This window comes from Melanerpes formicivorus, unplaced genomic scaffold (genome assembly GCF_026170545.1).
Source record: "Melanerpes formicivorus ecotype bairdi unplaced genomic scaffold, bMelFor1.0.p_v2 SCAF_2, whole genome shotgun sequence".
In the NCBI taxonomy this organism is placed as follows: domain Eukaryota; kingdom Metazoa; phylum Chordata; class Aves; order Piciformes; family Picidae; genus Melanerpes; species Melanerpes formicivorus.
The window spans coordinates 10263775-10335863 of NW_027142354.1; the positions used below are offsets into that span (position 1 = coordinate 10263775).

General features: G+C 44.2%; 1 protein-coding gene across 2 annotated transcripts; it reads left to right on the forward strand.

The window, feature by feature from the left end:
- Nucleotides 1–8592: 8592 nt before the first annotated feature.
- TNFAIP3 (TNF alpha induced protein 3) lies at nucleotides 8593–26281 on the forward strand. 2 transcript variants are annotated; one of them, XM_068150418.1, is made up of 9 exons: nucleotides 8593–8677; nucleotides 11907–12219; nucleotides 17846–18036; nucleotides 18265–18412; nucleotides 18584–18754; nucleotides 19719–19899; nucleotides 21345–22255; nucleotides 23546–23775; nucleotides 24503–26281. In XM_068150418.1, the coding sequence occupies exons 2-9, from the start codon at nucleotides 11907–11909 to the stop codon at nucleotides 24773–24775; spliced, it is 2418 nt and encodes an 805-aa protein (XP_068006519.1). In that variant the 5' UTR covers nucleotides 8593–8677; the 3' UTR covers nucleotides 24776–26281. The 2 variants fall into 2 exon arrangements, with proteins under 2 accessions (XP_068006519.1, XP_068006526.1); XM_068150425.1 differs by having other exon boundaries at nucleotides 24510–24622.
- The last annotated feature ends 45808 nt before the right edge of the window (nucleotides 26282–72089 follow it).

Consider the following 72089-nt stretch of genomic DNA (forward strand, 5'->3'; position numbering starts at 1 on the left):
TCCTCATAAGGTTTGTGCTCGAGACCCCTCACTGGCTTTGTTTTTAATGCTTTAGGACCAAGAGGATGGAAACACATTCACTTAGGGTGCTCCAGGCAGACCAGAGAGGAACACATTTCCATAGCATCTCCTAGACATGATACACTTTATTTTTTATCTCTACTATTCCCAAATCTCCCTTGAAGTCTTACTTCTTTTTGCCTGAATTAGAAATGGTATTTTGTAGTAAGCAGTTTGTGGGCTGTCTTCTGCAGCTGCACAAATTAAAGAAGTGGGGACATGTCAATGAAAATGTATTCCCCACATGTATGTGGCAGGAATCTTACCAAACTCTCTCTGTGAAGATAGGGATAAATTACTGTTAGTATTGCCAGTAAGTGCTGCTATTGCAAAAATGAGGAGTCTCTTCTGCCTGAAATCAGCATGAATCAGAAGAAAATAATATTGCTTGAGCTCAAACACATGATCACAGTGACTACACACACATTGGCTAAACCCATGTTTACAAACCAAAATCACCATTTCCCTGATGGGAGCTGATTGATAGTTTTTAGGAAACAATCAATGACTCAATTATTTAGTTCAGTAAATGCTAGTAAATTCCCACACATAAACAAACAGCTTTCTTTGCAGGAATTTTTCTTGGGGAGATTCTGGCATTGCTAATAGAGGGCAAACAGAGTTGGTTATTTTTCTCCACTTCACTTGGAAAGCTGGCTTGAATTTCTGGCCACTCATGTAAGCCTCTGCTGTTATTCCCCATGCACAGAATTTGCTATGCTGTTGAAAGCCTAGGAATTAATTCACTTCCCCATTGTCATTGCAAACAGCTGTAAGCTTCGAACAGATCCAAAATGCAGCTAACCTCTTAACATACAAGACACTGAAACCTATTCAGGCTAGATGTGAGGAGGAGGTTCTTCACCATGAGAGTGGTGAAACCCTGGAATGTGTTGTCCAGGGAGGTGGCCGAGGCCCCGTCCCTGGGGGTGTTTAAGAGCAGGCTGGATGAGGCTCTGGGCAGCCTGATCTAGTGTGGGGTGTCCCTGCCCATGGCAGGGGGGTTGGAATAGATGATCCTTGTGGTCCCTTCCAACCCTGAATGAAACTATGAAACTATGAGTACTTCATGCTTTTGAGGTAAAGCCCCAGCAAAACTGCTTGGCTGAGGGTATGCCAAATGAGACGAAATCCCACACCTACATCTGTTACTCTAGAACAGCATTTACAGTAAGCCCTGGGAGTACCAGGTCCCTTATACAATTCTGTTTGCTTTGACAAAATCAAAAGAGTCTCTTCCTGCTGTGCATCTAGCAGCAGTTCTGGGGCTGGCACAGAAACTACAGATGAAACTCAATGGCTCGTGTTATTGAGAAGGTCAAACTAGACAATTATAGACATAAAAAACGAGTCAGATGCATTCATCATGACCTGCAGAAAGCAATATTTCTTGGATACTTCTCTACATTTTGATGAATTGGTGGAAATTACAAAATGTACACAGGGAAAAGATTTACAAGCTTCACGTGCTATGATTTGTGACTAAAGATTACCTTCCTGTGGTCACTGTTTGATCACTTTCCAGTTCCCACCCAGTTCCATTGATAAAAGCTGTCAAGAAGAGATATTTCCATCCTGAAAGAGGGTATAGCTCTGTACTAAATGCTGATATCCTACATAAAGTTAGAACAGTTGCTTGTGTAATCTCATTGGACTGTAGTATAGAAAAGAAAACAATAGCAGTTCCCTATGGACTTCAGATGAGGCATTGTCTTTAGCTATTTATTTGTGAACTGGTTGCTGACTCATGGATGCTGAAGTGCTGGCTAACAGCTTCAGAATCTGGAGGGCTTTAGGGTGTGCACTGTATATTTAGGTAGCCACAGCAGTTGTCTCACCCTAAAGATCAAGGGAAAGACTATAATGAGTGGGCTTGCACTACCTAAAGCAAATCATTTGCTCTATGCATTAAAGCAGGCAGTTTGGAAAAGAGAAGACTGTCTCTGTGCAGAACACATCCCCTCCCAGCACTATCTACACAGTGCTTTTTATGTCATAATTCAGATAAGTGGTCTGCTATGCATGGACAGTAACTTTCTTGAAGCAGAGACCACACTGTAAATATGCACAGTGAATAACTGTGTGTCTAGGTGTTAAGGTACAGGTCACACAAAGCATGAGAAGACCCTATCCTAAGGAGTTTATAGCTAAAATTAAACAAGAAAGATCTGGAAAAGTGGCAGATAAGAAATATCCTTACACTTAACATACAAGTGAGAAACTGAGGTACCAGGATGTTAAGCCACAGCCCCAAATCCCACAGGAAACATGGGCAAAGTGTGGGCTGGAAAACAACTCAGCCCATTTCTGTGCTCTTTCCCAGGTATCTTTTCAACTACTGTGAGAAATGGAGCACTGAGCTCTGTGGGCCTTTGGGTTGGCTTACTGCTGTTCTTAATTTTTCAATTTAGCCACAAGCCCTGTCTGAGCCTGCTTTAAACTCCACTGAAAGCACTTTACTTTCCTAGGCAAAAATAATGTTGGTTTCCTTATTTCTTGCTAGAGGCTTAATGGAATTCTCTGTATTGTGCATTACAGTTAATCAGTAATGCTGGGCTGTGCTGCCACCTCAAATGTAGCAATATATAGCAATATGTCTCTGCACTTCTTGGGGACCTTGAGGCTCCATCCAGTAGGCACATATATTAGAAGAATGCAAAACAGATAAAAATCAAGTTTAAAAGATATTATCATTGTCACTGCAGTCTTTTCACACATTTCACAGGCCCTCATAAAACTGCTAGAAAGGCACTCAGAGATTTCAGCTTGCCTGGTACCTTCACGGCAGGAGGTAAGCATGGTGCCATGCTTAATAACCCTATTCTAGATAATATAACTTGTGCTTAAAAATGTCCAATGTTTGCCTCTATAGGTCATTTATTGTAACTCTTCCAACCTGGTTTGGTTTATTCTTCACCAGTCTTAATGGAAGAATATTGTTGTTAATGTTTAATCTTCAATTCAACCAAAGAAGATAAGGCATGATTTGAACTTTCAGCTTCTTTGGAATCCACTGCAGTTCCAGCCTTTCACTTCTGACATTTCTATCACAGATATTAAAAAGAAGAAAATTAGAAGAAGGGTAAAAAAATTAAAAATTATATAAAAAGCAGAGGAAAAGCAGGGAATGACTTGGCCTAGTGGCAGAAATAAAAACCCTTTCCAGCACAGTCCCTTGACTCAATAGCCTGGTAAAAGTCTCCTTGGGAATCTGGAGTTTCTCTTACTGTATTCAGATGAGTACAAAGGAAAATTCACAAAACCAGTTGCAGTGGGTTGAAAATTCCACACCCCCCCCAACATTAAATTTGCCAGACCAGCTCAGCTGGAAGCAAATGAAAGCTGTATTTACAAGCAAAACTACAATCTACAATGGAATGCAATAAATATGTACAAATACAATATTTACAGGTATTTACAATTAATAAACAGCACAAGAACCCCCTGAGCCAAAGACTAAGGGAGCTGCTAATTGGTTCTCCCTCCCTGCCTTCCCCTTACCCCCTTGTACACAAAAAGAAAAACAGAAAGGAGCAGAGAGATATTTTGTTAGACTTAGCCAAAACAATGCAGCCAAGGTCAAGCAGAAGCAAGTTAGCCTCTCCCAGAACAAAGAGGAAGACAGAAGAGAGATTGTTTTGCTACAACTAGTTTAAGTCCCATCTCTCTCTCTTCCTTTTTACACCCAATAGTAATTTATTTACATTCTACTACTTTATGTTCAAGATCTGTGAAAAATATTTGAAGGCGTAGCTTAAAACTACCACACCAATCTAGGTCTTGCTAGCTAAGTGGCAGAGATGAGTGTGGGTATTTCAATTTTTTTTAACCATCACTAATTGTTTCAGTAGTGTGCATCAGTTTTTGGAAGTGATCATCTGTTTCCTGTTTGATGAAGGTTCAAGGGATTTCCCTCCCTCTTTCTCCTCTGCATTGACAAGCTCTTATCATCACTTCTCCACCAGGAAAAGCGACAACAAAAGGGCTCCCAGAAGTCAGAACTACTGAACTCAAGCATGACCTCAAGAACTGCTATTGCAATAGAAGGGATTTCCCTTTCATGATCCTTTTCCTCCCTTCTAGATGAATCACCTCTCTTACAGAATTATCTGATATCAAAAGACGTGGCAAATGCTTGAGCTATTAAAGCCTGAATGTTACTATCCATAAATATTACCACAGTCATCATCTTTTAGCAGAATATTATGAGTCTTTCCTAATACAATATCTGAAATCCTTGGTGACTGTGTTCTGAACACTCTGAGCTCTTTGTTTATCACAGTATCACAGTATAACTTAGGTTGGAAAGGACCTCGAGGATCATCGAGTCCAACCTATCAACACAGACCCCATGACTAGACCATGGCACCAAGTGCCACGTCCAATCTCCTTTTGAATGCCTCCAGGGACGATGACTGTTTAAGTTACTGAATATAAGCTCCTCTTTCCTGAACACGAAAAAGAAGTGGAATAATTAAAATAATTTAGAACTAGAACTGAATAGGGCCTTGAGAATTTTATTCTTCTTCTGAAATGCAATAAAGAATTGTTATCAACTGATGTGCACAAAACCGCTTACTTAAATACCCTCCAAAGATGGACGTTCTGCAGCTTCCCTAGACAGCCTGCTTCAGGGTTATACAAACTTTACCACTTGAAAGGCTGGGGTTCTTACCCTTATGCCTAATCAGAATCTAAGTAGTTGCAATTTAAAGTATTTTTAGCCTGTCCTCAATAGCAAGGAGAAATTCCCCCTTCCCTCGAGAGAGATAGATATGTATACGTGCATTAAAAATGTGTGCGTGCATGTGTGTGGCTACACATACACATCAAACAAGACAATTTTTCTTGCCCTTATATGTGTATGTATATGTGTTTATATTTCAAAGATAAACATTACATCATAAATGGTGGGATAAACTATGGGGTGTAATTGCAAGAAACAGGAGCGAATCAGAAAAGAGGGATGTATATTCATGAAGTCTGTAATTATTGATGCTGTTGAGGTTTTTAATGTATTCCTGCAGTGTCTAGGAGATCCGGTTGACAAGCCAGAACTTCATTTTGTGCTGTGCAAACTCAGATCAAATGAATTCCTGCCATCCTGCTCAGACCTGTATGATTAACATCAGCCTTAGCCACGTGCAATCAACTTTCAGTTTATCAAGGTGTAAATAGTAGTTATGAATATTCAGATATGCTAACCACTCAGAAAAACACAAAGAAGTTGTTGCCTTCTTGGGTTTTCCTAGAACTCAGAATCTCCCTCATAGGCTCACAGCTAATAGCTGTGGAACTATTAATCTCCTTACTCAGATTTATTTTCCTTTCCTTCCTCTTGTAAGTGAAAACCTGAAGGAGATAGGAACACTTGCTGCAGTTTCATGTACAAAGCAGAGTATAAATCAACATGTTTTTCCCTACTTCCTACCTCAGTTCCTCATTCCCACTACACGGTGAAACTCTCCATCACTTCAGCTGCTCTCTGTAAAATTCTGAGTGTCTGAGCTTCACATTACATAAGATAAATACTTTGGGAAAAACAAATATACACAAACATATATATATATCTTTTTTTTTCTAATCACATCACATAAATGGCATCCTGGCCCCAATGGCATCCTGGCCCCAGTGGCATCCTGGCCTGCATCAGGCACAGTGTGGCCAGCAGGAGCAGGGAAGTCATTGTGCCCCTGTACTCTGCTTTGGTTAGGCCACACCTTGAGTACTGTGTCCAGTTCTGGGCCCCTCAGTTCAAGAAAGACATCGAGACACTTGAACGTGTCCAGAGAAGGGCAACGAGGATGGGGAGAGGCCTTAAGCACAAGCCCTATGAGGAGAGGCTGAGGGAGCTGGGGTTGCTTAGCCTGGAGAAGAGGGGGCTCAGTGACCTTATTGTTGTCTACAACCACTTGAAGGGTGGTTGTAGCCAGGAGGGGCTTGGTCTCTTCTCCCAGGCAACCAGCACCAGAACAAAAGGACACAGTCTCAAACTGTGCCAGGGGGACTTTAGGCTCGAGGTGAGAAGAAAGTTCTTCTCAGAAAGAGTAATTGGCCATTGGAATGTGCTGTCCAGGGAGGTGGTGGAGTCACCGTCCCTGGAGGTGTTCAAGAGGGAGATTGGACGTAGCACTCGGTGCCATGGTCTAGTCATGAGGTCTGTGGTGACAGGTTGGACTTGGTGATCTTTGAGGTCTCTTAAAACCTTTGTGATACTGTGATACTGTGAAATTAACCATTACCTCTGCCCACATGAAAGGACAGAGAAAAAAGGTCCAGAAGAAAGGAATGGCAAGATGCTGAAGGAAATGAATAAACCACACCACAGACACTGCCCTAGTTATGCAAATAATCACTCAAGCCCAGTTCTTTCAGATATCCAGACCCAGGGACCTTAATCCTCCCTCAGGCCATCAGTCCTTAAGTGGAGGACCTTTCATACCCAACTACTACTTTCCAAGGCAACAGAGAGACAAGGGGAAAAAATTGCAAGAAAGAAAAACAGGGGGAAAAAGCAAACTAAACAAACCACCCCTGCCAAAAAAACCCAAACCAAAACAAAGAAACCCACAAACAAACAAAATACTGACCCCCAAGAGAGCAGCACTAAAAAACCCACCAAAACAATAACAATAAAAAAACCCACAACACCAAAAACCAAACAAAAACTAAGCCATTAAAGTCTTCAAAAGATATCTCTGCAAGTCTGCAGGAAGAAAAAAAAAAAAGAGAGAGAGTGTTCTATTTTTCTTTTTCCAGTCACATCCCTGACTTCTTTTTGAACAAAGGCAGTGAAAGAAGGATGGTTGACTGTGCAGAGCCAGACACAGGCCTGCATACCCGGGGAAAAAGCACGCTGACACATAACCACAGCATGTGACACTCGCACATGAGCTGAGCCAGCTGAGCTGCTGCTGACACTGGAGGTGAGTTTAAAGGTGAACTCTTCCCAGCTCCACCTGTTCTCTGCAGGAGTCAAGATTTAAGACATGATTTCAGGATACAATCAACAGTAGCTTCTGACAGAGGCAGTGGGAGCTCTGGAACCTGCAGCAGCTCAGTGTACATGAGGATAAAGTCTTTTAAGACTGCAAGACACTTTGTTGCACCGGTTTTCATTTCTGGGTGCCTTCATCTTGCGAAGCTGGTGGGCAAGGAGCTGCCCTTTTCCCACCATGAATCCCATCTATAAGTTATAATTACAAGCCTTAAGTATTGTATTCATTCAGTGAGGTTTTCCACTTCAGACATTTTAGGATGCAGTTTAAAGACGGGAAATAATTCAACGCAATTATTAAATGATTTGTACAAACTGCTAGGCATTGCCAAGAGTTTATAAATGCATTCAGGCACTAGGATCTCCCTGGCTTGGTAACTTTAGACCAAAGTTCTGCCCTTTGTCTAAGACATCCTTACCTTGAGCAGGGCTGGAGTAAAGTACATGAATATCTGCTTACAATACCCTCATATGGAGTTATGGGATTACATATTAGTCTAATCTCTAATTAAATAAAGTCACTTGAAAGCAAAAAATGTGAGGCAGATGCAAGCTAAATGAAAACAAACAAACAAACAAACAAACAAACAAAACCCAAGCCCCCAAAACCACAAACAAACAAATTAAAACACAAACAGAAAAAAGCCACAACTTGCTTGGGTTTTAAAACAGTCTGGAAGAGCAATAAATTCAAAGACAAGTTTCCTCTCCATCCTGTCGAGATGTTAGCTGCAGGGGTGTGGGCACCCACACCTTGAGACATGTGCACGGGCAAGGAGTCCAGGAGGCTCCTTATCGTACTGCCCATGTGGATAAGGACAAGGTGATGGCTCCGGGGGGACGGAGCACCTCTTGCTGCTGCTGGCGCTCAGAGGGTACAACGAGGGTATAGCCAGGGTGCTGCCCGAGCTCTGGATACGGCAGCTCCTCGGTTCCCAGCACATCTCCCACAGCTGGAGGGTGGCGCCAGGCCGATGACCTACTCCGGAACAGAGAGGTGTTCCGGCCCCGGCGCATCTGGCCTCTTCTACCCCGAGCACCGGCCCGGCCCGGCAGCGGAACGAGGCCAGCGAGACGGGGTGGGCAACTCCCCAGGGGCTGAAGAAGCAGAATAAGGAAGGAAAAAGTGACAGGCTGGCTCCCGAGAAGCCTGGGCGTGAGTCACGGCGGGTGGGAAGACTGCAGCGGGGCTGCCCGGCCCGGCCGGGAATGCGGCGGCGCCCCCTGGCGGCGACGAGCGGAGCGGGAGGCGGCGGTGGCGGTTGTCACACATCGGAAAGTCCCCGGCGCTGCCGGTGGAAATCCCCGGTGGGGTTTTTTTGTTGTGTGTGTGGTTTTTTTTCTTTTTCCTTTTTTTTTTTTTTTTTTTTTTTTTTGAGCCCAAGCGTTGAAACAGAAAGGGGAAAGAAAAAAAAACAACACACAAGAGGCTCAGCTCACTCCATTCCGCAGCGGCGGCGGCGGCGGCAGCAGCTCCGGCGGGGAGGGGGCGGCGGACAGAAGGGAGCCCCGGCTTGGTGGGGGTTGATGGCTCCCGAGTTCGACTGTGTCTCACCGCCCCAGCCCCGCTGCTGAGCGGGACTCACCGGCAGAATCGACCGGAGGAGGAGCTCGCCGGAGGTGAGCGCCGCTGCGGGCACAGGGAGGGGAGGCGGGCAGGACAGGGCAGGGCACGGAGGGGCGGCCGACCCCCAAATCGGCTTCGTCTCCTCCATCCTGCTTGCAGGAGGGCTTCTCGCCACCAGGAGGCTTTGGCCACGGAGACCGGTGGCGTTCCGCTCGGCAGCGATCAGTGACTGGTCCAAGGGTCGCTGAGTTGCTCCTGGCGGGTGCCTTTGGCCGGGCACTGGAACTGTGCCCTCCGCTGAGCCGCGCCGGCCCGGGCTCGGCCGGACCCTGGCACCGCGGGAGCTCGGCGGGCCCCGTGCAGCACGGATCTCTGCCAAGCCGAGCTGCCGACACACTGCTGTGCTCGTTGTTGGCGCTTGGCGCTGCTGGGGAAGTTGTTTTCTTCGAGTCCTGGCAGGTGGTGGCAGCGGCTGTCACACCTCGCATACTCTTGCTGCCAGCCGACCAGTAAGCTGGGGAACTAAGCCGTGTAAACCGCTCTTATGGGATATAAATCACCTTCAGTCCTCATCGTCTTCCTTGGGGATGAGTGATAATATGCCTAGTTCTGTACCAAGCACTCAGACAAAGACCTAGGCACAGCGATCCACGGACTCTGAAGGTGTACTAAGCATCTTTATTATGGCATAGCCCTAGCGCTTTTATGGAAGAAAGTTTATAATCGCTGGTTTTCGGATCGACGACAGAAAATTGTAATAAGTTTATAGAGCCACTGGCAGATTTCAGAATGGTATTCAGCTTTCCCAAGTCCAGCATCCTAGATATTATGTGTTCAGAGCAGTGACTGTGAATTATCAGAACAGTAACACTGATTAAACAGCGGTCTGTGCATGTTAAAATGTTAGTGCAGCACACAGTAAAGCACAATACGGTATAAACGAAGTCAGTTAACTGTAGCTGAGCTTTCTGTTTTTTCAATCTCTAGCTTAGGTGGCTATTGAGTTCTGTTTGTTTCATCACATTGTTTTTAAAAGAAGGGTTGCTCAGCTGTTGCCTTGATTAACGTTTAATGATCATAAATAGGTAATTTCCATGTCTAGAGGGGAAAATACAATCCTGAATAACCTATTTGCAGTGAGTGCTTCTCTAAACTCAGTACTTTTTGTTACTTTAAACTGGAAATAACCGTATCAAGGGTCGATGCTGGTAGTGCATAATCATGTGTTTAGTCTTCATTCATGTAAAAAAATCCCATTGACTCAATTCAACTCATTCCTTACTCAAGTAAGGAATTCATTATTTTGGTCATCTCAGAGCAAAGTATAGCTCTGGTTATTAAACAGATTAGTAAAAGGTTCTTTAGTCATCTATACATTAAATAGAGTTACACAAATAGCATGTGTAAAACTATTGGTAGGGGAATGGATGGGAAAATGTCATGTTTCCAATTTCAAGGTTGTATGTTGGTGGGGGACCGGTAAGAATATGCCATATTTATTAGCTAAAGGAAATTTTTTCTGCATGTTGCAAGATGTGACAGCCCTGATTCCCTGCTCTTACAGGAGCAGAGGAAACACTGTGGTAATGGCATTACCCTTGCTGAGCACAGAGGTCTTTGCAGCATCTCCTGTTTCACCTGCCTTTAGGGCTTGACAGGATGTCCACTGAATCTTTCCATCAGATAATTCTCAGAGAGATTATAGAGGGCAGCTTTTGGCAGATGGAGTTTGAGATCCTTTCTTACCTATGGCAGGGTCATTTCCAGAGGTCTGACTGAGTGGTTGGAGGTGGATGCCAATAGCAGTACCCCAGTGAAGAGAAGAGTGCAGTCAGTTCCTGACAGGGAAAGGTTTGTTGAAGTCCTTCTGTGCAAGAGGGGTCTTCTAGGATGCAAGACCTGGGAGTGCCTTCCTGGTCAGTCTGTAGGAGTGTAGTCCTCCTTCCTCTCTCTGGCCCTCCAGACTCCCATCTCCATGAGAAAACTTTCAAAGACTTGCCTAAACCAGTTTGCAGTTGCTTCTTGTCTCCTTGCACTTGGCAAGGCATATATCCAGACCTTGATATATACTTGTGGCTTGATATTTGTCTCTAGATTAACGATCACAATGTTTGGCTCTCCTAATGTGACCAACTGTATTTTAAACCTTAGGCATGCAGTTCTGTATTTGTCTTTTAATTACTTTGTTTTTAAATAGAGCATTAACGTACACAGACAGCATGGAGAGCCTCTTTACATAAAAACAGGTTGTCAGTGATGTTACTGTAGAGCATGGGAATTTTGAGGCATGTGGCTAGTTTGACTCTAGCTAGCCACAAAATTAGCATGCTATGAATAATTATTTCAGGGAGCATAGACAGTCGGAGATTATGGGTGGGGTTTTTTTTTTTGGTTCTTCCTGCTGTAGCCTATGAGGCCAGAGGTACTGCAGAGAAGGATGAGGGGCAGCAAAAAATTACATGTCCCACTGTGGAAAAATATTGGGGGTTTTGAGCCAAGTGGAAACACTTTTTCATCTGTGTTGACTTACTGCTGAGTAATAGCAGCACTGCAGCCTGCACCCCCACACACAGTGCAAGCACCTCTATGTAGTAGCTCTGCTGCTCACAAAATATAAGGAGCTTCAAGAAAAATAACCTAAGTCTGTCCTTGAGTGCTTGCTCTGCAACAAATTCCTCATTTGCCATCTTTGGCCACCGTAAGTATGGGACAGATGCTAGCACAGCACATAATTCTTGGGGATCTTTTTGTATTCTAACAGGCATCACTTCTCAGAATATACAGGCTGAGGAAATCTGAAATGGTCATTACCTGCTTTTTTTTTTTGGCATACCATCAAAACAAGAGCTTGAAACGTGCTGAAAGTTCAGCAAGTTCATATGGGATTACACTGTGCAATTATCACTTAGTCAGTTTCCCAGGATAATTTTCCCTTCCCTTGATCTTGCCTTCTTTTATCCTTACTTTGATTTAAATTCAGTTTTTTGAATGATGATGCAATTTCCTTAGTTATGAATGAATTTTCTTTAATATCACAGTAAATGATTGCAGTATATAATTGGAACAAGATGATCAACATCTGGATCTGGGTAGTGCAAAGAGGCTGATGGATATGAGCTTTACAAACCATCTTCTGCATATGGCTCAGTGGACTGCATCCACTCTGTGCTCATTTTAGGCAGAATCCCAGCCCTGAAAGTGCCTTCACAATCTCTGCAAAAGTGATAGCACTGTGATGCAGGGATGCTAACATGCTAATAAAAGGGACCTTTTTCATTTCAGATGTCTTCTCGAAACATGGCTGGCCAACACATCCTTCCTCAAGCTTTGTATCAGAGCAATATGCTGAAAGCCATGAAGATTAGAGAGAGGACACCTGAAGATCTGGTCAGACCGCCCAGTGGAATAATTCACCACTTCAGGACTATGCACAGATACACTATAGAAATGTTCAGAATGTGCCAGTTTTGTCCTCAGTTTCGGGAAACACTTCAGAAGGCCCTGACTGACCAAGCCACCCAGATGTCGCTGGAGCGCCAGAGGAAGCTCAACTGGTGCATGGAAGTACGGAGACTTGTCCCTTTGAAGACTAATGGTAAGTGATGAGCAGATTTTTGCACTCATAGTAAATTGGGTAATACAAATGTGGCACCTCTATTAATAGCATCTGAGTTCACATTACTGAAACAGAAGCACATGGCTTAAAAAAAAAGTGGTGCCTTTCGATCTTAGTTTTGTAAACTAACATTCCTTCCACATGATGTAGTGTCCTGAGGCTGTAGCAGCCCCCTGCCCATGTCACAGTGTTATGAATAACCTGAAAATTTCACAGATATTTTCATAATATCAGTAACCTGTGGCATGTCAGGGTGAAATACCAGGCAGGAAACTTGACTTGCATCCCATCACTCTTCTGTGAATCCAGCCCTGCTACATGTTGGCTTCCTTGTCGGAAGTGCTGAGTGGGCATTAATGCCAGGCAAGAGGAGACTTAAGATGCTCTAAGTGTTGGGGATACATTCCCGTGTATAAATAGTAGAAGTAAATACCTTGTCATAAGCCCTGCCACTGTAGCTAGCATGCAAGGATCATTTGCTGATCCAGCTGTAACAGCAGTGCCAGCAGGAGCATTCTGAATGTGGAGCCTCTGGGAACCTGACCTTGCTGGCCCTGGAGTAAGTGCCCTATACTTGTCAGGCTCTCTCATTCTCACCTACCTGCTGAGGTTTGCCAGCTCTTGCCTTTCCTCAGGGCTCACCAGTAGCTCCAGTGTAAGTGAGTGACAGCTGCCTTTGTGCAGCACTAAGTTTGCAGTGGCCTTTTCTTTCAAGGGTCAGTGCTGGGTTTAGGACTCAGGTTTTGGGTTGCTTTATGTGTATTGCATCAAGTGCTGTAAATTAAAAAGTACAGCAGTAGTGCAAAGATTTCCTGAACAGGTTATGTGTCCACAGCATTGAGCAGGAAATTTTTCCACATGACTGTAAGAGTGGCTTGCTGCTTCATGATCACTGGAGGAAAGATTTGGTAATGGCTATGACTTATGGTCATGCAGCAGCAAATTTGGACTCAGGATTCCCTACAGCACAGATTGCTCCCAGCCAGGATGGTAGACTGGGACAGTGAGGACTTCAAGAGCATGGAAAATACATATTCTTTGCTCAAGTTGCTGTGCCAGTGCTTATAGAAACACTGAGTGTCGTGGACCTGCAGCCTCACTGAAGTTCTTGTTTTGTGCTCTGTGGATGCTTCTTTTCATATCTGCTTATATACACTGCTTTTATCTTCCTAGTCCATGTTCTTCCCATCCTAAGTTCTACCATGTTTCTCAGCCTGATTGTACAAAGCCATGTTGTGCAAAAGCCATAAACACAGAACTGCTGTGTAGATGTCACTGCACCAACCTAGAAGAGCCTGAGCCTAATGTGCATCTCTGTAATTGTTATAGAGTTAGTGACCTTCTGGTGGGCTTTTGTGGACTGCTTCTGAAGTGGTATAAAATTCTGAAGACTGTAATTAGGCTGTGCATGTTGGTTGCATAATCTTGAATCCAGAAAGACTGGACTTGAAGCTAGGGCAGGCAGTGCTTTGCTCTTACTAAGAAGGTAACCTGGAGGTGTTTAAGCCCAGGCTGGATGAGGCTCTGGCCAGCCTGATCTTGTGTGGGGTGTCCCTGCCCATGGCAGGGGGGTTGGAACTAGATGATCCTTGTGGTCCCTTCCAACCCTGAATGATACTATGATTACTCCAAGTGCTGCATCTTCAAAACTTCACCCCAGGAGATACACTCCAACAGATTTACTAGGAAAATGGACAATGTGTGTAATTTCTGCCCAGGGCAAAGAGCAACAGTTTTGGAATCCATATCCTGTGTGTACCAGTTCTGCAGGGGTTGACACTGCCTGGACAGGCTTTTGTGGCTGATAATTCTACGTTCAATAACTGTAACCTCTTCATTGTTGCATAACTGTCAGCCAGAGTTACAAAGGGGAACAGTTTGTGGACTGGCAACTTGGATTTCATCCATGAGCAGGTATATCAGCATACAAGATGCTGAAATATTAGAGCAGATTGAGGGAAAGCCAAGCACGGGATCCATTTGTGGTCCTCTTGTAGCCTGCACAGCCAGTGAACTGAGCTTCAGAGCATTGCTTTAGGGTCAATAAGTGCATGAGTAGAAAATAGCCCATAGTTTTTTTCTCTCCTGTGTGGCATGAAGAATATTTTTAAAAGCATTTAGCTGCATAACCCATGGATGTGGGAGGAATATATTTGTTCTTTCAGTCAACAGTGGGCATTCTTCCTTATGAAGGTTGTAACTGTTGAAAACAGAGGAAGTATCTCCTATGGGAGCTTTCAATGTGTATTTCCCCTAATATGTATAGGAGTTTGTGGAGTGGTGGGGCTTTTTTTTTTTTAATTAAAACAAGCCATTTTGAATCAGCATACATCTTTTCAGACATGCAAATGGAGAACAGAAGGAAAGCAGTAGGAGGTATCAAAATCAAGAGCGTTTTGTTTTGTTTTAATTAAAATTCCAGCACCTATTGGCTGTGGAGATTTCAGTTGTATAATGAATAGGCATTCATTCCAGCTCAACCCAGCCACACCCCCTGGGAAAGTCCAAGGGAGGCTTCAGTGCTCAGCCCCGCATGCCGCAGAACAAAAAGTACAACTGTTGCTCAATTGCTAGTCAAACGTGTAGGGGAATTCCAAGTGCTGTGTAAGGAATTTTGGGCAGCGCTTCTCAAAGAACTGAAAGTGAGCCCTCGGAGAGAGGGGGGAGGGGGGGAATTGAAGAAATCTTATCTTTGTTCTAGCTTTTGCAAAGCGAAAATTTTCATGGCATTAGTATGTCGTCTTTCAGGGTCAGAAGGAAATGCAGTCAGTTTTTCTGTCATATTTTTCTGTCTTACATTCTGTCTTATGTTGCTCCCTGAGTTTTGAGCTCATGCAAACAGCCTGTGGACCTTGGAAGTGTGTGCTTTGCAAGACAGCATTCAGAAACCTGATGGCAGTCACAGGAACTTAGTATGCATGGAGCCTGTAACAATTTATAGAGTGTTAAACAGACTTCAAATAATATCTTTTTCAGGGTCTGTTGTAGGTTTTCCATGGAAAAAGTTACCAAAGTGTTCACAGATGGTGTAATTGAGCTGATAATGCATGTGGCAAACTGGGTTCAAGCTTTTCATCTAGGTTCTTTGGGTGGGGTTTTCTTCCACACGAGAAAAATCTAGTAGATTTACCATGGTTGATGCCCTCTATTCCAAGGAAATTGCTGTGGTTTCTTAGCACTGGGCACATGTGTTACCACTGTACTAAACACTGGACCAAGTTTTCATAGAATCATAGAATCAATAAGGTTGGAAACGACCTCAGAGATCAGGTCCAACACCTCATGACTAACTAAACCATGGCTTCAAGTGCCACATCCAATCCTTTTTTGAACACCTCCAGGTACTCCACCACCTCCCTGGGCAGCCCATTCCAACGGCCAATTACTCTTTCTGTGAAGAACTTTCTTCTCACCTCAATCCTAAACTCCCCCTGGTACAGCTTGAGACTGTGTCCTCTTGTTCTGGTGCTGGTTGCCTGGGAGAAGAGATCAACCCCCACCTGGCTACAACCTCCTTTCAGGTAGTTGTAGAGAGCAATAAGGTTTCCCCTGAGCCTCCTCTTCTCCAGGCTAAACAATCCCTGCTCCCTCAGCCTCTCCTCATAGGGCTTGTGTTCAAGGCCTCTCCCCAGCCTTGTTGCCCTTCTCTGGACACGTTCAATTGTCTCAATCTCCTTCTTAAACTGAGGGGCCCAGAACTGGACACAGTACTCAAGGTGTGGCCTAACCAGTGCTGAGTACAGGGGCACGATGAATTCCCTACTCCTGCTGGCCACACTATTCCTGATGCAGGCCAGGATGCCACTGGCCTTCTTGCCCCCGTGGGCACACTGCTGGCTCATGTTCAGATGGCTGTCAACCAGTACCGCCAGGTCCCTTACTGCGTGGCTGCTCTCCAGCCACTCTGACCCCAGCCTGTAGCACTGCATGGGGTTGTTGTGAACAAAGTGCATCACCCGGCACTTGGACTTGTTGAATGTCATCCTGTTGGACTCTGCCCATCTGTCCAGCCTGTCAAGGTCCCTCTGCAGAGCCCTTCTACCCTCTAACAGATCAACACCTGCTCCCAACTTGGTGTCATCTGCAAACTTACTGATGGTGGACTCAATCTCCTTATCCAGATCATCAATGAAGATGTTAAAGAGGATGGGGCTCAGCACTGATCCCTGGGGGATGCCACTAGTGACTTGCTGCCAGCTGGATGTGGCACCATTCACCACCATTCTCTGGGCTCAGCCCTCCAGCTAGTTCCTAACCCAGCACAGAGTGTAGTGGTCCCAGCCACGGACTGATAGCTTGGCCAGGAGTTTGCTATGGGGGACGGTGTCAAAGGCCTTGCTGAAGTCCAGACAGACTACATCCACATCCTTCCCCACATCCACCAGGCGGGTCACCTGATCATAGAAGGAGATTAGGTTGGTCAGGCAGGGCATGCCCTTCCTAAATCCATGTTGGTGGGGCCTGATCCCTTGGCTGTCCTGCAGGTGCACTGTGATTTCCCCCAGGATGATCCGCTCCATAATCTTTCCTGGCACTGACGTCAGGCTGACAAGCCTGTAGTTGGCAGGTTCCTCCATCTGGCCCTTCTTGTGGATGTGTTTTGTATCTGAGAGTGTGACACTAATGATTCTTGATATCTCCATCTCAGAGGAGACATTCCCTTTAGAAGGCAGCTAGAGACAGAATTTGAAACCCAGCCATAGGCATATTTTGTCACACCTTTTAAGTTAGTTAACTCTTCTAATTCTCAGTTTCTTCCCCTCTGAAATTGCAGAACATCACATTCCTTCTTCCTTCTGTATCTAGTGTGGGGCGTCCCTGCCCATGTCAGGGGGGGTTGGAACTCGATGATCCTTGTGGTCCCTTCCAGCCCTGTCTGATACTATGATGATACTGTGATACCTATAAAGAAGACTTTTTTGTAGTGCAAGGATGGTGTCTAAATGAAGATTGTGTTTTAAAAAAATAACCCTCTAAATAAAGTATGCATCAGTCCAACATACACTCAGTTCTGAGAGGAAAGCAAGACCTGTTCCCACGATTCCTTTGCATAAATCATCTATTCTTCCCTTTCTGTCTTATTCTTATTTTGATTATAATTTCTCCATCAAGCACAGCCAAGTGCTAAGCCTTTTAATGTAGTGCTTGTCAGGGAGCATAAGGCTTGGAGTTACTGTAGTATTCTCTCAGTGATTTCTGCTATCTCTACCCTGGCTATCAGGTTATATTTGTATAAGACACTGATGAGGAAATTTGTAATTTTAGCATGACTTTGTGTTTAAAAACTATTTCAGATCTGTTTGACATTTGCAGTTCACCCCAAAATTTAATTCATTACATCAGTCAGTTAGGTAAAATAGATAAGAGAGGTTGCTGAATGACAACTTAACACTAACCAGTGAAGGCACCAAACCAGTATAAAGGAGACTTTCTTCCTTTTGTTTGCTGTGGAGAAAGCTCATAGCTGTGGTCTCCTTGTCAAACCCCTTGTGTCTGAGGCCTAGAGGAGATGCACAGGGAATATGCATATGCACAGCATAATTCTACATCCCTCGTAGGGATTTAATTAACCATTTAAAAATAATGCTCTTTTTTTTTTCTGCAGGTGATGGAAATTGCCTTTTGCATGCTGCATCACAGTACATGTGGGGTATTGAAGACATTGACCTTGTCTTAAGAAAAACATTGTTTAGTGCCCTCAGGGAGACTGACACACAGAACTTCAAGCTCCGCTGGCAGAGGGAAGCTATGAAGTCCCAGGAGTTTGTAGAAACAGGACTTCAGTATGACACCAGGGTAAGGTGGCCTGAGAGGGAATGGTGCTGGGTTTGGAGTATTCATTAGGGTTGCCTTGCTGTTTTCAATTGTATTTTGGCCTAACAGACTCCACAGTTAGAGGAGAGCAGAAATAGTCTTCCTTTGGAGGAAATGGGAAAATGTGATTATTTTGAGCACTGCTGTGCTGTAGTTGATTCCTGACCTCTCTGTCTTTGAACTGCTGCTGATACATGTTTCTTTCCTCAGAACTGGGAGGAGGAGTGGGAGTATCTCATTGAAATGACCTCCCCAGAAATATCTGGGGCTCGAAACAGGCTTCCATATAATGCACTGGAAGAAATCCACATCTTCATCCTTGCTAACATCCTTAGAAGGCCAGTCATTGTCCTTGCAGGTGAGTTGCCTAGCCAGTCATGTTACTAATGTTACTTCAATAATTCTTGTTTGCAGGTAGATGCACTTCAGAACAGAGTGTTTTCAGCAATTGCTCCTAAACATCCAGAATATGTTTTCCCTTGCCTGTAGTACATACTCATTTGCATTTGTCTTTTTCTTCCTTATGCAGATAAAGTGGTGCGAAGCTTAGAGTCAGGCTCCAGTTTTGCTCCTCTGAATGTTGGTGGTGTTTATTTGCCTCTCCTTTGGCCAGCTGAAGAATGCTACAGATACCCAGTTGTGCTTGGCTATGACAACATGCATTTTACACCACTAGTGACCCTGAAGGACAGTGGGCCAGGTATTTTTCCAGTACCTTGTTTGGTATTTGTGTAGATTCTTCAATATCATCATGCCGATAAAGCATTTAAAATACATTCTGGTTTAGATTCGCATTGCTAAAGTTAAAATAAATGTAAAAGATTCCTTTGGAATGTGTTTTTAAAATGTGAGCTTTGTCTGTAAAACTAAATAGAAACCTTCCAGATGCTGGTTGGAAGTAGTGTGCAACTGACTTGCAGACTGGATTCAGTGAAAGGGTAGCCTCTGCTTCATTGTATTCTTCTCTCCTACCCACGCCTCATCATAAGAGAAGTTTTGAGGGACATAGCCTCACAGCAGTGTACCATTGCCTGGCAAGGACAATGAACTATATGCTTTGCCATTTTTAATGCATCTCTTCTGAATGGATAGGAGTTCTCTAGGTTCAGGGTAAGGCATCATGCTGTGGGAAGGTATAACAAAAAGGTATCTACAATGCTGCCCACACTGAGAAGAAAATTCCTATGGGCATATTAAAACTCCTGAGGGATGTGACTAGGTTTGTGGTGTAGAATAGAATGGAATGGAATGGAATGGAATGGAATGGAATGGAATGGAATGGAATGGAATAGAATAGAATAGAATAGAATAGAATAGAATAGAATAGAATAGAATAGAATAGAATAGAATAGAATAGAATAGAATAGAATAGAATAGAATAGAATAGAATAGAATAGAATAGAATAGACCAGGTTGGAAGAGACCTTCAAGATCATCGTGTCCAACCTATCATCCAACATCACCCAACCAACTAAACTATGCAACCAAGCACCCTGTGTCTGTGTGCTCCCTCAGTGGCACTGTTTAGAAGCTGGTTGCTCTAGCCAGCTGTTCTCTGCCTCTGAAATGCAGCAGTAGTGGTGACATCTCATTGTGTTGCATCTTGTGGTTACTCCTGCCTGGTAAAATGCATATACATGCTAATCTGTCTTGTTTCCCCACAGAAATCCGGGCTGTCCCTCTGGTCACCAGTGAACGAGGCAGATTTGAGGATTTGAGTGTGCACTTTCTGATAGATGCAGAAGAGAGGGATAAAGAGCAGCTGCTAAAAGACTATTTGATAGTGATAGAAATTCCAGTGCAAGGCTGGGATCATGGTACAACTCATCTAATTAATGCTGCAAAGTGAGTATTATTCCTGTTTCCATAAAGTTATTTTGTTTATGATGGTGGGAGATGCTGGAAGCCCAGTGTGTTCCTTCTGTCTTTCCTTGCTTCCATAGTAGGACACATTTATCCTCTGAAATATGAAATATTTGCATTACTGTTGACATGCTTTGAAATGGTATGACCTCAGACCAGTCTCAAATTTCAATACAACATTGTCTTCATACTTAGCATACTGAAACAACTACTTTAGAAGAGTAAACCAAATGGATTAGTTTTACTGACTTAGATTACACAGGAGGGTGATGGAAAAGTAGTTACACCCAGAAACTAGTTAGAACTCTTGTGCTTTATGTAAGGGCACACTGCATAAAGGTGTCATTTTGACTGCCCTAGGGAAAGTGCTTGGTGGCACCTTCTTGGCACAGACGCCTTGACACCTTTGGCTGTTGTGGTGCAGCAGTCAACAGGAAGCTATGGCTTGTGGAGGAACCAGTGTCTGCATCCATCCATTCCCCTGACAGTTGAGCACTGGTAATGTGTAGGAGGCAGCTGGCAGCACCCATTGCCTACTTGTATTTAGGAAACACTGGCAGCAGTGTCCACCAGCCTTTTCATTAGTGTCAGAGGGAAGAGATTCCCTGTATCCTCTGTCTTTGCTTCTGTTACTACACAGGGGAGGTATCTTTATGCTGTTGGGTAACTGTGGTATAGGAGCCTTGAAAATTTATGTCTTTCTACAAAGGATATATGCATATGTAAAGAGCAGCAATTGAACTTCACTAGTCCCACTGCGTGGAGTAGTACCAGTAATGCTAGCTCTTCATCCTACCCAACTGTGGCATGGTGAAGCTCCAATGTGGGGTTTCCCCTACCGCGGAGGGCAGAGTAGGGATGGTGTGATGGATGCTGCACACACTGCACTGAAACCCTGTAGTTTGAAGAATTGTGCTGGTAGATAAAAAACAAACAGGGCAAAACTGGAAGCAGATCTCATGATAAACTGTGTTGTGAAATGCTAGGCCCACTGTAGGAAGGGCTTGTTATTAGTGTGGGCTGGTGAGGAAGGAGGTCTTCCACTATTAACATCTGCTCAGATAAGCACTGGTCTTCAGAGGATTTGGGGGACTTTTCACTTCTGAGTGATTATCAATAATCTTTGAGCAAACAGCTCTCAGACAGAAAACCCTCACCTAGAAAATCCTTTTAAGAATACTTTGTTCAGCATTGTGCCAGACCATTTCTTTAGATGTGAAAGTCTCCACTTGACATCACCAAACACCTGCTTTTAAATTTATTGCCATTTACAGCTACGGTTTAACATCCTGGATCTTCTAGCTGAGTAATATGGATATGCATTAAATCTACGTTTCTTCCCCATACTGCTTGTATTTGTCTCCACCTTCACCATCTCCTCTGCCCTTTCAAACCACTGATGCAATCTTCCTTTTTTTGGCTGTCAGGTTAGATGAAGGCAACCTACCCAAAGAAATAAACCTTGTGGAAGATTATTTTCAGCTGGTACAGCATGAGTACAAGAAATGGCAGGAAAACACTGAACCTGCTAGAAGAGAGAGCTGCTCCAGGAACAAACAGGAACTATCTCTTTCCCAGCTCTCCCTTTTACAGGTGAAATGTGAAACGCCAAATTGCCCTTTCTACATGTCTGTGAACACCCAGCCCTATTGCCATGAATGCTTTGAGCGAAGGTCCCAAGGAAGCAAAGGAAGAAAGCAGACCTCCAAAGCAGCCCCTGAGAAACTGAAGGAAGCTGGGTCAGGCTCCTCCCCACAGGATATTTGTGAACCTGGGGGATGGATATCTGAAGGGCCTGTGACAGGGCCTCGCTCTGCACCTCCTACTGCCCCAAGTCTTTTCCTCTACAGTGAGACCACAGCCATGAAATGCAGGACACCAGACTGCCCCTTTACATTGAATGTGCAACATAATGGGCTTTGTGAACGTTGCTACAATTCCAGGCAGCTTGGTACTTGCAACGACTTGGATGACCAGAGGCATTTGGACTATGCCACATGCAAAGTGTGCCGTCAGAAGGCCAACAGGACTTTCAATGGCATATGCAGCACTTGCTTCAAAAGGTCTACGGAACACTCCTCAAATGGAAGCCCCGCTTTCCTGCCCACCTGCCACCAGAGATCAACATCTGACCCATCCCAGATCTTGCAGAGCCTCCTCCAACACTCCTGCCATCAGGCTCCCAACAGCCGCAACAAGGATGCCCTGCAGCCAGCGCTGCCTCCCGAGGAGAGGAGGGCAGGGAACCTCTGCAGGAAACCTGGCTGCAAATTTTTTGGGACGTCACAAAATGAAGGCTTTTGCACACTATGTTTCTTCGAGTACAGGGAAAACCAAGGTAATTTGAGATGGGGGGTGAGCTTGGGCACATTTTGCTGCAGATCAGCCTCCTTGAGCACTGGGTGCTAAAAGGGGGAGGGGAGTGATGGAAACAATGTGGAGCAGAAGCAGCAGTGTCAGGAGAGGTGCTTTTTTGGCCCTCATTATCCTATAGAGGCACATGTGATGATGGTGTGGAAAATCTGTGAAATCTCATGAAAAACTTCCCATTGGCTTTCAGGGAAGCAAAACTAACTCAAGATGGGGTGGGTTTTGATCCCTCCCCAGCATCCACTGCTGTCACGGTTTGGTATGAATTTTCTTCACAGCTAGACAAGTTGTAAGGGTCAGTGAGGGAAACGCTTTGTATTGTCAAGTTAGCAAGGCTTTTAAAAGGCTTGAGATGATTTCAAAGCTCTGTATCTGTTTTGGATACAACAGGTGTAACTCTAGGGAAACTACTTGAGTGGCAGATCAAGTAGAAGTTGACTGGTGCTTGTATTTTGGAGTAACTCAGGAGTGCATTGTTATAATCTACCTTGAAATCTTTCTTGGTAATGTCGTGTGTGTGTGTGTGTGTGTGTGTGTGTGTGTGTGTGTGTGTGTGTGTGTGTGTTCAAAGGCAGGCTTTCAAAAAGGTAATAGTCTGTGAATAAAGCACAGCATGAAATCTTCCATCTTTCATGCTACTGCCTTGTTGAACAGGCAAAGAGCCCTTAGGAAAGGAGGGTGAAAGGTCCATATAAGAGAGAACTATTGCTGGTAAGTGTGGCAATGCTGTGCTTTCCACATGCTTTCAAATTAGGGAACATCTACGCTGGCTTGCAATAGTTTATTTTCCAGCATTGTTCACACCTAAAACCTTCTCCTTTCAATCGTGGAACATATAAGATCTCTTCATGAGACTAGAAATTGTAAGACACTTTTTCCTACTGAGCTCTGCATCACTGTACTTCCATCACGCCATGTGCCTGAAATGGAGAAGGCCAAAAGGGAAGTGTCAGATGATATGCTGAAGTCCAAGGGGAAATTAATCTTGACTTCAGCGGGATCTAGTTTTCCAACCAAGGGCAAGTTTTTCTCAAGTCAGCTATTTCACAAACTTCTGATATGAAAATCAGGCTATTTTAGCTTTCTTACTTACATAGTATGGAGGAAAGTGCATCAGTTCTAGGATTGTCCAGAACCTGTGTTTGAGGCTGGTTTGAATTTTCACTTTTGCTCTTTAAACTGGGGATATTCTGTAGTTGCATTGGGTTATCAGATTCGTTGGGCACTATTGAGCTCCTGTCCTTACTTTGCATTACAGACAGTGCTTTGCTACGCCACCAAAGAAGATCTCAGAAGTCCTCAGCAGCAGGTCAGCCAGGGAACTCTGCCGCCACCTTCCGTAACACTGTGTCCTGCCAGCGGCGTGACTGCGGCACCCTGGGCAGCACAATGCTCGAGGGGTACTGCCAGAACTGCTTCATTAAAGCCCAGAACCAGCGATTTCAGGAAGCCAGGAGGACAGAACAACAGCTGGTGAGACAGCCAGAAGTAAGTATGAACTCAAAATCTTCTTGTTTAGCACTGCACGTTTTTCTCTTCTGAGAAAGACTGGATGCGCACTAGAAAATCCTCAAATGACTGCATCCAAAGTATTACAGAAAGACAAGCATAGAGTATCTCATTTTTAGCCACTGAAACTGAGCAGCATTCCCAAAAGGCATCAAATCACAGAATCATTTCATTTGGAAAAGACCATATAGATCATCAAGTCTAGCTGTAAACCTACCCCTGACAGGTCCAGGTTGTTCTGTTCAGGCCTGTCATGGCCATGGTCAGTTTTACCTCAGCTGGGGTTTTGCCAGCAGTTTCAGTGGAAGCAATTGGAGCAACAGTTGGCTTGTTTGCTGACTGGGGAGAGATTTTTATTCTTACCCTTAGAGCTATCCAGGTTACCAGGTGGCTAGTCCTCTTCATGTTGCCCTTTTCATTGAGCTCACTACTGACAATTTTTTATTTGGTTTGGCTTTGCCCTTTTTCTAATTGAGATTTACAAAAGATAAACCACATTTTTTTTCCCCAAAGAAATTACAGATTTTGTGATTTTCTTTATTAAAGGCCAACTTGTCTCGTGGTATTGTACTTTTCAGAAGCAGCCCATGTCTGCAACAACCCCTAAATGCTTACCTACGCAAACTATGAGCAGTGTTGAAAGTAAATGAAAAGCCACTTAGGCTGCCAGCACAGCAACTGACAATGTGTTTTCTTGTTTTTCAAGAGAACAGGACAGCACAGAGATTTGCAGCGAGCAGCGTTAAGTAGCCAGAAGAGACAGTGTGCAGTGGCTTCATGTAGAAACAACCTGGCCTGCAGAAGTGATGACTTGTGCCGGGAGTGCCAGAGGCTTCTGCCATTGGGAACTGCCAGGGACCCAGCTGCAGAGGAGCCCCCAAAGCAGCGCTGCCGAGCCCCTGCCTGTGATCACTATGGCAATGCCAAGTGCAATGGCTACTGCAATGAATGCTACCAGTTCAAACAGATCTATGGGTAGCAGAGGAGGACAGTTGGTCAAGAGCAAGAAGGCGATACCAGCAACTTCCTTCGCTGAAATGGTGCTATGTCCAAAACACTTAACAGGCCTGGGGGTTGGAGGGGCGTGGGGGTGTTGGAAATATAAGCTGTCTGCTCATTTCCTGTTTATTCCCAAGAGCAGGAATAAATGTTGACTTCCTCTAAACACTGCAAATAAGGACTGCTGAGAAGGGCAAGTTGCCTTCTGCACAGAGCTGTCATTCATGGCTAAGCTCCTACAATGCTATACTTAATTCTTGGACTTCCCAGGAGGAAGTGTGAAGCATTTCAGTCCAAAGAACTTCCCCATTCTGCCTCTTTCTCAATAATTTCCCTTCTAGGTGAGGAGCTGCAGCTACTGTTGGAGACGCAGGAGCTCTTTGTGTTGGTATACATCAGGCAGAGGCAAGTCTTTCCTGAGAGAGATTTGTAGATTCATAGAATGCATTAGGTTACAAGAGACAACCCAGGACAGGCTAATGCAACTAGCATTGATGTCTGAAAAAATTTGCTTTGGGTTGCCTGTGCCCTTGCTGGTGTTTTCACAGAGCTCATCAAGGCAAGAGCTCTTGCAGACATTCAGGGTATATAACGAGCAGTTCTGTTTGCAGAGCCCTCAGCAAGCTGCAAGCAGAGAGAAGACTAGCAGTGGTCTGCTCCTTTAACATGCTTAACCTAACAAGCATTTAGATTCTTTCCCAAAGCCTGAGACAGCTGGAAAGACAGGTGATTACAAAAGCAACTTTCATGAGCCCATGCATGTGATGGGTAAACTGAATCCTGCTATTCCTCATATGGAAGGAATTGCCTCCAACAGGCACAATAACAAAAAAACCAAAGCCTTTTGACTTCAGCTTCAGTTCTGAAGCCAGAGCAGCATTGTAACTGTTGGGAGTACATGTGCTGCTGTCTGCACTTCCCCTCTGTCCTTGTCATACTTCTTCTATCCTTAAAGCAGTTCTGTTGTTGTGCAAACAGCTTGGAACCCAGTAACAGAGTGCTTTAGGGTTGAGATTTTACTCCTGGCGTTCCTGTGTCCACTTCTCAGTCTGAAATGCCTTGGGTTTTTTCAGTGACCTTGCCTTTACCATCACACCTGATAGTTTCATCTCTCCTTTCACACATTTTAGATTTTCAGCATCAGTTTTGCTGCTATGGTTCTAGAGGTGACACCTCTTCTAAGTTACTTCTCGAGTTTAGCATATTTTCCTAGTTATTAAAATACAGGTTTTAAAAGGGAAAAAAAAACCGAGTAACTCATGACTTATTTCTGTTTAATGTTATATATTTTGTGATCCTTAATGTGAACATATGTTTTATTAAAATATTTATATTATTTGAAGCAATGCAACTTGAAATTTGCACAACCAGGATTGGTTTTGGTTCTTTTTTTTTACATGTATATTTACTCTTGTGTTGAAAGTTACAAACTTAAATGTATTACTGAAACAAAACATTCGCTGATATACAGAAATAAATTATTGAAGGCTTGAATTTGGTATTTTATACTGAGGAGAGAGAGCACAGTTGAGCATGGGACAGCCTCTGAAGAAAGAATTCTGCTCAGGACCACGATTCAGCATGTTACCAAGTGCTCTGTAGTTCACACAATGTAGCCAGTTCAAGGAGATGACAACTTGCTGTAAGTCTCTGAATACTCTCACCTTAGGCCCCGTCCCTGGAGGTGTTTAAGACCAGGCTGGATGAGGCTCTGGCCAGCCTGATCTAGTGTGGGGTGTCCCTGCCCATGGCAGGGGGGTTGGAACTAGATGATCCTTGCAGTCCCTTCCAACCCTGAATGATACTATGATACTATGATACTATGATACCTTACATCACTGACCTCTCAGGAGGAGCTCTGGGTACCTTGGGAGACTGTACCAGTGTACAGTCAGTGTACATAAGGAGTTGGCTCCTGTGGGTGGAGAGTATGGGTGTAGGAGAGTAAGGATGGTGCAGGATCAGGTTGCAAAGGAAGATAAGCTAGGCTGGCATGACTTTGCTTTCTTCATTCATCCATCAGTTATGCCACGGATTCCCAACTGATGTCGTTTGCATGCCACCTCAGGAGATGGTGATGAAAGGAGGTGACCCCCATCTCTGTCCAGCCATGCATGGACCCTCAAAGGCACAGGCCAGCCCTACCACCTCTCCTCAGCAGGGGCAGCAGGGAAGCCCCTCACCTTCCTGTCATGGCATCTGGTTACTCAATAGTTCATGACAAGTAATTTGCCAAATGCTACTTGAAAGAGTACTTCACAGTATCACAGTATCACTAAGGTTGGAAGAGACCTCAAAGATCATCGAGTAAACTCAGATTAAACCAACCCCACTGCCAGGATATTTCTGCACTCTAGTGCTCTTTCAGTGTGGCATGAGTATGTTTGTACCAGCACTCAGCTGCTTCAGCCCTCTGCCTACACAAGCAATACTGTATGCTGCCACAAATTCTAGGTAGGTGTTGCTCATGATCTGAAACAAAAAACCCATTGGGGTTGCAAACCTCCCTGTGCAGTCAGGAAATAGGACCCTTTCCTAAGAGGCTGACCTTTTCAAATCAGCTGCTTTCTGTTGTAATTCAGTCTTTAAACCCTCCTGACTGTTCAGAAGTACACCTCATCATCTGCTTCAGTGCTTTCCCAATTGAAACCATGTAGATGTAAAGTCCCTGAGTACTTCTGTCATAGGTTAGCTGGTCCTTGTAATTCACTTTCCAGCCCATGATCCTGGGTTCCCATCCACCTATGCACTGTTCTCCTTACAGTTTGGGCCCAGAGTCTCTCCGGACTCACGTACTCTTCCTTTTGGAGCATACAACTTAGAAATCAGTTTACTCCCCCAGAGCAGAGCCTGTCTGTCTACCAACTTCATCTCTACATCATATTCCTCCTTTTCAAAATCTGACTCTCTGTTCACCCATACCTTCCTTCTCTTTTCTTTACAACTCATGCAACTCACATGTCAAATTTATCAGCCTTCTACACCAGGCAGAAACCTTGGTGCTGAAAGAGTGGGCAAAGACTGGGAGAGGCAGCGCATGGCATCCAGACTTGGCAGCCATCTGCCTCTGCTTCGCAGAGCATTTATCATGACACTTCCAGTGTCAGGAGACTGATTAACTCCAGTTGCTGTTAAATGCAACTTCTGCAGAGAAGGATTTCAGATTAAATGCCTCAGATCCCACTGATGTTTCACTGATACTTTCTGGAGTCATTACTCATAAAGCTAAAGTCACATGAGACTTGTCTTGTTCTGAAGCTCCTATGTAAATAAGTGCCCAGACTCTCTCTTGTGATATGCCTGTGTGGGAACATTAAAGCTAGTAGGACTTTTTATTTTCTTTTGTTTTTTTAATACTCTGGTATTTCCCTAATGTCCTTAGGGGATTTTGACCCTCTGATGCTTTCTGCTATTTGCCCAGACAGCTCTTCGCCCAGACAGCTCTTCAAGTTCATGTATTTTTATTTCCTTCCTGTTCTGCAAGTGAGAACTTTTATTTGGATTCTCCCTATTTGTGACCAGTTCTGGAAGTCTCCATGCAAGGTCACAAGCATGTAGATGGATTTCTCAGGTATCAACCCACTCTATAAATGATGCAGGAAAGAAGAAAACACTTACTACATTTTCGATGCAGAGAGAACATAGATTTCTTTTTTTATATGTCATTGCTCTGCTTGGCAAGTCTTTGGTGTGATCTGAAGTACTGGGCCACATAACAGGGCTGAGGGCAGCAAAAAAGCAGATCCTGTCTTAGATCAAAACACTTACGTCAAGCTACTGACAAGTCTGTATAGCAGGAGTCCCAGGCAGGACTCATTGTGGTCAGTGGAAGGCGAGAACAAAGACCCCCTGCTGTTACAGTCTTGGGTGCAGGTTGTGAGGTTCTGCATTTAGAAGGCATCATATTTATGACCTGTGAGCCATCTGCCTATACTTCCTGCAGTTGTCCACCTGTATTCCCATCCTGCACAGTGCTCCACTTCTCCCAGCTGAGCAAAAGAGGAGCGACTTGCAGGTGGAGGGGGACCTACAATCCGCAGTGCTACTCCTTTGCTGTGGGCAGACCTCACAGACAAACCCTGCCTCTCTGAGGCTGTTACCAAGAATTGGTTATTTAAGGATGTCTTAAGTGATTATCCCTTCACTGTGCTGCAAGCCAGGCAACGCAGTGTATGGATCCCAGGTGATCCACCAAAGGCCTGAAGCAAGTCAGAATGTAGTAAAATAAAATTAAACACTTTTAATAGAATCATAGATTTACTTGGGTTGGAAGGGAACCCAAGGTCATCTAGCCCTATGCCCCTGCAGAATGTTTTCAGTGTTGGGTCATCTACCATATCTCTGGGTAAGTCGGTCCAGTATTTCACCATCATCACTGCAAAAATTTCTTCCTTATATCCAGCCTCAATCTACCCTCCTTTAGTTTAAAACCATTATCCCTTGTGCTAAAATTGCTGTTCCCAGACTTATGTTGAAGTTAGTGTAGATGTAGGAGTGGCTTCATATCTACGTTTTATGCAATTGATTGAATCAAGATGCAGCCATTTAACTTACCAAAAGTAAGTTAAATCACCCAAATCTGTCAGCTGTGGCCTTTCCTCTGAAAGTGGCAGGAAAAGTGGAAAAGGCAGTTCAGGGATCAGGGAATACACAATCAAGAATATAAGACTAAAGCTCTTGTGATATGTTAAGGTGTCTTTGCCAGCTAGAACCGGGATAGTTGACTCTGAGTTCATCCTCCAAATAGACCTGGTAGTTCAGATGCCCAGGATGATGCTTTGTATGAAAGTCCTGCCAAGTCCTGCCAAGTCCTGCTGAGTCATGTTGAGGCTTTGACACCTCTGAGCACCTCTGCAGAATGGGGATGGGGGCACAGACTCACCACAGGTACCTGGATACTTCAGTGCCAGAGGGGCTGAAGGACTTCAGGAAGTATTTGAGGGAGCTTTTAAAGATTGCAGTACCATCTACATGTTTGATGTATAATTTTTCGATATAAATCTCAAAAAATATATACTGAGCATAACTTTGTGCACTTGAGGCCATAATATCACAGTGCATGACATTTGCCTGCTTGTTCAATCCTTACAAAACAGGTGATTCAGCTTGATGATATGGTGCATGTTTTGTTCAGGTGAAAGCCACAGGGGAGCAGTGAGTGTGCTATTTTATCTTGCATACTTGAGTAGGACACTACAGAGTAATATGTGCAGCACCAAAATAGAAAACCACAACAGTGAACAGTTAAAATTTCAGTTCATATTAAACTGCCAAGACCCCTTAAAATCCAGGCTTAGAAGTACAGATGCCTTTACATTCAAGTGCTCTGTTTCTCAGGGGCCAGCATTTAACTTGCAGTGCAGCAAACCCATCACTGAAGGGAGCAGATTCAATGGGCTAAGATGAACTTATTCAATCATTTCTGCATTACAGAATCACAGACTCACCAAGGTTGGAAGAGACCTCAAAGATCATCAAGTCCAACCCATCACCACAGTTGATGCATTCTCTCACATCAGTGATAAACGTTGATAGCAACAACTGTTGCCTGCACCAGAAGGGTTGTCCTACATACATAGGAAGAAAGACAAAAAGGTTGGAAGTGGTTGGATTGAGCTGCTACTTCCCTTTACTCTGCTTTCCATGACCATCCATAGTTAGAATTAGAATAAACCAGGTTGGAAGAGACCTTCAAGATCATCGTGTCCAACCTATCATCCAACACCACCTAATCAACTAAACCATGCAACCAAGCACCCTATCAAGTCTCCTCCTGAACACCTCCAGTGATGGTGACTCCACCACTTCTGGAGAAGACTGCTCTTACAGATGTTATTTTAGCTGCTCAGTCTCATAGGATGCATTTGAAAGTACCTCACAGCCAAGCCCTGCTCCTGTTTAAGTGTTATCCCTTCTCAAACTGTGGTCAAGCTGACTTGGTCAGTCCCCCAGCATCCAACCAGCTGCTGCTGCTGAATGCCAAGTGCCCCAGCTGTCCTTCTGCTCCCAGGCAGCACAGCACCCCTGCAAAGTGCTCTCACAGCCCTTATGCACTAAACAGCTGCTGTAGGAAACCTAGTCAGCTCAGTGTGATTGTGTCTCCATTTGTCAAGATAAATGTCTGTTGAAAAAAAAAAGCCTGTACATACACACACACACACACATATATATATCATTGGGGAAAAAAAGTATTTCATGTCTGTCAAACAGAAACCTAAAATAAGAGAGGTGATTTTGCTTGGGAGTTTTATGATGACTTCTTCTTGTACTAATGTTATTTTTTAAAAAACTCCCTGTGTCTAATATTGAAAGGCAGCCTACGGCTTGATATCCAGCCTACCCCCTCCTCCAGCCCCAGTAAAGTGAATGCCACTATGTATGCAACCTCTCCCACCACCCCCAATCTCTGACAGCAGTGCTGCTTTTTGTTATTGGCTTTTTGATTCTCTACCTCCTGACTATTTTTATTTTTTTCTTATGCTGTAGTACACATCCATGGTGTTGGGCAGGAAGTCAGATTTCCCCTGGTGAATTACTGTGGGGTGAGGAACTTACAGTTTGTTCTCTGGTTATGGCTCCAGGTCAAGGGATTTGTATGAGCTCATATAAATGCACACTGTGAGTTAAGCCCAATTCCCAGCCAGTACTGGGCATCTTCAAAAAAGCAACTGTTTGGTGCCACATCACAGGAAGGGGTCAAAATCCCCTCCTCAATCACAATGTAAAGCAAAGCTTGTGAGATGGGGGTCTGCTACAAGGAATGTGGCTCTCTGAAACCAACGCTTTTCTTACTGACTGCTCTCAGATGTGCTGCTGAATACTGTGAGGCAGAATTTTATCATGGCATGAAGTGTGGCATGGCATGATCACCCAGTCAGAATTCCCACTTGCTAACATTAATTCTTGCAAGACTTGTTTAATTTCCTGCTTCCTGACACTGGTGACAGAAGAGTACATGTTGCTGTGACACCTGGTAAACACCTTACTGCAAATTACAGTAACATTTTTACTCATGTAAACCTTTCATAATTCAGTTGACTTCTGCCACTTTACTCCAGGTATTCTGCAGGATATCTAGGATGGGGATTTGGCCAATTACCATATAAAATCATCTTTTTGCATCCTTTTATATGTTCTGGAGTGAAAAGATGCAACTTAAATTGCTGCTGTTGTAATCCTCATGCCACAAAGGCATGCCAGCCTAAGGAGACCTGGTTGTTGAGACATTTCATATAAATTGATGCATGTCTTGATTACTGGTTACAGTTTAAAGGGAATTAGGTGCCCTAGCCTTTGCTGTGGTCCTTGATACACAACCATTCCAAAGGCAAGAAAAATAGCTAAACTGGTATTCTGCCATGACAGGTTATAGATTATTTAGCCTGGAACTTATTACCTGCAATGAGGACAAGAGAGGGCTGGAGCACCTCTCCTATGAGGACAGACTGAAGGAGTTGGGGCTGTTCAGTCTGGAGAAGAGAAGGCTCCTAGGTGACCTAATTGTGGCCTTCCAGTATCTGAAGGGGGCCTACAGGAAGGCTGGGGAGGGATTTCTCAGGATCTCAGGTAGTGATAGGACTAGGGGGAATGGAATGAAGCTGGAGGTAGGGAGATTCAGGCTGGATGTGAGGAGGAGGTTCTTCCCCATGAGAGTGGTGAAACCCTGGAATGGGTTGTCCAGGGAGGTGGTTGAGGCCCCATCCCTGGAGGTGTTTAAGACTAGGCTGGACAAGGCTCTGGCCAGCCTGATCTAGTGTGGGGTGTCCCTGCCCATGGCAGGGGGGTTGGAACTAGATGATCCTTGTGGTTCCTTCCAACCCTGACTGATACTATGATACTATGATACTTGTTTCAACCGAAGGGAAGAGATCACATTATTTTTCACTTACTTTTTATTGATGAACAGTCTAGCAGAAAAGAATGATGTTGCATGGCTTTTTCACAATCATGTGCATGTCTAGACCAGCCTATATTTGCCTGAAACAAAAAAAATATAATTTCCAGAGACTTTTTTTAAAAAAGGGAAGTTTGGGTTGTGGTGATAAAGCAACGAATGATGACCCCTGGCAGAGATGTTCTCTTTGAAGGCTGGTGCCAGGTCAGGTGCTTGGAGGCAAGAAAGCCTTCAGTGCTTGCCAAGGCTCCTGTGCATTTGAGTCATATCAGTAGTGTGTGCCATTAAAGTTCAGAATGCGTTACTCAAACCAGACATGTAGCTCAGGCCCCAGCTAAACCTGAGTCTACTTGAATGCCAAATTTAACATATTCATCACGAGAATTTTCTTCCTCTTGCTTTGCTTTTGGGCACTCAGGAGGGAAGACCTATTAAAGCAGACATTCATATCACTGGGTTTTCAATATCCAATTAACCAACTTCCAGTACAGACAGTTTGCTTTTATAACAGACTTTTAAGCTTTGCTTATTTCCCCTGCATTGGGACTACATCAGATTTCCACTCTGGGCTCCACTACTCACTCAGTCCTCCTCAGGGTGGTTCAATTTTTTTTGAGGATTTGGGTTTGTGGCAGGTTAGGCTGGGTGCCTCCTGCTGCTGCCACACAAGATACACCTCTGGTGCCCTGAGTATCTAGCCCAGTGGGTGGACGCAGGAAATAGTGTACTTCATACCCATAATGTCCTGTGCCCTATAAATCTATCAGCAGGGTCTCACACGTCCTCTTTCTTCCCTCGCTGATCCCATAGGAGATGCTCCCTATCTGGTAATGGAAGGGGAGTTATCTCCAGGCCTCTTGGGCCTGGCTAGGCCTAATGCCAGGAGGAGAAGGGGGAAGAACAATCTTAGATCTGGCCAAATGAGATTAGCCTAACAGTGGAGGGGGGGAAGAAAGAGCCCTGGGGGTTTTGGGTATACCCTCAGGTAGGGAGAAAGGGAGTGCTGGGAGGCTTCTGGGTATGCTATGAGGGACTCTCTATGTTTTGGGTTTCCTTTGTCACTGTGCTTGTAGCTCTCTGTAAAACATTCACTGCTTTTCCATTTAAACTTTCCATCACTTCTGCAATCCATTTGTGTGAGTCTCATTTTTCTGCCCTGGTGGGAGGCAAGAGAGGATAGTCTAGCCTTCCAACCCGGGACAGGGTTTTTAATGAGCCTGCACATTTTAAGCTGACTGCAACCACAACATCATCTACAATGCTGAGTTACCTCACTGTCATGTGCCTCTTCTCTGATCCAAGCTCACTCTCCTCTCCCAGAAATCTGCCAACAGCTGTGACCAGGAGGAAGGTGATCTTTAATGTGCAGAGTTTTGCTATACATTCCACTGTGCAGCTATATGTTCACTCACAGAAGTGTCTATGTGTGCTGTAGATGGCACAGCATTTCCAGCTTCAACCAATTTGTCAAGGTACCTGTGGTTTCATTTTCCACTGCAAGGCTCCTGCCTCAATGTTTCCAAACTCTAATGCTGACTCCAGGATCAGGCACATTCCTCTGCTCCCCAAGGTTTTGGAGAAGGCTAGGGTCATGAGTGTGGCTTCTACAAATTTCCAGTGTCTAATGCTCCTCCTTTATGCTTGCCTTTTTAATCATGCCAATGGCTTCATCTGGAGAAATGCAGAAGTCCAGTCGTGCTCTGCAAAGGGCTGACTTTCCAAATCTCACAGTATTTGCTCTTTTGAGTTACCAGTGGCTCCTTCTTGGAAATAACTGCAAATTAAACTGTCATCAAAGTCCTGCCTGAAATGCAGCAGTCATGGGTAGGTTTACTCTCTTTTTTCTTCTTGTCTGCAATGAAAATTCATCCTGTAGCAGTAACATCTGCAGTGTAGCTGCTAGAGCTGTGTTTGTGCCTAATCTCTTCTTATTAACATACTTTTAGTGTTATGTTTCAGGGTGTAACTAAATGTTTTCAGTTCTAGGGAATGTGTAGGTAGATCATATTGATTGTGACTTATTTTTGCCCACTTAAAAAGGCAATAAGCTGTTTAAAAATACTTGCTAGAATATACAAAGCTGCATAAATCTCTGGTTTAATACTGTAATGATGAAAATAACATCAGCAGATAAAATTCACCCAGAAAAGCATATTTAAAAATGGAAAATAATCACAGGGCATCAGAGAGGTCAGCAAAACCAGGAGATGATAGCCTGTGGAGCCAACAAGTGTTTGATCTATAAACTCTCTTGTTTTGAACTGGGTAAAGCGGAGACAAGTAGACACAAGAGAAAAAAAATACAAGCAAGTTCTGTATTCTGAAACTGCATTAGAGCACTCTAAAGATAGCATCAAGGACTGTGTGGAAATCCCCTGGATACATTTCATCATTTTTTCTGGTGAATTTCAGGATAGCAAATACAAGAGGTGAGGGTAAGTGGATGACCACAACTGGTGCAGGCTGTGTTTTGGTATTCCACTTTTGTTGTGCAGACACTCAAAGTGGAATCCATCTCCATTGTCTTTCCCTGCCTTGACTACAAGGAGCATCCATATAACTAGCCCACATGTAGATGTTTACATTGTAAAGGTGACATGTGTGATGAGATGAACCTCATAACCCATTTCTAAGGAGATTTTCCTCTTGGACAATGTTAGAAAATCAGGGCAATATGCAGATTGTCTTCTACTTCATAGCTTCTTGACTAATCAGTTGGATGCTGTGTAAACCACAGAGGTACTAAAATCTTATGGTGACTAATGTGTCCTGAAGTCAATGGGTGTTAGACATTTAAATGCCTTGCATATCTGGGGTAAGTAACCTCTCACTTCTTGCATTTATGTATTTATTCTGCATGAAATTGGAGAAATCACACTTACTTAACTCTCCCCAGTAGTCATGGGATTAAATTAATTGATGATTACACTATGCACTGTATAGAACAATATTTAATGTTTGTGTCTGCTTTGAGGACATACACATTCCCTACTAACAACATAACTTTGGGATCAACAGAGTATCACTTTTTGAGACTCCTCCTTCATTTTTCTGAAGTCACCCTGCCTTGTTTTCTTTCAGGTACTCCACAAGATACAGAGGAATCAAAATGAAACATGCCCAAGTGGAAGCATATGAAATGAGATTCATGTCTCTGCGCTATAAACCAGCTAAACACTAAGCCCACTTCATTACCATTTCCTTGGTTGTTTTGCCAGTGTTCTAGAAACGTACTTGAACTCTCAAATCATTCCCACTTCAGGGCCAGATATGTTATCAGTGTAAAATCCAGAGTAAATGCAGTTATATCAGTGCAGAGCTGTTTGGAATAAGCATTAAGGGCAAGATTCCTTACACTGTTGCTGAAAACCACATATTTTCTACTTGCATTAATAATGCATTCAAGAAAACAGGTTTTTCCTTTGTAGTCAATGGTATTGCATCAAGGAACTACTCATCATCAATTTCTCTCCTTAACAAAGCAAAAAATATGGAATGTTGTCAAACAACAAGGAAAAGTACCGGGTCACAATTCTCTGTACACACTTGCAGATTGATATGTTTAGCTTCTTTGCATCATAACATATTTGGGAACTACCAGGGAATTTGTATCCAGTTCACAGAGTGATTAATATTGAGGGAAATATGACCTACTTGTTTACTCTGAGGTGCTCAAGGTTGTCAAGGGAGATGAGAGTAAACCACTCTGGCATGAACAAGGAAGTTAAGTAAGAATTTCATCTATCTGGCTCTTATCTATTGCTGCAATAACTTATTGACATAATCAAGGGAAAATCACTTTCTTTGCAGTGGAAAGATATTAATAATAAAGACAAAGCTGTGGTCTCAGCAAGACCTGGGAAGTACTGGTAAAAAGATTTAGAATGAAAAAAAATCTCAGCAGTATGAAACACAGGGTCAAGAACCACCTTTTCACCTGTTTTGCTTATACATCGAGGAATTGCATTATTCCCTTTTAGCCCTGTAATGAACCGTGAGCTCATATTGAGCTATTTGTCCACTGTGCCCTCTACCGTTTTTGTTGTTCTCAGGACACAATACTCCATTGTGTATTTGCCTGTGTTAAAGTGCATTTGTTCCAGTGTGGCTAGTTTGCTAATCCACCTGATTAACACTGGCTACTCTACCTCACCTTTTTTAAGAAACTTTTTTCCCAGGCTTATGTCTATTAGTTTTTATTATTAATAACTTAGTATTTTCTACCTGGCCACAGATGAAAATATGGAATGGGATTAAGTCTGTCAGTAGAAAAAATAAATAAATAGGGCAATCATGTGATAAAGATTTCTTATTGCAAACCTATTAGTAATTCTGTTGGGGCATCTCTCTTCAGTTTAAAGGGCATCGATTTTTCTTTTGTCAGCAAGAGTTGCTAGATTTTTCTGTCTAAACATCATAGAGTAGTAAAATAAATACATCAGAAAGTTTGTGTAATCATTGTTATCAACCAGGTTGGAATGGAATGGAATGGAATGGAATGGAATGGAATGGAATGGAATAGAATAGAATAGAATAGAATAGAATAGAATAGAATAGAATAGAATAGAATAGAATAGAATAGAATAGAATAGAATAGAATAGAATAGAATAGAATAGAATATCAAGATCATCATGTCCAACCTATCATCCAACACCACCTAATCAACTAAACCATGCAACCAAGCACCCTGTCAAGTCTCCTCCTGAACACCTCAGTGGTGGTGACTCCACCACCTCCCCGGGCAGTCCATTCCAATGGCCAATCACTCTCTCTGTGTAGAACTTCTTCCTAACATCCAGCCTAAACCTCCCCTGGTGCAGCCTGAGACTGTGTCCTCTTGTTCTGGTGCTGATTGCCTGGGAGAAGAGACCAACCTCTGCCTGTCTACAACCTCCCTTCAGGTAGTTGTAGAGAGCAATAAGGTCACCCCTGAGTCTCCTCTTCTTCAGGCTAAGCAACCCCAGCTCCCTCAGCCTCTCCTCATAGGGCTTGTGTTCCAAACCCCTCACAAACTTCGTTGCCCTTCTCTGGACTCATTCCAGCAAGTCAACATCCTTCCTAAACTGAGGGGCCCAGAACAGTTAGTAACTGACATCAGCAAAACAGGGAATCAAGTTATTTAAGAAACTTTGTCTTCCGAACATAGAACGGCACTTGTTGCTCTCCTTGTGCGGCAAGCAACTGTTGTAGGTTTTGTGGGTGCAAGCTGCATTCAGGAAGAAGTGATGATATTTACTTGTATCATGTGAAAACAATACTTTCCATTACATTAAAGTTTAAAGGAAATGTTAGATACAGAATCAGGATGTTTACTGAACACTTTTCCCTTCTATGTTTCAAATTTTATTATCTCCAGAGGAGATATTTGCTACCGCTGAGATAAATTTGGTGATAAAAAATTCTTTATTGCTTATTACCTCTGATTTTCCCTCAATGTGAGTACAACTTGGACTTGGGAAGATGCTAAAAACTTTCCTAAATTCATCCTTCTACATGCTGATGCTCTTTTTTTGTTAAAGTGAAAATCCTTTCAAAAGATCTAATCATTTTACACAGCCCATGGACTGTCAGTTTTGAACTGCAAGAAACTTCTGGCTTGAGGTAAAAATTGATCTAGGGAGACAATATAGAACATAAAGGCTCTCCATTGTCATTGACCTTTAGTGTTCCCTGTGTAGCCATCTAATCCACACACAAAAAAGAAGCAAAATCAATCCCTTGAAAAGGTTTCACACCAGGTAAAAATTTTCACCTACCCTCCATTTGAAATGTGTAAACCACTCTATCTTCTGGCACCTGGTGCAAGACTCTGGGGAGGTTTCAATCATGTATGTGGGAGGTAGGTATTCATGCTGTAAACAAGTCAGATGTCAAAAGAACAAATGGATGACACACAGGGTGCTGGGTTAGAGTTCAGCCATCAAGTTTTGGCATTATGTGGCAATGCTGTAAGTTCCCCACTCCTACGTGTCTGCACCATCCACCCAGCTCCACTGCTGGCTACTGAGCTGCTCCAGCACAGCTGCAGAAAGGACTCTCTGGTCTCTCAGTCTGAAAAAATATGATCCTCTTTACTTTAATTGTACCAAATTACTGCATTGTAGAAGGGCTAAGCAACCTAAAACCACAATTTAAAAAGTCTAATTTTCCCTATATTAATTAAGAGAGAATAAGGGGTTTATTTTATTTCCTCCTTCACATCACTAAAACTTCCAAGAGGAAAGCATTAATTTTAAAAACAATCACATATTTGTAACAAAATTTGCATAGGGACACAAGTAAAAGAACTTAGAGGTATATTTACTATTAGAATAAAAAGTGTAAGTGAGATGGCATCCTGGCCTGCATTAGGAATAGTGTGGCGAGCAGGAGCAGGGAAGTCATTGTGCCCCTGTACTCTGCACTGTTAGGCCACACCTTGAGTACTGTGTCCACTTCTGGGCCCCTCAGTTTAAGAAGGACATCAAAACACTTGAACGTGTCCAGAGAAGGGCAACAAGGCTGGTGAGAGGCCTTGAACACAAGCCCTATGAGGAGAGGCTGAGGGAGCTGGGATTGTTTAGCCTGGAGAAGAGGAGGCTCAGGGGTGACCTCATTGCCCTCTACAACTACCTGAAAGGTGGTTGTAGCCAGGAAGGGGTTGGTCTCTTCTCCCAGGCCACCAGCACCAGAACAAGGGGACACAGTCTCAAGCTGCGCCAGGGGAGGTTTAGACCCAAGGTGAGGAGAAAGTTCTTCACCGAGTGAGTCGTTCGTCATTGGAATGTGCTGCCCAGGGAGGTGGTGGAGTCACCATCCCTGGAGGTGTTCAAGAGGGATATTGGACATGGCACTTGGTGCCATGGTCTAGTCATGAGGTCTGTGGTGACAGGTTGGACTCAATTATCCTTGAGGTCTCTTCCAAACTTAGTTATACTGTGATACTGTGATACTTAAATAGCTCTCAGATTATATTGGGGAGGGTGGTGAAACTTACAAAAAAGAAATGAGATCTTTTTAATTATCTAACTAAAAGAAATGAAAAATGACAATTTTATGGTAGACCAACTATCATCAGCCTTTCTGCTATTGAGTGATTCATGGTGACTAGAGGTAAGCATGACCACACCTACATCTGTCTGGAGCTTGCCAACTCCAGAGGCAGGTTGCTAGGTCCCACTTGTCCAGCACCAAGCCTCTTTGCAGGCCACCTCATCTGGGATTCAAGCTGTGTTCACATGCCTCATGTCCCATTAGCAGTCTTCCCCTGGCAGGATCCCAGGCATGATGTTGCTACAGAGCAGGCAAGACATATGGCAGCTAACCTAGATAGAACTCAGGGCAGCCCATCACCAAAGGAGAGATGAAAAACCTTTGTTGCATAAGGAATATGTCTTGCTCTGAGGGTTGAGGTCCCACTTGGTGGTAGACTAGTGTGGCAGCTGGCTTTGGAGACAACCCAAGGAAAGCCTGTTAAAGCCTTTTCTCAAAAGAAACATCCTTTAACTTGGAATTCCCTGTCTCTCTCAGCTACAAGGATTCCAGTTTGCAACTTGCAGGACTGAGGACACTGCAGGACTCTTTTTCTCCAACAAATTCTGTGCCAATAAGTCTGAAGAAGAATGTTTGTCTCTGGAGACCCTGTCTCAGGAAAATCTAAACGGCATTTGCAAAGAGGAAGTTTCCTGTTTGTGACTAGAAGAGATTACTGTGTTACCTCTTTAAAAAGTCTCAAGTGCAGGCTGTTGAGAGCTGTGTCTGGCTGAACCAGTATTCAAGAAGCTCAGGCAGTTTTGTCATACCAGGAGAGCAGCAACAGAGCAGGCACCCAGCCACCTCACCTTTGGAAGAGTCTCCATTTCTTTCCTCCTTTTCATGTATTCTATATGCCAGAAGATAACAGCACTGCTACCTTATCCTGAGTTCCTCGTGTTTGTAAACCGAGACAACTCCCATCAGCATGCTCATGCAGGTTATTTAAACCTTCTCAACAATACCACAGGCAGTCCCTGGGTTGAGGAGTTGGACTATCATCTTTGGGCTCTCCATCTTGATAAAGGCAATGTGGACAGCCAGGGAAGTTGACTCACTGAAACTTGTTTTCATTCCAAGCTCATTGAAGGCTCCATCAGTTTCCCCTTCACCATGCAAATTATGTCCCAGGGTCTTTATGATGTGTGCCAAAATCCCTTGAAATGTCTTTGTCTGCTGCTTCCATAAACACAGAGTAGCACTGCTTTTTTTTTTCTTCATTTTTGTCACATTTTCTGTGAATTTTGGAAGCAAATTCTCAGAAAGTCCCCAAACAATTGTGTTTCCAGGATGTAAGGAAGGAATACCTCAGCCATGTGTCTTCTTCCCAGCCCAGCCCTTCATCCCTCCATCCCTCCCCAGACTGTGTGGTGAAGGGTGAGCCAGGTGTGAGTTTCTAACTGCTGACACCACTCCAGTCACCCACAAGGGCACAACTTTTTGCCATTAAATTGTCTCATACAGCTCAGCACTTCTCAGAATGATTCTCTTGAAAGCTGCAAGTGCGAGTGTGGATGAACACGTTTATACGTTTTCACCGAGCGAGTCGTTCGTCATTGGAGTGAGCTGCCCAGGAAGGTGATGGAGTCACCGTCCCTGGAGGCGTTCAAGAGGAGATTGGACGTGGCATTTGGTGCCATGGTCTAGTCATGGGGTCTGTGTTTATAGGTTGGACTAGATGATCCTCAAGGTCTCTTCCAACCTTAGTTATACTGTGATACTGCCAGTCGCTCATGACGGACCAATGTGCAGAGCTGTGCTTAGCCTTACTTACAGCAAATGAACCAGAGCTTCTGTGCTCTGCATACTTCCAGGCTTCAAAATGTCAAGGTAAATATAACTACAAATCTAAGAGGAAAAGTTTTGTGTAACTAACTTTTCCTAAAAAATCATGAGCAGAGAAAGGAGAGAGTTTTGTTGCTTTGGATGTTGTTGGGTTGGTTGGTTTGTTGGTTGGTTAGTTGGTTGGTTGGTTGTTTTAATACTGCAGCTTTTAACTGTAAAAATATCTCTGTCAAAATCTGCACATAATTTGTACATAATGTCAAAACCCTAACACTAAGACTTTACCTGGCACTGCACAATGTTTTTGAAAGACTGGATAAAAAGGATAGGGCATATTTTCATTGTACTTTGCCTTCCTCCATAACTAACATTAAGTTACTTAATCAAAGAAACCTGCAAGAGGAAAATGAGGTCTTGCTTACAACATTACTTGTCACCAGAACTAAGTTTATCACATAAAGATAACGGTTGCAAATAAAAAGCCATCATCTCACTGAATAACGGTGAGAAACAGGAAAAGAGAAGTCACACCACACCCGGAAACTTCTCTTTGCACAGTCACAGAATAACCTGAATTTCCTGAACAAATGACAGGTGATTCTTTTTTGTTTTTTCCAACCTTCAAATACTCATTTTTGTCCTCCTACTTCTAACTTAGTCAAAGGTAACATGCCAAAATCTTAACAAGTTGCAATCACCCTTAAATACTCATCCACACTGGATGAGTCTGTCCTTTGTGCCCACTGGCACTTTAGTGCATGGGTTTGCTTCAGCAGAGGGTCTCCCACCGTCCCACCTCCTCTGCCACATGTCCTCTGCCCCTCCTGGCATGAGATGCTTACCATCAGGCTACCTAGCAGCTTCTCTACTACTTCAGCTTGGACCATCTCCAGATTCTGCTATCCAGAGTAATAAGAGCACAAAAGCTTACTTGATTTCATTTGATCAATAACCACTTGAGAGTAATAAGGGATTACTTCAACAGATGTCTCCTACTTTTCCACTGGGTATTAATTACACATACTCCTCCCCACCTGTCAGTGAGACACAGGAGAAAATAGCCACTGGTGATGGCTTATCTGCACAGATTTCATGTGGCTTGTCATCATAAGACGGGATTTGGTAAACCATGCAGCCATTTTGCTGCATTTGGTTTATTCTGACTTCTGGCAATTTTTTTTAGTTTAATTCTGTTGTAGTTGTTCACAGTATGGCATTTCCACAGATGTGTTGGTTTTAAAACCAAATTCTACCAACCTCCCAAAACCCTTGCTACTGTAAAATCTAAGTTGGAAGTATATAATGATTCATGCAAACTCTTCTTTTCCCACGTGAAAATAACTCTTGCTCCTCAGACACTTCATCTAGGTGCTTTTAGGTGCACGTGCTTGCATACAAGTCTCCGTTTTCCTTTATTTCACCCTAAGAGAAGTTGTTTTAGATAGCTCTTATCTCCAGGCACATCTCTTCAAGCAACACAAACATGTTGTCATATTGTTCAAAAATGTCACAGGTACTTCTACCCATTTAAAAAGTGATTGCTGCTGAAAGATGTCAGATAAGCCTTTGATTGGAGCAGCACATTATGGGCCCTCGTGATATCCCTCAAACAATGCTTTCAGCTGCCACTACTCCACCATCATTCAGGGGCTGGTGGATCTTCACAGCTTCACTGCATGCATAGTCTCCCATCTGCTCTGGCATCTTGATGTCTCCACCTCTGTGCTTTCCAATTGATAAGCTCCTTGCTGCCTGCGTGTGCTGGGATGGGGCTGGGTGTTCCAAAACTCTGAGCCAGTGTCCTAGTTTAGAGCAGGACAGATGCTCTATTGCCCCAAAAGGGGTACAGGAATGAGGCTCACACAAATGGATTGGATAGTCATGGGAAGTTTAAATGGAAAAAAAACCCAGTTAATATTATACAAAAGCTACAAAGCATAGTGGTGAGCATAGCAAAGTTTACAAAGCTCCTTTACACACCCCAAAAGCCCACCACTACCCTTCTCCCCTTCTGGAGTGCACCCAAAACCCCCAGGGCTCTTTCTTCCCCCCCATTGCTAGGCTAGTCGCAGGCTGGCCAGGCCTGAAACTGCCACCCCTGCTTCTTATCCTGGCATTAGACCTGAACAGGCCAAAGAGGCCCAAGATACTCCCTGACCATTACCCAGTAAGAAACCATCTCCCACAGGAGCAGAGAGGGAAGAAAAAGAAAGACGATGATTTTGCAACTAGACTTACAAAGGCGCAGGATTTATGGGTAGAAATATGCTATTTCCTGTGTCCACCCACTGGACTGGAGACTCTGGACACCAGAGGTGCAACTCTTGGCTTCAGTTTAGGAAGCACCCAGCCTAAACTGCCACAGCCAGACAGGGTATCAGGGCAGCACCAGTGGCTGGCACAGCCACTATCACACAGTGAGAGTGCTGTCACACTGGCAGCTTAGAAATGTTTCCTTGTGGGTAGATTCTCTTTCCTACTTCCTCTTTCAGCTGTTTTTTGCCTCCCCTATGTTTGCCACAACCTTCTCCAGCCTGCAGGGCCAGCAGCCTGCATGCCTGTTGGCAGCATTTCATCTTCCCCTCTGCAGACAAGCATGTTTCTCCATGACCAGCAATCATTCCAGCCTGCCCCAAGTGCCTGGCTTTCCAGCACACAATTCTTGTTGGCCTCACGCCACAGCTGCTCTGTGAAGCCCACGAGACTTCACAATGGCTGCCTGTCTCTGCTGATTTCCAGTGCTTCTCTACCTCTTTAAGGTGGTATCACATCAAGAGAGAAGTGTTTGGGTTTTTTTCCCAGGAGGATATTTAAGGCTGCCTGTTGTATAATTAAGAAATGTTTCTAGCAAGTGATTAGCAGCCGACCCAGCTGTGAGTGTCCTTTATTCAACCTCTGCCTGGGAGCACACCCAAGGCTTTGGGCTTTGTGTTGAGCTATTGTCGCTTTTTCACTGCCATTGTTTTCAGTGGAAAGGGATGGCTCGGTAGAACACTGAAAAAGCCTCGGGAATGGCTGGCCCCTGGCAAGCTCCATCCCCTTGTCCCATGTGGGACTTCACTTCAGCTGAGGGGCTGCTCTGGTTCTTGCACAGTCTGTCTGCACCCTCTGCGTTTCTCAGAACCTGCCTTTTGGTGTTTCCAGTGTCTGTTGAAAGCAGGAAGAAGAATTACAAGCTTCAGTACCTCAGATTCATGCATTATAAAGTCCAATAAAATATTCAAATATCACAGCAATGAGCAAGATATAGCTATGTGGACTATAGCTCACTCTTCAGAACTTCACAAGAAATTTGACCTATGATTCCTTCCAAAAGCAAACAAAAAAGGGGATGATGCACTTTCAATGTCTTGGGTAAACAACCTCTGCTTGTCTGACCATTTTATTTATAGACCACATTGTTGTCAGCTTAAAGGAGGTAGACAGTAAGTGACAGCTTTCCAAGGGACTGGTGTCATGTGGAGATTCTCTGGTTCAAATCTATCACAGTGTGGGCTGGGTTCCCAGCATAGATGAAGACCTGCCTACCTAAACATACTCATTCATTGATCAAAACTGTGAAAGGAGAAGATCAGAGAAGAATCTCTTTTATTCTTAAACTTCATGCAAATTTCAGTGTTGAGAATGAAAGTGGCCCAAACAGCTGTTAATATATTTACCATCTCAAGGGGTACCACCAACCAGGAAAGATGCTGCTCATCAGCTCACTTCAGTTCTCCCATAAAGCAGGCCCTAGACAATCCCACTGCTACATGCTGCCTCTCTACTGCAGGACATCCTTTTCCTGAGGAAGATGTCACCTCTACCCTCTTACCAAAAAAAAAAGGTATGGAAGGGACATGGCTTTGCCTGTATCTTGAAGTCTTCCATTGCCATCCCTTCAAAACTGTTAGCAGTATGCCAGCACATGGATTAGCACTGCATGCTTTCCAACAGAGCTTCCTGGAAGATTTTTACTTCAAAACCTTTCTTAAACCTTGATTATTGTTGGAACAACCCAATACCAAAGATAGAAAATGCTTGAAACTAAAAATACAGAGAATCCAGGGGTATTGTGTGTGGTTGAGTAAGGGGAAGTACTTGACCTCTTGATGCCCTGGGTTCCAGATGAGCAGTCCTGAGCCTGTTGAATCAGTATCTGCTCACTTTGTCATCAGTTATGTTGTTGTGTTTCACATATTGAACTAAATAATAATTTCTTCATATAAGTGCTTGCTGATGGGAATTCAAGACAATTGCTAAATGTATACACAACAAGGAGCAAGGTACAGCTGCTGCAGCACATGTAACGTGCACTACTTTTACCACATAGAGAAAGGAGGAAAAGATAAGCAAAGTATTCTTTACATGGGGAGAGGAAATGAGACCATTGGTGTTAAGTTTCTACTACCTAGTATTTAAATGAATCTTTTCTAGAGGCCTATCTGTGAACAAAATGATTTTGTGCATTTGGATGCAGTTCTTGATTGTCCCACAATTTTCCTATATAACTCAGTGAAATAGTTTAACCTGTCTGTTGTGGGTTTTTTTTTAATAGCATTCCTAATAATTTTTAATAGCACCAGAACAGGAGGACACAGTCTCAAGCTGCACCAGGGGAGGTTTAGGCTGGAGGTTAGGAAGAAGTTCTACACAGAGAGAGTGATTGCCCATTGGAATGGGCTGCCCAAGGAGGTGGTGGAATCACCATCATTGGAGGTGTTTAGGAGGAGACTTGATGGGGTGCTTGGTTGCATGGTTTAGTTGATCAGGCTGGATGTGAGGAGGAGGTTCTTCACCACGAGAGTGGTGAAACCCTGGAATGGGTTGTCCAGGGAGGTGGTCAAGGCCCCGTCCCTGGAGGTGTTTAAGATCAGGCTGGACAAGGCTCTGTCCAGCCTGATCTAGTGTGGGGTGTCCCTGCCCATGGCAGGGGGGTTGAAACTAGATGATCCTTGTGGTCCTTTCCAACCCTGAATGATACTATGATACTATGACACTATGATTAGGTGGTGTTGGATGATAGGTTGGACATGATGATCTTGAAGGTCTCTTCCAACCTGGTTTATTCTATTCACGGAAACACCTCTCTGCATAACATTTTCATATACTAGAAGTGTTTGAGATATTCTATAAAAATGTATATTATACATAGATACCTAATCCTGCTTCCTGCTGCTGGTCCAGTAAAACAAAAGATACCATCACCTCTTGAATGTATGATCTTTCTGTAAGAGATTATGGTAAAGAGCTAGGCTCATAGCCGGCAAGCTCTAAAGAAAGGTTCGTAATTACAACTCACTTTCTGTTTGCCATCACAATGAGCAGTTTCATCAAGGACTGACTAAACAGTGGTGCAAGATTAGCTTGACAGTTTGTTAAGATATCCCTCATTTCTCTACTTTAGAAAGATGTAACCATGTATTTTCCCTGACATTTGCATGAGTCCTGATCCCGTTATTAGAAACAGCAGACAGAACTCCAAAGACTTACCGGCATTGATATAAATGGACAAAAGGTTGATAAATGAATCACCACTCAACATAAGGAAATCCTCTAGAGTACACTTGTGTAAATCCTTATGTCACAGAATCACAGAGACATTCCGGTTGGAAAAGACCCTTAGGATCACCAAGTCCAACTGATAATCCTACTCTACAGGGTTCACCCCTAAACCATATCCCCAAGTACCACATCCAAACGACCTTTAAACACATTCAGGGTTGGTGACTCAACCACCTCCCTGGACAGCACATTCCAATGCCTGACCACTCTTTCCATGAAACTTTTTTTCCTAACATCCAGGTCCAGTCTAAACCTGTCCAGTCTTAACCTATCCAGTCACAGCTTGAGGCCATTCTCTCTTGTTCTATCACTAATTACCTGTGAGAGGAGACCAGCACCACCCTCTCCACAGTGTCCTTTCAGGTAGTTGTAGAGAGCAATGAGGTCTCCCCTCAGCCTCCTCATTTTCAAACTAAACAGCCCCAGCTCTGTCAGTCACTCTTCATAAGATTTATTCTCCAGGCCCTTCCCCAGCTTCATTGCCCTCCTCTGCACTTGCTCCAGCAGCTCAACATCTCTCTTGTATTGAGGTACCCAAAACTGAACACAGTACTCAAGGTGTGACCTCACCAGAGCTGAGTACAAGGGGACAATCACCTCCCTATTCCTGCTGGATACAGCATTTCTGATACAAGCCAAGATGCCCTTGTCTTTCTTGGCCACTGCTTGCTCATATTCAGTTGCTGGTTCATTAGAACCCCCCCAGGTCCCTTTCTGCCAGACAGCTTTCCAGCCACACTTCCCCAAGCCTGTAGCATTGCTTGAGGTTGTTGTAACCCAGATGTAGGAGCTGGCATTTGGCCTCGATAAAGCTCATCCCATTAACATTGGCCTATTGATCCAAGTCCCTCTGTAGAGCCTCCCTACCCTTGTGCAGATCAACATTCCCACCCAACTTGGTGTCATCTGCAAACTTACTGATGACACACGCTATGTCTTCATCAAGATCATCCATAAAGATGTTAAATAGAAATGGTTCCAACACTGAGCCCTGTGGAACACTACTTGTGACCAGCCACTAGCTGGATTTAACTCCATTGACCACCACTCTTTGAGCCTCTTCGCCCATCCAGTGTTTTATCCAGCAGAGTGTGTGCTCATCCAAGCCATGAGCAGCCAGCTTGTCCACAAAAATTCTGTGGGGAACAGTGTCAAAGGCTTTTCAAAAGTTTAGGTAGACAATATCCACAGCCTTTCCCTCATCCAATAGTCAGCTCATCTTTTCATTTACATCATCTGAAATGTATACAGATTTCCATTGTTAGTAAATTAATTACAGAAAGAGAAAATAATGTGCACAATTTTTATGAAGTTGTGTACATAAATCTGCAGTCACCAGTTTCATGTGGTACAACCTGGAGAGTCTTCCTTTTACCGAAAGACTAAGACAAAGCTAAAAATGTCATTAAATGACTTCAGCCTCAGCTAAATCTCATCTCAGACACTCTCAGATGACCCCGGGAGTTTCTTTTTGAGTACAGTAGCTAGTAATCTATATTCAAATCTCACTACTGGAATACTGAAAAAAAAAAAAAAATGTAGAAAAAGCACCAATAATTTTCCCTGGGAATTTGCTACAAGATTTTTAGTAAAGTTGTCATGGTCAACAGGATACACCAGTTCCTCTTTGTGGGCCAGTTACTTCGGTAGCTGTTGGCTGACCTGCCTGTTATTTTCGTGGTTTCATCTTAACCTGGCAGTAAATAGCAAGAGTCCCCATGAGTGACAGCAACTAGGAACTTAGCCTAGCTGGGCAGAGATTTTTGGTACCACAGCACTCTTCCATGATACCCCATTGATTGACCCAGTGCTTTACAGAGTGTTTACATTTCACTGTTTCATTTCAACAGATAGGTATCTGTTTAAAAGATTTTATCTATTTAAACGATTTTATCAGATATGGACACAGAAGAAAAGATCTCCCATGACTGGGCATTCATGGGCTGTCAATGGGTCCATGTCCCAGTGGAGGCCAGTGACAAGCGGAGTCCCTCAGGGATCAGTCCTGGGACCAGTCTCATTCAACATTTTTGTCGGTGCCATGGACAGTGGCATTGAGTGCACCCTCAGCAAGTTTGCTGATGACACCAAGCTGTGTGGTGCAGCAGACATGCCAGAGGGAAGGGATGCCATCCAGAGGGACCTTGACAGGCTGGAGAGGTGAGCACAAACCAACCTCAATAGGTTCAACAAGAGCAAGTGCAGGGTCCTGCATCTGGGTCAAGACAACCCCAGGCACAAATCCAGGCTGGGCAGTGACTGGCTGGAAAGCAGCCCTGAGGAGAGAGACTTGGGGGTGCTGGTGGACGAGAAACTCAACATGAGCTCTCAGTGTGCACTTGCAGCCCAGAAGGCAAATCAGATCCTGGGCTGCATCAAGAGAAGTGCGGCCAGCAGGTCAAAGGAGGTGATTCTCCCCCTCTACACAGCTCTGGTGAGACCCCACCTGGAGTACTGCATCCAGTTCTGGAGCCCCTATTACAGGAAGGATCTGGAGGTGCTGGAACATGTCCAGAGAAGGGCCACGAGGATGATCAGAGGGTTGGAGCACCTCTCCTATGAGGACAGACTGAAGGAGTTGGGGCTGTTCAGTCTGGAGAGGAGAAGGCTCTGAGGTGACCTAATTGTGGCCTTCCAGTATCTGAAAGGGGCCTACAAGAAGGCTGGGGAGGGACTTCTTAGGATCTCAGGTAGTGATAGGACTAGGGGGAATGGAATGAAGCTGGAGGTGGGGAGATTCAGGCTGGATGTGAGGAGGAGGTTCTTCAGCATGAGAGTGGTGAAACCCTGGAATGGGTTGTCCAGGGAGGTGGTTGAGGCCCCGTCCCTGGGGGGTGTTTAAGACCAGGCTGGATGAGGCTCTGTCCAGCCTGATCTAGTGTGGGGTGTCCCTGCCCATGGCAGGGGGGTTGGAACTAGATGATCCTTGTGGTCCCTTCCAACCCTGGCTGATTCTATGATTCTATGTTTCATCATAATGCTTAGTAACTGGGTGCAGCATCACTTCAGATCATGCAGAACTGCCTTTGAACTTCTGGTCTTCTCTTAAGATAAACCTGAAGCTTTCACATTTTAAATGGACAAGAAACTGTTAAAAACTTTCATTTAAAAAAAAAATTGCTCTTTCTAGTCTACATAGAAACAAGCAAACAAAAAAAAAGGCATTCTACAGGGGGGAAAAATAATGCTTAAAACAAGGGATGGCCAAGGGATCAGGCCCAGCCAAGATTGATTTAGGAAGGGCAGGTCCTGCCTTACCAACCTGATCTCCTTCCATGATCAGGTGACTGCCTGGTGGATGTGGGCAAGGCTGTGGACATATCATAGTATCATAGTATCATTCAGGGTTGGAAGGGACCACAAGGATCATCTAGTTCCAACCCCCCTGCCATGGGCAGGGACGCCCCACACTACATCAGGCTGGCCACAGCCTCATCCAGCCTGGTCTTAAACACCTCCAGGGACGGGGCCTCAACCACCTCCCTGGACAACCCATTCCAGGGCTTCACCACTCTCATGCTGAAGAACCTCCTTCTCAGGTCCAGCCTGAATATCCCCACTTCCAGCTTCATTCCATTGCCCCTAGTCCTATCACTACCTGAGATCCTGAGAAGTCCCTCCCCAGCCTTCCTGTAGGCCCCCTTCAGATACTGGAAGGCCACAATTAGGTCACCTCGGAGCCTTCTCTTCTCCAGACTGAACAGCCCCAACTCCTTCAGTCTGTCCTCATAGGAGAGGTGCTCCAGCTCTCTGATCATCCTCGTGGCCCTACCTACTGTAGTCTACCTGGACTCCAGCAAGGCCTTTTACAATGTCCCCCACAGCAAACTCCTGGCCAAGCTGTCAGCCCATGGCACCAGTGTGCTCAGGTGGCCAAGAAGGCCAATGGCATCCTGGCCTGTATCAGGAATAGTGTGGCCAGCAGGAGCAGGGAAGTAGTTGTGCCCCTGTGCTCAGCACTGGTTAGGCCACACCTTGAGTACTGTGTCCAGTTCTGGGCGCCTCAGTTTAAGAAGGACATTGAGACTCTTGAACGTGTCCAGAGAAGGGCAATGAGGCTGGTGAGAGGTCTCAAGCCCTATGAGGAGAGGCTGAGGGAGCTGGGATTGTTTAGATGCAGATGTGCTGCTTTTGCCTTATCCATCTTCTACTACCCAAAAGCATGGCTGGCATAGCCATAGACTGACCAGCAGTCCATATCTGGGACTTCTACCAACACCTCAAACTGAGGCAGAAGTGTCTCACATAGTCCCAGCAGGAAATGCCATCCTTGGCCTTCATTAGAATTAGGCTGGGTCTAGCACTAAAAGACAGATCAGGACACTGGAATAGGCTGCCCAGAGAAGTTGTAGAGTCTCCTTCTCTGGTGACATTCAAAACCCACCTGGACATGTCCCTGTGTGACCTTCTCTAAGTGGCTCTGCTGTGGCAGAGAGCTTGGACTAGATGATCTTTCGAGGTCCCTTCCAACCCCTAATGTCTGTGATTCTGTGAGTCTGTGTCCTACATGCTCTGGCTTAATGCTGACCAAACAGCTCTGTTCAGGGTAATTTTGTGAAGAGCTACTGCACAAAACACTGCACTGTGCTGTACCACTCAATCCTCTTCATCTGGGACAGTTCAATTAGAATTACACAGAACAGCCAAGATGACTTATATAGCAAATAACCTTGTCAGGGTGGGTTGTCCTGCCTCTGTAGCCTGTCCACATGGATTCATCCATGAAAAGCCTGACTGAGCTTACAAAACGAATAATGCATTTTTAGCAAGGATTACAGCAGGAGCGTATGTGTGGCTTTTGTTACTGAACACAGCCATCTAGTGGCTAACTCTTACTTACTCCCTAGAGTTATCAAAAGGGAGCAGTGGTGAAGAGTAAAGAGAGACCAACAGAATGAGGATGGACAAGCAAGAAACTTCTCTTCCTTCTTGTTCTTTGCATAAGGGTTACCCTTCAGGTCTGACTTGAAGAGGCTGCTTGGCCATCTCAACTTGTAGCTATGGGTAAACTTTCTAAAAAGGAGCCAACAGGCACTGAATGCCCACAAATACCAGATAGGCAATTCCTGCCAGAAACGGCAGCAGTTCTGTTACTCCCTGTATTAATTCAGTTTTTATGTGATTGCATATCTGTAAAAACCCCATAGTCAAAACAGGCAAGACTCCCCTCTTCATCTCTTAATGATATTTACTTTAACCAGGGACATGCATCATAGTCTGTCCCTTAAATTACAGTATCACAGTATCACAGTACAACACAGTATAACAGTATCACAGGTTGGAAGAGACCTCGAGGATCATCGAGTCCAACCTGTCACCACAGACCCCATGACTAGACCATGGCACCAAGTGCCATGTCCAATCCCCTCTTGAACACCTCCAGGGACGGTGACTCCACCACCTCCCTGGGCAGCACATTCCAATGACAAATGACTCGCTCGGTGAAGAACTTCCTCCTCACCTCGAGTCTAGACCTCCCCTGGCGCAGCTTGAAACTGTGTCCCCTTGTTCTGGTGCTGGTTGTCTGGGAGAAGAGACCAACCCCTTCCCGGCTACAACCACCTTTCAGGTAGTTGTAGAGGGCAATGAGGTCACCCCTGAGCCTCCTCTTCTCTAGGCTAAACAATCCCAGCTCCCTCAGCCTCTCCTCATAGGGCTTGTGTTCAAGGCCTCTCACCAGCCTTGTTGCCCTTCTCTGGACATGTTCAAGTGTTTCGATATCCTTCTTAAACTGAGGGGCCCAGAACTGGACACAGTACTGAAGGTGTGGCCTAACCAATGCAGTGTACAGGGGCACAATGATTTCCCTGCTCCTGCTGGCCACACTATTCCTAATGCAGGCCAGGATGCCATTGGCCCTCTTGGCCACCTGGGCACACTGCTGGCTCATATTCAGGCGGCTGTCAATCAGTAGCCCCTGGTCCCTCTCTGTTTGGGAGCTCTCCAGCCACTCTGACCCCAGCCTGTAGCTCTGCATGGGATTGTCATGGCCAAATTATTGTAAATAATATGGGACAGTATGAATTTAAGTGTTTATGTTTGTATTGTCATATCAATATAGCTTGCTCTGCCTTGTGCGGCAACCTGCCTACAGAAACAAGCCAGCATTTTAATATGAAGTGTGTACAAATGACCCAAGTCCAGTTTCATCAGGTCATAGCCACATGATGAAAATGAGACCTTTCAGGCACACATGGGAGAACATGTGAATCTACACAGGTTTGTGACAACATGTAGAAATCTGCTACCAGAGGAAGCATTCAAGTTCTCTGGCTTAACCTCCTATATCACATTAGCAATATGTTCCACTGTTAGCCTTTACTTTGATTGTATTTGAATGTGAATATTATTCCATCTTGCAGGAAGGCAAGGGGCTGGTCCTGCCGAGATATGCCTTGAAGCCCACACACTCACAGGTCAGACATGTCTCTGACCCCCATAACCTCACATTTCAGTGACACAGGTGCCTGCAAGCCAAGGGCCAGGTTGGCAAGGCATAGTTGACCTTCTGCACCTTTAAGGAGGACACCACGGTGAACTGCGAGAGGGTACTCAAGCTGAAGTTGTACAAGGTAAGAGCAAAGTCAGGAGTAAAATTGTGAGGCAGGATTAGATCCTAACAAGAGGACTCAAGAGACAAATACTGCTTCATATAAGAAATAAAGCAGAGTCAAAATGGCCCAATAAGGTCAAGCAGCAGCCCATTCCAAGGATCAGTGCAGGCTGCTGCTTCCACTCAACACTTCCAGGCCAGCAGGGACGCATTCCTTGTCTACATGCCAGCAGCACATTAGTCCCAGCTATCTTCTCTGTGTTCTAGTCTGTAGATTTTTGCTGTATGCTCATAAAGTTGTGTATATCCTGCTTGAGCGACCTTCATACAGTAAAAGAGATGCCTGAGCAAAAGCAAATTAGTGGAGGGATGGTCACAAATCATAGTGAATGGGGAACATCCTAAGAGAATAATACTGATCCAGGGTGATGATAATATCAGGGTTTCCATGGAGAAGAGAGGGTTTAGGGCCCTGCCATTGCAAGGTCTTTTATTTTAGTGTTGTTTAATATTATCGAGGTTTGCAGCGTTATAAGGCTGACTGAGAGACTGTGTGTGCTCAGCGCTCCTAAACAGCTACACCCCAAAGCAGCTGGTGGGGTCACGATCCACAGCTCCTCTGAGGATGAGGTTCAACTAGATTGGGATTGCTGGGCTTCCACCCATCAGGCTGAGCTTTCCTCATGCAGCCAGCCTGCAGCACCTTCCTCCTGTTTGGATAGAGATCACCAATCCATCTGTTTATCCCCATGTGGGAAAAACCTAGGTTTAAATCAAAGGTACCTCTGGGAGCCTGTCCCAGAGTTTCTTGGCTTTTTCACCTTCATCACATGTTGCAATTAGAGAAAGCAGCTTCCAAGCTGCAAGAATACGACCTAAGCTGTTGCCTGGCTGCCGCTAATTCTTCCCTTAAGAAGATGAAGTGTGAAGCAGCTCTGGCTGACAGTCATTCAGGAGCACGGGGGATGTGACAGAGGAGGACTGCTCCACCCACACACGCTGTAATACCGCCATGGGAGGTCCTCCTGCACCAGGCACAGCGACGCTGACCGCTGCCCAGCCATGGACTGCTACCAGACGTGCCAGTTACAGGAGTTTCCTGGCCTGTCCGCTCTTGTGGTTTCACGTCATGGAAAAATTAACAGCTCTGCTCACTGCCACATGGCCATGAGAAATCCCCAGCCTGGGGCCCATCAGCACGGGTTCTGTTCTTGCCTTTCTTCTGAGACCAGACCCTGCCTACCCTGCCCGCCCTGCCAGCCGCCGGGGAACCCCCAGCCCGGCCGGCCCCTGCCGGCTCCCCGCCTCACATCCCCGCCCCCTGAGGCCCGGCAAGCCCTGCCGCGCGCCGCCAGGGGGCGAAGGGCAGCAGCGCCGCGGTCGGAGCGGTGCCGGCGGCGGGGGCGGTGCCGGCGGCGAGGCGGTGCCGGCGTTAGCTTAGGGAGCTGTTTCCGTGCGCACTGAGCGCCCGTAGGGAAATAGGGCTCCATTTTCGTTGCAGAGATGCGCAGACGCTGTTCCTACCAGTAGGAATCCCTGGTTCAAAGTGCCGTGGGGTTTTGAGCAGGAATGTGACAGCTAGCGGCTTCTGGGGAGTGGTAAGAGAACAAGTCTTAGGAAGCGCAGCTGAGAAAGCTGGGGTAGTTCCGTCTGAGGATAAGGAGATTGAGGGGATAACATCGCCCTCTACAGCTACCTTTAGAGGAGGTTGTGAGGTGGGTGTTGGTGTCGTCTCACAAATCACAACTGATAAGAGGAAATGGCCTCAAATCACGCCGGGGGACATTTCCGTTAAACAATAGGAAAAAACTTCAGTACAGTAAGGATTATCAAAGACTGGAACAGGCTGCCCAGGATGTGTTTGAATCACCGTCCCTGGATGTATTTAAACACCATCTAGATACGGTGCTCAAGGGTGTAGTAGTGGCCCGGGTAGATGGGACACTTGATGATCTTAAAGGTCATTGTGATTCTAGGATTCTGTAACTATTCACCTCGGATGGAGACCCATTGAGAAAGTTAACGCTTAGCTGTGTTACTTTTCACAGAAAGTGAGGTGCAAAAGGCGAGGGTGAGCTCGGAGCCTGTCTGCGCCTCTGCAGATGCATAAACTCTGCTCTTCAAAGAGCCACCAGCACCAAAATCCTGCCCAGCAAGACAGGTGAAGCCAGGCTTGTGTCTCCCTTCTTCTCCTGAGCCACGGAAACATTTTTTTCCCAGGCTCTGCCCGGCCCAGCCCTCCTTTCTAGATGGCAGCTTTCTTGTGTGTGCAAGTACAGCCTGTCACAGCACTGGCCAGAGTTAAGCAGCCAAATCCTAGGTCTTGAGAGAGTTTAAAAAGAATTGCCATCTTTCTGCTATGGCACCATTTAGTACCAAAGACATCTGGACAGCTCAGACATTTTCTGATTTTTATGTGCAGTCACTTCCGATATTTTTACTCCCCGAGGTCTCACTCTTCCAACAGAAGCAGCCTGTCTTTATCACCTAAAAACGAATGGCACAAAATGAAAGTAATTATCTCACAGCACAAAAAGCCTGTCATCTTGGATGACAAATCTCCCCACGGAATCACTCAGAATTCAGTAACTATTTCAGCAAGAGATTAAAGGGGCACTTGCTGCAGACTGTGATACCTTCAAAGAGCAGCTCATCACCCAAGTGCCCCTCTGCGATGGCTTAGGGTGACTGTGTGCATGCCAGTGCACGCTTACATTCATAAACTGTCGGTATCTTTATGCCCACACTTTGGTCGTAAGTATTCTCTGCGCTTTTATGTGAGAACTGACACTGATGACTCTTGAGCTGGGAGCCTAAAGTAATTATTTTTCTAGCAAACATAATCATCAGAATTAAGGCTGGCAAGAGCATCCTCCTAAAGCAGACAAGGTCTTGAATGAGGAAAATTAATCCGAGTTGCCTTGGTGAATGACTAATTTTATCATATTAAGGAGACCACATGTTTTATGCAGTATAGCCCTTGTGGTCTACATCATATGTTTCTTAAGGTAAAAGAAAAAAACCTAGATTCTTTTTGTCCAACCTGTGCATCATCATCCACCCTACTTGAAAATTTCCAGCAGGTTCAACCACTGTTGCTGCTAATGCAACATAGAGGTACTGTCCCAATAGCTGTCCACTGCTGTGGTGTACTGTAAATCGGCTCCTATATGAGGACCTGGGTGTGTGGAGAGGTGAGAAATAAATTACAGTACAAAGTGTTGATACTGGATTCTTTTTGAAAGAAAGCTGCAGAACACATTTCTGCAAGTCTTCCAAGAGATGGGCAGGTACAAAATTAATCCCCAGTGCCAAATGCATGCCCAGGTCTGGCCTAAGCCCAGAGTTAGGGCAGTGGAGTGTGACTGACAGAAAAGCCAGATAAGGAAACAGTATTTCAGCAGAGTTGCAATTTTTTGTAATAATCCCTTTGATCCCATTTTCCCTCCTGAACTGGGGGAGGCTGTGCACTGTGAATATAGCTTCAACAAAAGGAGGCAGAAACTAATCTCAAATTGTGCAGCCGCTTTATCTTTTCCTCAGCACATGAACATGCCTAACCAATTTAAGCAGGTGGCAGTTTCTATCAAGGATATAATTGTGGGTAATTCTCATGGTGCAGAGGAGCTTAGGAGTTGGAGCTTAGGAGTTGGAGAGTTTTGCATGATTTCTGCTTTTCTATACACACAGGGAGGAAGGACAGGCAGATTGGCAGGCACTTTCTGGTGGAAATCACCCTGACTTGGGTGGAGCAGGCTTCACACAGCTTCAGTTGATGGTTTCACTTTGTTACTAAGCCAAGGGAAGCAAATTAAACTGCCAGGAGTTGCTACAATTAGACATTAATCTCTGTTTTGCTGGTGATTAACTCCTTAATATCACACTACCTACTGAATAATTTGTAACTCTGCTGTAAACATGGATCTCTAACAGCTTACTTCCTCTCCTGCAAGCACCCAACCAGTGACTCTTCTTCCCAAATTGGTGGCTTTTCTTGCAGACTTGGCAGAAATGCAACCATCTCCTCACCCCAGCACTAGAACAGAGTTCACTGGGGTAGAAGGAGCAGCTAGACAAGATGCTTGCATCCAAGAGAGATGTACATCGCTGGCATAGTTTTTAAAATGCTTTTAGAAGAGGATGGTGCCTCCCAGGATACTGACAGCATTGGTTCATGTTTCTTGTGTGCCTTAGGGAGGCCCAAAGCTGATTCCCTAAGCAACAGATAATCAAAATGCAGTTATAATGTGGTTAAGTTTTTCAGTATTTGGATGAGAGCCGTAATGTACAAGCTAAAATTATATAGTTAGACATGATTAACGTTGCTCTTGCATTGGTTGGACAGGAATCACTTTATCCCTAACTTAGAGGGCATGACATGTCAAGTATTTTCAACCATTATTCTAATGTCTATAATTTTGCAACCTTTTAGTATAATTCTGACTAAAGTTTTCTAATAAATATTCTCCTCTGTTCAATACTGTGTAGAAAGAAAGAATTATTGAAAAGACATAGGTAATGAAATGGTTCATTGTCAGAATCAGGTGAGCAGATTCAGATCAGTAAAGCTCTTTTCAGCTGCTGTCTAGTCCTGGAGGTTTCTAAATACCACAAGTGCCTTGCTTTCTGACAGGCATCAGCAGGTAAAGTACTCACAAGGTCATGGGAACCATAGGTTCAGCTGTTTCCCATAAAACATGGCTATAGGCCCCTTCTCTCACACTGTCTCATGGCTCTGAATCCTACTGGTCTACAGAGGTGATACAGTTCTGCAGCACAGTGATGAAGATGCTCATATAGAAGGGAGAAGACATGGGCATGAACACACATTCATATTCATGACTGTGTAACAGTTCTTAAATGTATAACTAGTACTTTGAGAAAAGGTAGAATCTTAGGTCTTTCCTCAAGTAAGACATGCTGATCTCTGAGCTGGGGCTGTGATCCCTTCCATCTCTTGCTTTGCTCTTTTACTGACCTTTTTCTCTGCAGTGTTGCCACCTCAGGAGAGAGTGTTGAGTGTTTCCTGGCAGAGAGGTGCAGTGGATGCTCCAGTGTTTGAGTTACCCCAGGCAATAGGAGCAATTGCATGTGGCTTCCCACCTTGCAAGGCAGCAACAAGTCTCCTTGCAGCATGAGGTTAGGGGGTTGCCAGGTACCTCAGCATCAGAATTATGACTGCTTAATTTTGGAAGCTCTTGGTGTCTCTGTTAATGGAGATGTTGATTTACAGGTTCCACATGCAGAAAAATACATTTCATAGCTCTGAAGAGTATTTAACACTGCAACTAAGGTAATTTTAAGGAATTGCTCTTGCCTTCAAACATTTCCCGTCTTGCATCCATTCTGATTTACCCAAAGTGACTTTTTGAGGTAACACAGGATGTGAATGGCAGGCAAAACAACAGATTTTTCTTATTTAGGCCTCCTGAGACCAATCTGGCTGACTGACCATGCCTCTCATCTCATAATTTTCTTAGAACTCAACAATATGTATTTTAAGATTATGAGACCTTTGACTGAGGGTGTTGCTGACTGAGGTTTGAGCATTCAGGAAGAAATAGGCTCTAAAGAGCAAGCCTGGAGACCACATCATCGTCCACATACCTAGAAAGGAGCATGGCTGTGTTGGGGAGGTCAGCCTCTTTGGATTGTGTTCTCTTCTAGACTAAGTGTTTTGATTTTTTTACTTTTGTTATTTCACCTTTAGTGACACTGAATTACATAAGTTGCTTTTCTTCCTCTGGTAATTAGTGCAGCCAGTACTCCTGTTGAGCATGACACTCTGCCAGCACCTAATGCCACCCTGCTCATTAGCAGCACCAGTCTGCCCACATCACTCTTTGTGTGTTTGTGCCTTTACGAGTCACTATCCCTCACGCACTCACATGCAACATGTCCTGCATCAGCAAGCTTGGAAAAGTGAACCTTCTCCTCTCTAATCTGCTGAATAAAAGTGAGTTGTTGAGTAGCTCCTTAGCTTCCACTATCCTTAGGACCTTAATAGCTCTAAATGTACAGACAATGTCATTTTATTGTGACACAAAAGAGGGAGACTATGCTCTCAGCTGTTGAAAATGTGCAAACCTTGTAAACAATGCAGACATTTGCCTACCAAGTGGCATCTGATGACAGAACATAGCCAGTCCATAAAATGAATCACTGTCAACGACTTGAAACCAGAGTTGAGAAACTGTGCTTTGGTTTCAGTCTGAAGGTGTAGCACTTTGAAGCAGAATTCCACAATGGAAAATGTGCCTGAGAATATATAGATGAGGAGATTTCTGGACATTGTTCTGTCTAAACAGTTGGTCAGTGTATCACAACTCTGTATGTTTGATCTGTTTCTGGGCTGAATCAGCTGAAGTTTTGCTGCGGATTTGACTGTAGGCAACATGAGACCCAGTTTAGACATATTACTCGCAATAGATATGTTTGCAGTTTTTAGCCCCCCAGGAACATTCAGCCTTCTTTCTCACCATATTCACACACACAAAACCCTCAGATCATGGGACCTGCAATCTGGACATGGACAATGAAAACCATGAGACAGCAAAGCTAATGCTGACACTACAACAGTTTCTCCATCCTTTCCTTTATAGGGTATGAAGTGATTTTATTTACACACAGGAAATGAGCTCTGGCTTACATAGCTATGAAATCTGAATTATTTACCTCTTCTACTTCTCAAGTTCAAACTCATCATACCAGTGAGTCTTTTACGTCCCTTATTAGAATCACATTGTAAGCTGTTTTAGGCATCTGTCCATAGGAAATGGGTAAAACTGTTTATTAGAGCAGGTGAATACAATGGTTAGAGCTTCCAAGACAGTTAAAGAGCAGTTGACTACTATTGTATACAGACATAAATCATATCAAGGGATGTGGGTTTCTCAAAGGATCTGAAGAGAATTAAGAGCTCAGTCATAATAAAAAAGTAATAAGAATCATTTACACCTCTGTTTAAAAATCCACATTTTCTCTCTTATTTTCAAACAAATAGCTTTAAAATCTGCATTTTCTCTCTGATTTTCAAAGAAATCTTTTCTTCTCTAATGTCAAGTTGTAAATTAGATGAGTTCCAAAACAAACAAATGAACAAGAGACACACAAATGTCCGTGATACTGAATTTCAACCTTTTACATGTGAAAAGCTGTGCCCTTACTTCAAATTCTTGAGCCAACATTGCTTTCATTTATTACCAAAAGGGGCACAAGACAGTTAAATAATGACTGTCTATTGGGAACCTCTAAGAAATTTTTTCAAATTTTCAGCTAAATTTAGTAATTGATAGGAGGTCAATGTAGCCACTAAGAATGGAATGGAATGGAATGGAATGGAATGGAATGGAATGGAATGGAATGGAATGGAATAGAATAGAATAGAATAGAATAGAATAGAATAGAATAGAATAGAATAGAATAGAATAGAATAGAATAGAATAGAATAGAATAGAATAGAATAGAATAGAATAGAATAGAATAATAAACCAGGTTGGAAGAGACCTTCAAGACCATTGTGTCCAACCCATCAACCAACCCACCTAAACAACTAAACCATGGCACCAAGCACCCCATCAAGTCTCCTCCTGAATACATTCAATGATGGTGACTCCACCACCTCCCTGGGCAGCCCATAATGCTAAGAATTCTAAGGTTGCTTTCTAAGTCAAACAACTGAAAGGAGTATAAATTCAAAACTCATCAGACACCACATCAAAGACTAGGTTGTGATCAGCAACCGAGTTTTACATGGGAGGATTCTCTGATAAATTTTTAATGTTATTATGCCTGACCTAACAAATTACTATTGGTCCTGCACAATAAATCACTTGCAAAATGCTATTAAAAGCCTGAAGTCCTCCCTTCTCACCACAGACACAGAATGGTTGAGCTGCTTTCATAGACTGAACAACCAAATCAAGAAGTTAAAAAACCTAAGTGAAATTCCCAAAGCAGATCACCTCAGGGTTTACTTTAGAAGCTACTATTATATCTGCTGCATTCACTTTGAGAAAACAGACTGCCTTTTCTAGAGCAGTTATAGGTTATAGGTTGTTATAGGTTGAGGACTAAGTGTCCTACCATAGAGATATAATCATAGAATTGTTAGGCTCTGAGCCACATCCAGCCTGGCCTTAAAAATCTCCAGGGATGAGGCTTCTACCACCTCCCTGGGCAAGCTGTTCCAGTGCTTCACCACCCTGAGATGGTAAAGTTCTTCCTAACATTCAATCTTAATCTATCCATTTCTGGTTTTGTTGTGTTCCCCCTAGTTCTACCACTACCTGACATCCTAAAAAGTCCCTCCCCAGCTTTCTTGTAGGCCCCCTTCAGATACTGGAAAGCCACAATAAGGTCTCTTCAGAGCCTTCTCTTTTGCAGACTGAGTAGCCCCAAATCCTTCATTCTGTCCTCATAGGAGAGGTGCTCCAGCCCTCTCATCATCCTCATGGCCCTTCTCTGGACATATTCCAGCACCTCCAGATCCTTCCTGTAATAGGGGCTCCAGAATGGGATGCACTACTCCAGGTGGGGTCTCACCAGAGCAGAGCAGAGGAGGAGAATCACCTCCCTCAGCCTGCTGTCTATGCTTCTCTTGGTGCAGCCCAGGATGTGATTTGCTTTCTGGGCTGCAAATGCACACTGCTGGCTCATGTTGAGCTTCTCATCCACCAGCAACCCCAAGTCCTTTTCTTCAGGGCTGTTCTCAAGCCAGTCCCTGCCCAGCCTACATCAGTGCTTGGGATTGCTCCAGGGGCTGGACAGCCCAAGGGAAGGCACAGGATGTTGTAACTTTTGTTATTCCATGTCATAATCCTACATCTCCCTATATAAGGAGTGTTCAATGCCAGTTCTCTCTCTTTCTCCCTCCTCTCTGCTCCTGTTGTGTGGCTCCTGTTATCTCTCTGGTTTGTGGGGGAATGCAGCCTTCTGTGGCCTTCGTGGCAAGATAATTTCTTGCTACACCGCTGGGCCCAGGGAGGCCTAGTGTGGGGCATTGGGGCCTGGTAGCTTGTCTTGGCTGGGGGGAGAAGTTTGCCCTTCTTGGGGCCTACTGAGCCTGAGTGTGGTGGGGAAAGGTTTTGACCTGGTAAGCCCAGATGGAGAACTGGGCTGAGGCTGATTGTGATTTGTGTATATATTCCTTTTCCCCTGAATACCTTTTGTACTTTTGTATATTTTTTTGTAAACAGTATTTTCCATTTAGCCTCCAATTCTGTGCAAGTGTTTTGGTTTATTCCTTTGGGGTAAAATACTTTCTGTCCTTTCACCCTGGGCAGCTCATGGCTCATGCCCACAGCATCCTTGCAGCTAAGCTGAGGCAGTGTGGTCTAGATGATCAGGCAGTGAGGTGGACTGAGAACTGGTTGAAGGAAAGAAGTCAGAGAGTTGTGATTGTGGTGGGTTGAAGTTTTCCTCCCCAACATTAACTTTGCCAGACCAACTCAGTTAGAAGCAAATTAAGCTGTATTTACAAGTAAAATCTACACTCTATGATGGAATGCAATGAGTATGTACAAAATACACAGTATTTACAATATTATACAGACACTTACAATTAATAAACAGCACAAGGACACCCCCCCCGGCCAAGGACCGGGGGAAGCTACTAGCTTCTCCCTCCCTAATTTCCCCTTGACCCCCTGTACAAAAGGGACAAGAGAAAAGATCAGAGGAGTTAGACCTAGCCAAGGCCAGCCAAAGCACGCAGATTATCTCTCCTGAGCGAAGCTAAAACAGCTGAGATCAGAAGAGAAGAAAATAGGGAAGAATTGTTATGGTACAGCTCATCTTATTCTAGATATTTACCCAATGAATTTGTTTAGAATAATATTTTGGTTTTCTTTTTACACCCAATAGTGATTTATTTATATTTTTCTACTTTTCTGTTCGAAATCTCTAACTAAATTTTAAAGACACGGCCTAAAACCACTACAGTGTTCAATGGGACAGAGTCTAGTTGGAGGCCTGTAACTACTGGAGTCTCTCAGGGGTCAGTACTGGGATCAGTGCTGTTCAATATATTCATCAATGACCTGGATGAGGGTACAGAGAGCACTGTCAGCAAGTTTGCTGATGACACCAAACTGGGTGGAGTGGCTGACACACCAGAAAGTTGTGCTGCCATTCAGCAGGACTTGGACAGGCTGGAGAGCAGGGCAGGGAGAAATTTGATGAAGTTCAACAAGAGCAAGGGTAGAGTCTTGCACCTGGGTAGGAACAACTCCTTGCATCAGTATAGGTTGGGGATGGACCTGCTGGAGAGCAGTGAAGAGGAAAAGGACCTGGGGGGGCCTCGTGGATGGAAGGACGACCATGAGCCAGCAATGTGCTCTTGTGACCAGGAAGGCCAATGCCATTCTGGGGTGTATTAGAAGGGGTGTGACCAGTAGGTCAAGAGAGGTTCTCCTCCCTCTCTACTCTGGCCTGGTGAGGCCACATCTGGAATATTGTGTCCAGTTCTGGGTGCCTCAGTTCAAAAAGACAGTGAGCTGCTTGACAGAGTCCAGTGCAGAGCCATGAGGATGATTAGGAGAATGAAACATCTTCCGTACAAGGAGAGAAGTTCAAGCCTGCAGTGGGCAGTAGTGTCCTCCCCACTCTAGTCGTGAGGTCTGTGGTGACAGGTTGGACTTGATGATCTTTGAGGTCCCTTCCAACCTTAGGAATACTGAAAAGCCTACTGAAAGAATGAGGGAACTGGGGCTCTTTAGCTTAAAGAAGAAGAGACTGAGAGGTGACCTCATCAATGTTTATAAATATGTAAAGGGTGAGTCCCAAGAGGATGAAGCCAGGCTTTTCTCGGTGGTGCCCAATGACAGAACAAGGGGCAGTGGGTGGAAGTTGAGGCATAGGAAGTTTCACGTAAATATGAGGAAAATTTTTTTTCCCTGTGAGGATGACAGAGCACTGGAACAGGCTGCCCAGGGGGGCTTTGTGGAGTCTCCCTCTCTGGATATGTTCAAAACCTGCCTGGATGCGTTCCAGTGTGATCCAGTCTAGGTGATCCTGCTGTGGCAGGGGGATTGGACTAGATGATCTTTCAAGTTCCCTTCCAGCCCCTGTGATTCTGTGATTCAAAACCAGGAAAAAGATAAGGTCCTTGAGACTCTTGTGAGATATTTTTAAGAGAACCATTGAAGGCCCTATAGCAGTTTTCTACCTGAGAGATAGACTTGCCTGGTACAAGAGGATTAATAAATATGAATCCTTTGTGCCTTCTGATTAAGACCCACATCCATCCACAGGTAATTATTATTTACTTAGATTTGTTTAGGATAAACTTCAAAGAACTCCAGGGCATGATAAGCTGCAGCTGGACATGGACAGTCTTCCTGGTGAACAGGCATTGCTCCTAAAAACTATCTTTTGTGCCATTAAACAAAAAATCATACAAAGTAGAATGCTGTGTAGGTATTCTATAGAGCTGCAGAAGGTTTGCTTATAAGCCCATCTAATGACACATTTGCACATGAAGGCAGTTTGTACTGAAAAGAGCTGGTAACAGTGACAGTAGGCACTGGTAGCCTCACTAATACTGCAGTTAGTTATTACTTTCATGTGCACTGTGTCCTGCTTATTGCAATATGCATGGCAGGATGAACTGAGGGTGTTTTTGAGAGGGAGGACAGAGGTTGGGGGGAGAGAGAATTACAGCCATATTACTAGAACAGATCTTTTCTCTAAGAGATCTGCATGGTAAAGGTTAAGCTCGATAGGATGTAAAGCAAAGAGAGCCTGTGGTGCAGCGTGAGCTGAGACTGTAACTGCAGGTTTAACTTCAGTTGACTTACAGAGCTACAGCTGCAGAAGGCAGGATCACATCATCTCTGGAGGGGCAGATGTTAATGAACCACTTTATGGGTTCATTGAGCTAGAAAAGCAGGTACAAACCCAGCACTAGGACTGCCTTTCATAAAATGTAGTTAGGGAATTTTGCTATTCACTTTCACTAAGAATGGGTTTACCATAAGCCACCAGGGCCACAACTGCAGAAAAAAAATGCATGCCAGCACACAGGAGTTAGCACTGTGCTTCCTGGCAGCCTGGCTAAAACAGATTTATTTGGCCCAGCTGATGGGGAGCACGATAGAGGTGGTGCTGCTGGTTTCCAGTGATGACTTTTTTCAAGAATTCCAGAAAAGATTATCTGGGAAGACTGGGAAAGGAAGGGACCAAAAGGAATTTTCAAAATCTGGAGCCTGATTTGCCCCTGCTTTATGCCTGTTGTCCTCAGTTGCTCAAGAGTGTGTTTCTACTACTCATTTAAGAAAGGAGAATGGTTAGTTCAGTTCAATCAATTCTATCTACTGATGGTGCCAATCAACTAATTGCATTTGCATTTTGGGACTAGTAGAAAATAATTTTAATGTTGGCTCTCTGCTTCAAAAGATAATTTTTCTTAAAATGATAGAATTCCAACCCCAAATACAGAATCTTTTGTATTCAAGATATGACTTGGAATATTAATACACACAAATTGTCTTGGTTTTTGCTTGGTTAGTTTGGGTAGTCTGTTGTCTGTACTGAGAAAACCAGAAGATCTTGAGCTCCTGTAGGTATCTTGTATTTCCACTTGAAAATATTTTGACATTACGGTGCTGGTTTATCTTTATTTTCCCTTTGAAACCAGAGAAAGAGTTAATGGAAAACTAGCTGTACATTCTGTACATACTGATGATGAGTCTATCATCAGTAAATTTGCTGATGACACCAAGCTGGGGGCAGGAGTTGATCTGCTGGAGGGTAGAGAGGCTCTGCAGAGGGTCCTTGACAGGCTGGACAAATGGGCAGAATCCAATGGCCTGAGATTTAACACATCCAAGTGCCGGGTTCTGCACATTGGCCACAACAACCCCATGCAGTGCTACAGGCTGGGGTCAGAGTGGCTGGAGAGCGGCCAGGCAGAGAGGGACCTGGGGGGTGCTGGTCTATGGTAGGCTGAACATGAGCCTGCAGTGTGCCCAGGCAGCCAAGAGGGCCAATGGCATCCTGGCCTGCATCAAGAACAGTGTGGCCAGCAGGAGCAGGGAGGTCATTCTGCCCCTGTACACTGCACTGGTTAGGCCACACCTTGAGTCCTGTGTCCAGTTCTGGGCCCCTCAGTTTAGGAAGGATGTTGACTCGCTAGAGCATGTCCAGAGAAGGGCAACGAAGTTGGTGAGGGGTTTGGAACACAAGCCCTATGAGGAGAGGCTGAGGGAGCTGGGGTTGCTTAGCTTGAAGAAGAGGAGGCTCAGGGGTGACCTTATCACTCTCTACAACTACCTGAAGGGAGGTTGTAGACAAGCGGAGGTTGGTCTCTTCTCCCAGGCAGCCAGCACCAGAACAAGAGGACACAGTCTCAGGCTGCACCAGGGGAGGTTTAGGCTGGATGTTAGGAAGAAGTTCTACACAGAGAGAACGATTGCCCATTGGAATGGGCTGCCCGGGGAGGTGGTGGAGTGACCATCATTGGAGGTGTTCAGAAGGAGACTTGATGGGGTGCTTGGTGCCATGGGTTAGTTGTTTAGGTGGGTTGGATTGGTTGATGGGTTGGATGCAATGATCATGAAGGTCTCTTCCAACCTGGTCTATTCTATTCTATTCTATTCTATTCTATTCTAATTCTATTCTAGCTACACAGAAATGCTTTATCTTGCCACTTTATAGAGGTGTTTCTAAAGGAAAGGATTTTGAGGAAAACAGGCAGACACAAGTGCAGATTGCAAAAAAATACATCACATCCATGTACTCCTAAATAAGTGCTTCCCAAAGACCTTGATGAAAACATGGCTGGGCCCAGCTAATTCATGTCATTGTTAATCAACAAATCTAAACAACCTTTATCAGAGGAAACTAGAGAGTTGGTGGAAAAAAGTTTCAATAATCCAACTGACTGAAGCTGGGGAAGATCAACACAAGTCACTCTGCAGGTAGGTTAGTGAGGTGTAACCCACAGCGGGAGGCAATGACAGCTAACAAAGGGAGTAGTGACAAATTAAACTGGAAGAAGATCCTTCTCTGCAGCTCTGGGATGACTGTCACAGCTGTTGCCACATTCTGGGAAAACAAGAGCTCTAGTCACATGCCATTTTTATGATGCAAAATTGATTTTGCTAATGTTGACAAATGAGAACACTGGAGAATAAGACAGTTTCTTATATTAACCAAAATCCTTAAGGCTCCAGCAAGCTCCAGGATTTGAAAATGTCTGGCCTGAAACTCAGTCAAGATTTATGTTTAGAAAGGAACATCAGGAAATCAGTGATTCAAGAAAAAGCTACATGACTCCTGGGGTAAAAGACAAGTTTTTCAGTCAGTTACTTTTCTATGCTCACCTGGAGGTTCTGCAGTTTAGAGTTTGCCTTCTAAGGTAAAGACTAATCATAGAATCATAGAATCGATAAGGTTGGAAAAGACCTCAAAGATCATCAAGTCCAACCTGTCACCCAAGACCTCATGCCTTGTTAAATGCCATCCCATTGGACTCTGCCCATCTGTCCAGTCAGTCTGTCTGTGCCACAGCTCTCATACAATCCAAACCAAATGCATTGTTACTTGCACAACCACTTGTTAGAAAAATTGTAGATTTACTCACACATTCACTCCAAAACTGCATTTCTTGGATTGGTTGGCTCATTTATTTACCAGTCCTACCAAACTGTGTGATTGGTGCAGCCTCACCATTCACGATTTCCTGCTTTATCAGCAGGGCATAGGAGAATGTGTATAACACTGGCAATGGGATATTAAATACTCATAAATCTGTTCAAAGTTAAAAGAAAAAATTGACTAACTGTATCCATTTCTCAAGTCTAGCTATGGTTCTCAAATTGGTACCAAATTTCAAAGCTTCTAATTCTTCCAGAAGGCCCAAAATCCAGTAAAGTCACTGTTCTTACAAAAGCTGTTGCTTGGATTCTGTTAGTCTCTGTTTTCGCACACATACACGCAAACATTAGAGCCTTGCTTTTGTTTACTAAAGGACAGTATGAAACAAAACATTCTTTCTCCCCCCCAAAAAAAATCAGAGTAAATATACTTTGTTTGCTGACCACTTGATAAGGCTGTCTCTGCTACCTGGCACCTCTGGCTGTGAAGGCATTTTTCCTATGCATACAGTGCATTCTATTGCACGATCCAGTCCTTGAACAGGACAATGGTTACTTTAGTATTCTCCTGGCTTTGTATAAGATTTGTTAGGCTTCTTTGTTTAGTGCTTTCTCCAAGCCAAACCCTGCCAAGCCCGAACCAACACCCTTATGATTCATCATCTCCCCATACAACAGCAACGTATTGCTCAGTTACCAGAGTAAAACAACTACTGTTGCATGGCATCTTACAAGACACCTGAGGAAATTGCTGCTGGGTCATAAACTGGAAGGAGAATGAACATACTAGGTATAATAATGCAAAGATGATAGTTATCCTGGTGTCCTTGGGGCACTGCAGTAAACCCAGTGCCAACAGTATTGCTGCTGATTACAGAGTGGGTAGACTTCAACCTAACATACAAAGCTTGAATTTTCCACCAGGCCTGCAAAAACGATGGATGATGATTTCTGCTCACAAGCAGTTTGCAGGCTGCTCCAGAAGAGCAGCAAAGTTACTGAAAATATTTTCCTTTGAGTGTTCTTCTAATGAAGTTATTTTGTGCTGTAATAGTTGCTCTTTCTCTAGAACACAGGAAAAGATACAAAGGGCAGTGTTGCTTCACCTATGTCAGTCACCGTGGTGTCTGACATGAGCAAATTTGGAACTGGAAACACAAAGGATTAAGAGGAAGGAAAGCAGCTTCTTAGTTTCTTTCAGATCAGAGTGGCAGTGGTGTTGCCCTGGGTGTTGCCTTTGAGGAGTGGCTGCCTTGGCATCCTGGGGAACAGCAGGCTCAGATTGTTTGCCAGCTTTAGCAATCAATTACAACTAAATGAATCCACAGTTTCAATGTACCTTTAAAATATTTATCCTCCAGAAAAACCACTATGAGATTATCCCTATTTTATATAGAAATAGCTGCTTAGAGGAGACAAGTGCACTGGAGGATTACAGTACTCCATACAATACACTTCACTGGACTATTGGCCATGCTTATCTGTTGATCCCTCATATCCACACATGTAGACAAAACCAGAGGTTCTCATTCATAAAAATCACAGCTAAGCTCAACCTCTTGTAGGTTCCTGGAATATGATGACTTTCCTGAAGCAAATTATAACATTCAATGCCCAGTCTGTACATGAAGCTCACTACAATCTTTCCCTGTAGTACTCTCACTTCTATCACTAGCTGCAGCAGTAGCAAGATGTAACTGAAAAATAACACTGACAGTAATCCATTGTGGCATTTCACATCAGGATAAGCTACCATTTCAAGCTCTTCTTGAGCTGCTCCTCACTGTTGTGTTTTCCCTTAAGAAAGCTCTCAGTATGGCCTTCTTCATAGCACTTGCTCCTTCTGATCCTTTTTATAGTTGCTGTGTGACTTCAGGGTTTTCTTTCTATAGGACACTTAGGGAAGACTTTCTTTGTGCTATGGAAGCATGATGAACTCTCCTGAATTTCTTCTGCTGGAAGACTCAATGAGTAATCAGACAAGAGTGGATAAAAATGTGGGTTAATATTAACTCTTTGAACTGGATTGCAGAGTTTTGGCTTGAACATGTACATTTATCCTTTGTCCCCAGCCTCTCTTTGACTGACTGGTGAAAGATTTCCAGTTAATGCAGCTGATGATCCCTCACTCAACCTTTCATTCCAGGGTAGCTTGAAAAATCTTTAACACCTGAAGAGCTATGAGCAAAAAGCTTTATGTCTTTCATGTGAGACATGGCTGCTTGTTTGTGCAGCAATAAAAGCTCTTACTAAATCAGTGACATTTCATCTTAAATAATTTGCTAATTACACAATTAATAGTCTTCCCTTTGCTTGTAATACATCTTGTACTACATAGAGAGCAAAGGAAATGTTGTGGATGCCACCCTGGATTGAAGCAGAAACCAATACTTTACAGCACATTATCTTTAGCAATGGCAACTGTGTTGGTCATTAATTGGTCATGTTGCAACATCTCTCATTATGAAAAAAGACACAGGCTGCTCTGATTCAGTTTTGTCCCCAAGTCCAGCTGTGCATCCCCTAAAGCCTTGTCCCAAGATTTTCCTCAGGTTGGTTTAAGGAGACCAATGTGCTAGGTACTCATTGACTCAAGGTGAGCAGGGCAGCCAGGGCTGGGATATTTGTCTGTGTCCTGGTTTGAGGCTGGACAGATCCTCTGTTGCCCCTGAGAGGGGCAAAAGAATGACACTCACACAAATGGATTGCAAAAGTGATAGAAAGTTTAAGTGGAAAAGCAGGAAGTATTTTACAAAAGCTACAAATCATAGTGGCAAAGATACCCCAAAGCATACATAGTCCTTTCCAGCATACCCAAAGGCCCCCCAACACTTCCCTTCTCCCCACCTGAGGGTATACCCAAAACCCCAGAGCTCTTTCTTCACCCCCCCCTCCTCCCCCCCACTAGACTAGTCTCAGGCTGGCCCGGTCTGAGACTGCCCAACCCCCCTTCTCCTGGCATTAGGCCTAGACAGCCCTAAAAGGCCTTGAGATACTCTCCCAGTATTGCCCCATAGGGAGCATCTCCCACAGGAGCAGAGAGGGAAGAAAGAGGAAAAGAATACTTTGCAGATGGATCTATAGGGTGCAGGATTTGTGGGTATGAAATACTCTGTTTCCTGTGTCCACCTTACTGGGGTGGACACTCAGGACACTGTAGGTTTAACTTATGTGGTAGTCCAGGAAGCACCCGGCCTGAACTGCCACAGTCTGAAAGTGGCTTCGCTTTAAGGCAATGTCTGACCTAGCCAAATAGGCTGAAGTTCCATAGTTACAGAGTTTGAGATTTAGCACTCAGTCTTCAAATGGACAGGACCTGTGCAGTGCCCACCAGAATGGACATTTCTTCTACCTTTTCACTACTTTACATATAACTGCAAGAATATTTCTCTTTTGCACATTATATCTTTCCTTATAAAGAGGTTATTTATTGAAAAATAACTCCTGGTTATTCACCAGAATCAAAACTTTCATGAAACTCAACACTCCCCAAAATTCCATTTATTGCTTTTCTGCAATTTATGTTTTAATATTTTGATATTTCTACCTGTTGTAAGATGGATTTAAAACATCTAAAGCCAAAGTTCAGTAAAAACATAAACTCTGGTAATTTTCATGAGACCACAGTCCTTTTGTTTGGATAAGGTTAAGAACCCATCTCATTTAGAGCTGGTTTTGTTGTTTCACTTGGATAAAATTAATATCAAACAAGAAAACTTTAATGTATAAAAATGAAAAGAGGCTCAGCAGAAGCCCATAAATCTCTAGTTCTATAAATCATATCTGTTGACAATAGTACATTCTGTTAGTCACAGAGGCTAGAACAAGGACTATTAGAGTTAAAAGAAAACTCTATTACACAGATGAAGGGAGAAACATCCTTTTAGCATCCCATTGGAGATATTAGAT

Bases quoted from the DNA above. Each gene is read 5' to 3' on its own strand.
- TNFAIP3 (XM_068150418.1), top strand. From the start codon at position 11,907: ATGTCTTCTCGAAACATGGCTGGCCAACACATCCTTCCTCAAGCTTTG. The intron at 18,037-18,264 runs GTAAGGTGGCCT...TTCTTTCCTCAG, and splicing joins GACTTCAGTATGACACCAGG to AACTGGGAGGAGGAGTGGGA. The intron at 23,776-24,502 runs GTAAGTATGAAC...TTGTTTTTCAAG, and splicing joins AGCTGGTGAGACAGCCAGAA to AGAACAGGACAGCACAGAGA.